This window comes from Gracilinanus agilis, chromosome 2 (assembly GCF_016433145.1).
Source record: "Gracilinanus agilis isolate LMUSP501 chromosome 2, AgileGrace, whole genome shotgun sequence".
NCBI classification, from domain to species: domain Eukaryota; kingdom Metazoa; phylum Chordata; class Mammalia; order Didelphimorphia; family Didelphidae; genus Gracilinanus; species Gracilinanus agilis.
Genome location: NC_058131.1, coordinates 509,237,173 through 509,309,261, shown reverse-complemented (window position 1 = coordinate 509,309,261; position 72,089 = coordinate 509,237,173). Strand labels below are relative to the sequence as shown.

Here is a 72,089-nt window from a genome sequence, read left to right as displayed (position 1 = left end):
AACAACATATAGTAGGATTCTGATTTTTAATTCACTGCTATTTCCTTCCTTTTTTGGGGTGAGTTCATCCCATTCACATTCACATGTATTGTGTATTGTATTGCCCACCATACTATTTTTCCCTTTAGATCCTGCTCTGTTCCCTTTCACTCTGTTCCTCTTCAGCAGTATTTTACTTTTCATCACTTCCCCCCAGTCCCCCCTCTCTCCAATTTCCTTGCCCTTCCCTTGTCTTATTCCCCTTCTGCTTCTCTGTAGGGTAAGATGTAATTCTATACCCCAATGAGTATATTTGTTTTTCCCTTTCTGAGCCAGTTACCATGAGAGTAAAGTTTAAGCATTGCCCATCACCATCATTATCCTCCATGTTCTATAATGATTTTTCATGCCACTTTATGTCATATCATTTACCCCATTCTATCTCTCCCTTCCCTATTCTCTCATTGCAATCCTCTCTTTCATCCCTTGATTTTTCTTACATATCATATCATACTTACATATCATTTTATATCATCACATTTACATATACATCATATCATCATATACATCATATCATCAAATCAGCTTATTTCCCCACCATCTTTCCAAATATATTCCTTATATCTTCTTTACTACTAAGAGTAATTTTTGAGAATTAAAGATATCCTCTTTCCATGTAGAGATATAAACATTTTGACCTTAATGAGTACCTTAAATTTTCTCTTTCATATTTACCTTTTAAGATTTCTCTTGGGTCTCATGTTTGGACTTCAAATTTTTTGTTTAGGTCTGGATTATTCCTCAGGAATGCTAGGAAATCTTCTATATTATTGAGTGTCCATTTTTCCCCTGAAAGAATATACTCGGTTTTGCTGGTTTGGTGACTCTAGGTTGTAAACCCAGATCTTTTACCTTCCTGAATATCATATTCTATGCCTTCTGATCCTTTAATGTAGAAGCCACTAAGTCCTGTGTAATCCTGATTGTAGCTCCATGGTATTTGAATTGTCTCTTTCTGGCTTCTTGCTGTATTTTCTCCTTGGCCTAGGGGCTCTTGAATTTAGTTACTACATTCCTGGAAGTTGTTGTTTGAGAATTTCTTCACAGATTGCCCTGTGTGGGAATTCTGGACTTCACCACAGGTTTGAAACCTCAAGGGGTATGGGTTGGCTTGGAACACTATTTTCCCAGGAAGGGTCTCAGGGTATGAATGTTAGTTTGGACTTAGATTCCAAACCTGGGACAGCAGATGTGGGGTGGGGATGGGGTGGTTTGCTCTTGACTTGCTCTTCACTCCTTGTTATAGTCTTGCTAACTGTGCTCCCCTCTCACCCCAGTGCCCCAGATTTTCTCTGCCTACATTTTAAGTCTTTCTTTTCTTGAAAGTTGTTTCTGCCTGTGCCCTTGTTGATTCTTTCACTCCTGTGTTTGTTTTGTGGTGTTTTTTCTAATGTTGATTGGAGGGGATTCTCATGATGACTTTGAGTTGCTCTGTCTTACTCCACCATCTGGACTCCACTCCCAGAAGGACCTGGACCATATTTCTTAAAGTATATGATGGATTCTGAAACTAAGAATCTTGATAAGCTAATTTTTAATATTAAATTCAACATGTTTGCCCACATTTTCAAAGTGATCTCAAGTAAATAATATTACTATCTGGAGAGTACATTTCCCTAAAAAACTCAAGCTATTTTGAAGACAATAACATTTATCTTTATGATTAGCAATAACACTTTGAAGTATTTCTTTGGGAACCAAAAGATTGAACTCTTGGTATTTACTACTCAACCAAGGCTTAAGAAAGAACCAAAATAAAGATCAGCAGAAGACAAGTAGTCATTCTTCTCAAATACATCACATGTTGCTAAATAACAATGCAGAAAGTTAATCAAATGAGCCAAAGTTCTAAGTACTTCTACAGATCTGTGTTCTTCTGAGATCTTCTAAGAGTGACATGAAGAGATATAAATGACATATAGTCACTGAGTTTCCAGTGAAATATTTTTATTTTGAAACAAACATGAGAATTTTGTATTCTTCTGAAGGAAAATCCAATGGGGGATGTGTTAAATGAAAATGGGCAGATGCAGAGTAGCAGTATTTGGGCATATTACACTTCACTGTTTGATGATGAAATGTAGGATCATAAATTTAGAACTTAAAGACACCTGAGAAGCCATCAAGTCTAACCCCTTCACTTTACAGAAGAGGAAATAGGTCATATAATAAGGCAGGATTTGAACTCGAGTTTTCCTGACTCCAATGTAAATTTTGTTATTGTTGCTGAAATCCAACTCTTTGTAACTCTGTTTGGAGTTTTCTTGGCAAAGATCCTGGAGTTGTTTATCATTTCCTTCTCCAACTCATTTGGTAAATGAGGAAACTGAGGCAAACAGGGTTATGTGACTTGCCTTATGTCACACAGCCAGTAAATGTCTGTGAGGCCAAATTTAAACTCAGGTTCTCCTGTCTTTAAGGACTGGCAAACTATTCAATGCACCATCTAGATGCCCCCCAATGTCTTATTCATTCAGTTAAATATTCAGCAATATTAACTTAATATTCCAGTTCCCTTGCTTTAGGGTTAATTCTGGGATTTCAGAACTTGCTTTTTTCTGTGTCTTGATTGCATAAGTCCAGTCATGAGGATGTCATATTTTTCTTTTCCATATTTCAGAAGTGGATTAGTGGATTTAAAAGGGAAAATTGCAACCCAATTGACAAAGTGCTCATTTATTTTCCATTGAGCCCAATCTGAACCAGCTGGTGCATTACATCTTCAAATTGAGAAATAACTGAAGGCAGCTTTAACTATTGCTTTTCTGAGGAAGAAACAAAAGCTCACTCTCATATCTCCCTGTCAAATAGAGCAACAGCCACAATGAAACAATTAGCAATAAAAGTATAAGATAGAATTAAAAGGATCTTAGAGTTTGAAGTTCTAAAATTTCTTAGCTTTTGAGGACTATAACATTTAGAGCTGAAAAGAATGAGTTACAATCCACTTATTTTACAAATATGGAAAATTAGGACCAAGAAAGGTCATAGGATCATTGATTTAGAACTGGGAGAGAACTCAGAAGCTGAGTCCAACCACTCTAATTGACAGATGAGGAAACTGAGAACTAAAAAGGCTAAATGACTTGCCCAGTATCACACAGTGAGTTTCCAACCCAGGTCTTCTCTAAGTCCAGAGTCCTATGCACTACACCATGCCACCTCTTAAAGAGAAGTGAATTACTCAAGGATACGCATCTAGTTTTACCCAGTGCATAAATATCCTGTATATATCAATGGTTCTCAAACTTTTCAGTGTTAGAATGGAGCTTCCTTCAAGTTTCAACTCAAACCCCACTTCTATAGGAGGCTTCTCCTGGTCCCCTCAGCTGCTATTCTTTTGGTTTCAGATTACCTTCACCAAATCTCTCTACAACTGGACTATGTCTAATTACTTATATATCTCCCCTTCTCCCCATTTTATAATGGATACTCCTCAGGGGCAAGATATTTTTACTTTCTTTGCATTCCTACACTTAGCACAGGGCAAATCATATAATAAGCAACTCTCCTCCTCTTCATCCTCTTTCTCATCATCATCATCATCATCCTGTCATTCATACAGTGCTTTAAGGTTTGCAAAGCGTTTTAACTATCATCTCTCACTTGATATTCATCACAACTCTCTGATGTAGGCACTATTATTATCCTCATTTTAAAGATAAGCAAACTTAGAATGAAAGAGCTTGCCCAGGGTATCACAGCTAATAAGTGTCTGAGGTAGGATTCAAATTCAAATCTTGGTGGCCCTCAAATCCAACATTCTATTCACTCCATTAATAAATATTGGCTGGCTGACTAACTTGACTAATTGATATCAAATCTCAAATTAAAGCGCAGTGAAAATAAAGAACAATGTCAATAACTAATAAACTTCTTTGCAAAATAGCCTAATCAATCCTCAGAAAGCAGGCAAAGACATTCAGAGGGAGCTGGCAAATAGAGGGATGATTATTGAATCTCCTAGAACATAATACATATTTCTTAAATTTGGAAGAACGGTAAGAAGACAAATTATTTAAATTAAATTAAATAAAGCTATTAATCATTATTATAAACATTTTCAATGAGATAAAAACTAAAGTACTGAAATTAGAAACAGTAATTTTTACTGTTGAAACTCTTTTTTTTTCAAGACTTGATCAAAACTGTGGTCAGAAGTCTAAGTAAACTGTAAATCTGAACATCTTCATCAAGAAAATATTTGAGGAATTTTGTTTGTTTTTTTCGTTTACATTGGGCCTAGAAGTTTCATTCCCATTGATAGTATATACTCTGATAAATGTTTGATATATTAAGAAGTTGAATTTTCTTGAAATTATAAAAATTACTGTGAAGATAAAATGTTGCAACACCAACCTTGAGTCCTTATATATGTCATGAAATGTTGGAAAATCTATCAACAGATAGAGATAAACATGTTTCATGGCTTGAGAACTTTCCTTATTAAGCCCAGTAAAAATGTATGGACCAAATTCAAGGCTCTAAGGCTTGAAAAAATACATCATTCGTAAAAGGCATATTTAATATCCTATGTTATATGTGGTCTCGTGATGAATTAAAGAATGTATGTCCAAATCTCATAAATTCAATTTCAAATTGTGTATTTGCAGCAAAAATAGAATATATTGCATATGAGGAAGGTAACTGGGGTTTGAGAATTGACTGGCATTCTGAAATTTGTAAGTTCAGAAAGACACTTGTTTCTTATTGAATCCCTAAGAGAGATCTGAATTATCATGATCTCTGAGTTGGGAGACTTTGTAAATATCCTAGAGTTTTTAAAGAGACACACACAACTTCCCTTTCCATTTTTTTTTCATTTTTGGTTGTTGTTATTGTTGCTGTGGCCCCTGTGCCACCAGTCCTTTCCAGTTTAGCTCCTTAAGTACCAGGAAAGTCTTCTCTTCTATCTTCCCACTCCTTCCTCTCAATTTTGCTTTTTCCACAGGCTATGCATAGTGAAGTTCTGTGATACTATTTCGTGAGGCTTTTGTTTTGTGTGGAAATTTCTTCTTTCCTTATGATTTTAGATGCAATCAATCTCTATATAATGCATAGCTCTTTTTCTGAGGTTTTTGGATTGCTGAAAATTACTAAAAATGACCGGCCATTTTGTCAACCAAAAGGGGTTATACAGATATTATAAATTCTGGCAAATTAACCAATGCATATAAATTAATCATTTGTGTGAAAGCATGGTATAAATCATGTGCACATCATGCATGTTGAATTTTTCAAAATCATATGTCTTCTCGCTTCTATGAGTACATCAAAGCTATTACCAAATTAAAAGATTGTGCTTAAAATAGGTATGGATGCTCATTTCTATATTTGGGTGGATCTAAGATTGCATTACTATGAAAATTTTCTTTACAGGTACAGATTGCCATTCATCCATACCGTCTCCACTTCTGTGATTCTTGTCTGTGGAATTCCAAAAAACCTTTGTAGAGAATCTTGCCCTTGAACAGCCACAGGACTAATTCTTTGAAAAGGGAGAATTGAGTTCCTCCCTGAACTTCCATCTGGGGTACCAAACAAAAGTAATTAATTTCTTTAGATCTTTAGTAAGGGAGATTTGATGCAGAGTATTGGTTTGGAACTGATAATTCAAAAAGATTGATAAGGGTTTGTCATTTAGTTATGAACAAGGGCATTAGGCTAAAGTATTATTCTAATATTGTTTTTGTAATATGTAGTCTAAAAAGGGAATTGGAAGGACAGGATTGTGTGAATGTATATAAATATACACATATACATATGGAGAGAGATTTTATAGATGAGAAAGTACTAATGGCTTCTTGGTCACTTTTATTAAAATAATGGTAACATGAACTTTTTTCCACTTCTCTGAAATTTTTCTCTTCCAGTTTTCCCAAAAATTGTTCCTTGCATGCCCTAAAATTTTACCTATTCAAATATCATTTTCTCTGATGTTCAGTTGGTCATAGCTAGCTAATTGTTCTAATTTCATTTTCTTCCTCTACTAGAGTACTGGACATGATCAAATCCAAATATGATAATTCTATTAATGTTGACTGTTATCACTATAGCAATGCTGAATATCTGTCTTACTTCACTTCTACTTGTTTTTCTTCCAGTTTCCTCTATAAATGATCTTGGAATAATTTATCTAGCTTAGTTGAGTTGCATGTAAAGCTTCTCCTCTCCAAGGATTTTATTTTGTAGCTTAGCTCAGTTCATACCAATCTTGCCAATCTCCTTCAAGACTCATCATTTCATCGCTTCTTGTGACAATAATTTTCCATTACATTCAGATGCCATAATTTGTTTATTTATCTCTTAAGAGGTGGGTCTCTACTTAGTTTCTTTTTTTAATACTATGAAAAAGCTGCCATAAAATTTTCTATTTACGTATCACTTTTCCCTTAATTTGATTTCTTTGGGCATATATGCCTTATAATTCTATTGGGTGGGCAATGAGCATGCCTACTTTAGTAATTTTAGGGACATAGTTCAAAATTTTTTTTAAAAAAATGAGCCAATTCTGATCTTGGACCCTTCCTGGCTGGGTGACCCTGGGCAAGTCATTTAGCCCCAATTGCTTAGCCCTTATTGCTCTTCTGCCTTGAATTGAGATTTAGTACCAATTCTAAAAATAAGAGGAAAAAAGTAAGAGTTAAGGTTGTTTGTTTTTAAGAGTATATGGTGGGATGTAAGGTCTAAGATTAAATGAATATTTATTAAGTTATCTGTAATATCCAGAATATCATGCTGAGCCATGGAGGAGTTAGAATGTTTCAAAAGGGCATGGATCCATGTCCTCATGGAACTTATAGGCAATGAAATTGCATCTTCCTCTAAAGAAAAAAGGGAAAGATTTTCTTAAAGATTTTAAGCTAGGTGGTGAAGTAGACAGAATACTGTACCTGGAGTCAAGACCTGAGTTCAGATCTAACCTTAGTCTTTTTTTTTACTAGTTGTGAAACCTCAAACAAATCACTTCTGTCTGCCTCAGTGTCCTCATGGGAATAAAAATTGAACCTATCTTCTAAGGTTATCATGAGGATAATATGAGATTATGTTTGTAAAGCACTCTATGAACTTTAAAGTACCATGTAAATGCTAGTCTGTATTAAGTGAAGACACCTTAGTGGCACAGTGGGGGAAAAATGACTAATTCAAAGCTCTACCAATATGATATATTTTTGTACTTGTTTTCCCACACTCCTTCCAAACATTTTTCATTTCCCTCTTTTGTCATTTTTGCCAATCTGATGGGTATGAGGTTAAAACTTTGGAGTTCCTTCAATTCACATTTCTCTAATTATAAGTGACTTGAAGCATTTTTTCCCTATGGTTGTAGATAGCTTCAATTTCTTCTTTAGGAAGGTGTCTAATAATTTCTCCCACTATTTATCAATTGGAGAATGACTTATTATTATAAGTTTAAATCAATTTCTCCTATAACCTATTTATGAAACCTTTAAGTACTTTTTAAAGAATACCAAGTTATTTTTGATTACTACTTTGTAGTATAGTTTGATATCTAGTTATGTATCTTAATCTTTAGGATTAAGTTATTTAATTTATGATTTATTTTTAGTTCTTTCTTCAATGGTCTTTTAAGTGAATATACTTTTATTAAACTGCAGTATTTCTTTTTTTCTAAATTTTGTTAGGCTTTATGTTCTAATAGATAGCAAATTTTTGTTAAAGTGATATGCGTAGATGAAAAGTATATATTTATTTCTGTTCCTATTCGGTAATTGTCAGATATAAATTAATGCTAAGTTTCTCTAAAGTGCTATTCACATCTTTGACTTCTTTCTTGTTCATCCTTTCATGAGGTCTGAAAGTAATCTTAATCGCTATAAGATTACTATCTCTTTCTTCTTCCAATTCAGTTAACTTTCCTTACATACTCAAATGCAATGCTACTTGGTGCGTGTTATAGAGGGAATTCCAAAAGACTCAGTGCAGTTTTGTGCTTTAATTACTAAGGCATATATGTGTGTGTGTGTGTGTACATACATGCATGTAGTAATATATGTATATTATTCATATATATGGATTTATCTATGGTCTTTGAATATAATTTCCCAGATTATCTCTTTTTATTATGTCTATAATTTCTCTGTACTTAACTGAAATCCTGATTGCTACCTTAGATTCTTTTAGCACACTTGTAACATAAGATTTTACTCAAGCCCCTCATTTTAACTTTGTGAATCTTTATGTTTCAAGTGTGTTTCCTACAAACAAAATATTGTTGGACATTCTAATCCATTCTGCTAGCCTTTTCTCTTGTACAGGGGAGTTAATCCCATTCATCTTCATAATTATGATTGTTATGAGGTATTTCTCTCCATCCTGTCCTCTCGTACTTTTTTCCTCTCTGTCTTCACGTCCCTCTTGACAAGTAAGGTGTTGAAGGAATAAGTTTGCTTAACATTTATGACATAAATGAAGCCATCTACTTTGTATTCATATAAATACAACCATCTCTTTTCACAAAGAAATAATTCATAGCAAATTCTAGCCAAAACAATAACTTTCTATAAATGACACGAGTACAAAGCTATGTTATAACTGCCTGACGTTAGGTAAGTTATTTAGCATCTATGAGCTAATGTTGCTTGTTGAGGCAAGATCTGGCCAATATGCTGAAAGAGTATCTCCAGAAGTCTCTGAAATGGTTACTGAGAGGAGAGATAACCAGCAAGTATTGAGATGACATAACCCCAGATGGATCCATAAAGGGAAGCTGAACCAAATTTGAGCCTCCTTTGCCATGATTCTAGAATTAAATGTCCAATTAAAATTGAAATATATTGAAATAGTTGGGGGGGAAGAAAAAAAAGAAATGAAGCAGTCTTCTTATATTCCATTGCCTTTCTTTTCTTTTGCTTGCCCTGCTCCTGGTTCATGTTTTTATCCTTTCTTTTCCTTTTAAAAGATAGCTTTGTTTATAACTATTTCCTCATCTATCCTACCCTTCTTCTTATAGCCCCCTTACCCACTCACATCTCCCTATTTTCTCCTATTATCTGTTAACTTACTGTATTTTTATACCATAATACAAATGTATGATTGTGTTCAACTTTCCTTTGTCTAATCCATTTTGTATACTGTTGCTTTTTTTCTAGTGTATAAATTATCTCAATATGTTCAAGTTGCCCTGCTCTGTATGATGATGTATTAGACTGATTCCATTTACCTGGGGATCTATAGTGATTTAGAGATGCTGACTGGCTTAAGGACCCAGTTACTTGAAGAAACTGTCTTTGAAAGCAATATCTGGATAAAGTAACCATGGAAACCAGTGTCTTTAGTCCGGGGATAGTAGACTGGATTTGGGTCCTACCAGCCACTGGCTCATTCCATACCAGCTCTCGTGGTCTCTCTAGGGGATAACGAAAAGTCCTTGTGCTTCACAAAAACATGTCTTGTCCCAGATTTTCCAACTCTGTAAGCTTAAGTCATTTTGGAACTATTAACTATTATCATTTAACCTTTAAGAGGCCCCTTTTGGTGGGTGTGGTTTCTTAAGCCAGAGAACCTAATCTTTTCATGTTCTTTTTTTCATGATCTTTTCAGTTACCACTAGGTGACTCAGTGGATTGAGAGCCAGGCAGGAGGTCCTGGGTTCAGATTTGGCCTCAGACAATTCCTATCTGTGTGACCCTGGGCAAGTCACTTAACCTCCATTGCCCAGCTTTTACCACTCTTCTGCCATGGAATCAATACATAGTATTGATTCTAAGATGAAAGGTTAGAGCTTTTTTTAAAAAATAAAAATAAATGTATTATTGCATCCCAAAATATGCACCAAAGGTCTTTTTTCTCCCTTGCACTTGGCTACAACACCCCCAGTTCCTGGGAATTCTCCAGCCATACTACCTCAGATATCTCCCTGAACTGTCCCCTTCTCCCACTTTCCTTCTCTAAAAAATTATTTAATCTGCTCTTTGCTGCTACTAAACTCAGCTTTTGGCATTAGACCAATTCGTTCTACACATGTCTTGCTTAATGCTTTTCTTAACTTTATAGACATTGATATCAATTGGTTTCTTCCTGGTTAGGGAAAGTAGTGTGGAGATCTCTAGGGGTCTTGGTGCCCTCAGGGTGCTTTTTTTCCCCTTGGGGGTAAGAGAGACCTAAGTTCCATAGAGCTAATGTCTCAGTTTACATTTTTGGCAATAAGGATGGAATTCAAACCCTTGAATGCTATCCATTTGCCCTCTCATTACTTCCCAAAGTTCTTAGGACCTTGCCATCTTTCCTGCTACTTTCCTAAATACTACTTGGACTTTCTATCTGTTATGAACTGAATATGAGTCCTCCTATATGTATTGTTTCCCCCATTTAGAACATATGAGAGAATGAAGACTATAATGTATTCCTAGTATTTAGTATAGAGCTTCAAATCTAGTCAGCACTTAAGATATGCTTTTGATTACATTCCACTTTATCTTCCATCTCCACAGATTTGCAGAGACATCCATGTCTGGAATGTCCTCCTGCCTCATCTCCCCATTTAGAATCCTTTTCTTCCTGAAACTACCAGCCTTTATGCTACTCTCCCATAAAACATGCTCTAGCCCCTCCAGCTGAAACAACTTTGCCTTCACAATAATGTACTTTACCTGGGCCTCTCATTTACCTATATCACATTCAATTTTGTATTATATTTATCTATGTACATATTGGATCTTGCTTAGTAGAATGCAAATTCTTTGACAGAAGGGACTATTTATTCTTTTTATCATTTTATCCATAGTACCTATTACAGGGAGTTGAACTTTTAGAGGCTTAATAAACACCATTAAATTCAAATGAATTATCTGTGGTGGTAAAAAAAAAAGTTTATTTTCTAGGTACCTTAGAAAATATCTTTGGCACACATGTATGGAGAGATAGGTGAGGACTATGAAGTGTGGTCCCTCCATTCAATCCAAATCCAAATATGAATGTCACAAGAGATATTAAGATGTTCCAGTTTTCTGTTCTCAACATGAACATTCCATAATTCCATATATAAAAGGATGAAAAAGCATTTATTAAGTGCCTTACTCTAGGCCAAACATTGTGCTATGCACTAGGGATACAAGTACAAGAGAAAAGACATTAAATAAAAGATAAAAGCACTGATAGAAATTCATCAACATATGCAAAAAAACCAGATGACACAGTATTGTTAAATAATTTTCTTCAGATTTATCTACCTGCCTACTTCCATAGTATGCATTAACATAATTCTAATGTCTGAAAAAATATGCCCCAATCATAAACATGGTGTCTCTTCTTAAAAGATCAACGTGCACATTATCTTTTCTATGATTATTTTCCTCAGAATTAAAACATAATTTCAACATGCATGATGTTGGGGAATTTTCCTCCATAACCTTCTCAATGCCCTTGTGTAGGCAAGTTCCTTGGTGAATACTGCAAAATTTGAGGCACAAAAGCAAAAGGAAGGGAAAGTAAAGAGAATAAAATGAATTTTGAGAGAAAAAGAATAAGTAATAAACCAATGATAAAGTGGGAAATACATATTATAATAAGTGTATTTGGAAGAATAATGAACTGTAATTACATAAAAGAGACATGGAATGAAAAGGGAAGTATGTGGCTGAATTGTGTCAGAAAGCTCATTCATCTGAAATAATCACCAGCTGTCAAGAGAACAAACCAAAGTGACTACAGAACACTTGGTCTATATTAACAAAGAGCAAAATCATGAGTTTGATATCTCCACCCTCCAATCTCTCCATGATCAAGATGTTGTTATAACTAAACAGAATGCTCTCCTCTCTGCCAACAACTCATATCTCTAAATAAGATCAAATTTCCTATATACTAAGTTCTAATGAACACTTGAAAACAAGTTCCAAAAATAAATATTTACTTGATGCTTTATATAACCAAGTCAGCCTGTATGGAAACACAGGCAAATATTCCAATCCATGAGAAAAGTGATTCATGTTTAAAAAAAAAACATGGAAATGATTTATGTCAAATGTTGAGTTTTCCACTCATCCTCACATCGTTCTTTTAATTAGGATTGGCCACATGAATGCTGATCTCATTTTAACTTAATACAAAATGAACAGTAAAATACTTGAAGGATGAAAGCACATACATTTGGCCAAACTGAGAAACTACTCAAAATCCATGGATTCTAGGTTTTCAATTAAATTTCAGTCTTCTGGAGATTAATTTGGTTTACTTAAGTTCCTGTTTCAGAGACTCATTAGCTTTTGGAGATTCACATAGCTCTTACAAAGTGGCAAAGTCATGCATTATGAATAAAAGATTATAATATACATGAGTCAAATTTTCTTCATATACACAGAGAATGAAAAAGTCAGGGGAAAATATTTCATTAAATATATTTGGCCTTTCAGAGAAAGTATGTATGTGAACATATTCCAAAAAACAGAGACAGTCAGTAATTACTATGACAGAAGCATTTGGCAGTAGAAGTCTTCCAGTCTTATATTAGTTGTTATCAGATACTTGATTCTAATGTATGAAGCTTTGAAAATATGATTAGAGTTTTAGGAAAATGTCAAACACAGAGTAGCAAAAACTATACTCAGGGTTCTCATCTAATCTGAAATTTATTTGTGTTGCTTTACTAATAACTATCTTTCACTTTATTGCCTATTTTCCCATCTATCCAAAATATTTTACACAGATTTTTCTTTTTCTGGTAACAATCATTATTTATTAGGCTAAACCATATCAAGTATGTTGAAAGGCAATGATTTTCCCCTTTAAAAATGAGAGTAAATTTTTGAAATCACAGATATTCCAAATTCCAAAGTCCTCTATTAGACTCATTCCTACAATCTTCAAGATGGATTTAATTTGTGCCATTTGATAACAACCTTTTCTGGATTTGCAATTGTGTCTTTCCATTGGTTCACAGCTTCAAAACAGTTGCTATCCTCACTTATCCAAATCTGTAAAGGAATTAATGATGAAATCAATTAGTCAGTAACAAAACTAATAGTCCTAATGTCAAAAATTCTTTTTGGTTTACATATTTTCAACTAAGCATATCTTAATTGTTCCTGGAATTATTTGAGATTTTGAGAAAGTGAAATCACAAATCTTCTACATGTTGGGCTTACTTTTTTTCATATCTACATAATAATTTCTGTCTATAGGTGTCCCAGTCTCTTCACACCCTCCTCGTATCACAAAAATATTCTCAAGATAACCAACATGTACATATAAATTAAGTCTTTCATATTTCACCTTTCTGTTCACTTTCTAGAGGTAATATTCACAGTTTACACCTCCAGCATTGATTCTATAGCTGTATGAAATGTTATTCTGGTTCTACTCATTTCACTGTTCGTTATTTTGTGTAATTCTTTCCGAGTTTTTAAAAAACAAGTCTGTTCATCATTTCTTATGGTTCAGTAGTATTCCATCACCACCATATACCACAATTTGTTCAGCCATTCCCCAATTGATGAGCTTCCCTGCAGTTTCCAATTCTTTGTCACCACGAAGAGAACAGCTATCAATTTTTTGAAAAATATAGATTCTTTTCGTCTTTCCCTGATCTCCCTGAAACAAATCAGGCTAGTAGCATTGCTGGCTTTAAGGGTATATACAGTTTTATTAATTATTTGGGGGCAATTCCAAATTGTTCTCCAAAATGATTGGATCAATTCACAGCTTCACAAATACTGCATTAGTGTCCCTGTTTTTCCACACACTCCCAATATTTGTCATTTTGTTCTTTTGTCATTTTAGCCATTCTAATGGGTATGATATCTTAAGAATTCATTTGGTTTGCATTTCTCTAATCAGTAGTGATTTATAGCACTTTTCATACCTATATATGGCTTTTGTTTTTTTACATTTGATTTTTACTGGTCTCACCTTTAATTTTGAGGATTCTAATTTGATGTTTAGGCAAGGATTTTTAATTTGTTCTTTTTCTAGTTTTTTTTAAATTGTATTCACAATTCAATCTTTTCCTTCTCTATTTTACTTATATAAAAATTTAGAGATATGAATTTTCCTCTAATTACTCCATTTGCTGCATCCCACAGGTTTTGGCATATTGTCTCATTATCATTCTCTTTAATGAAATAATTTATTGTTTCAATAATTTGTTCATTAATCTACTCATTCTTTAAGTTATTTAGTCTCCAATTCATTTTTACTTTTAGTTTCCATGGTCCCTTATTATAAACAATTTTTATTGCATTATGGTCTGAGAAGATTGCATTTAATATTTCTGCTTTTCTATATCTAACTATAATATTTTTGTGCCCTAATATATGGTAAATTTTTGTGAAGGTACCACGCACCACTGAGAAGAAGGTATACTCATTTCTAATCCCATTCAATTCTCTCCAGCTATCTATTATATTTATCTAAGATTCTGTTTATTTTCTTGATTTCTTTGTTGTTGTTGTTAGATTTATCTAGGTCTCAGAGGGGGAGATTAAATAATCTACTATTATTGGTTTGTTATTTATTTCTGTATGTAACTTTTCCTTTAAAAATTTTGATACTATAATATTTGGTACATATTGATTTAAATTGTTAATACTTCATCTTTGGTACCTTTTTAACATAATGTGGTTTCCCTTTTTATCTCTTTTGATTAGATTTATTTTATCTTTAACTTTGTCAGAGACCATGTTTGGTACCTCTCATTTCTTTGTAGCAGCTAAGGTACAGTATGTTGTGATCCAGCCCTTTATTTTTACTCTATATGTGTCTCATTTTTAAGTGTGTATTTTTGTAAACAACATATTGTCTGGGATAAGTGGATGGCTCACATGCTGCATGAGGGTTGCAGTTTTGGGAGTCAGTCACTAAAAGGTTTGCCATCACTGTACTTGATTGTTTCTAAAGTGTTTTTTACTCTAATATTTTATAATTCTCCAAGGTCCCAAATTCAGCACCATGCTTCTTTTTTTTCTTTACCTAAAATATTTCTGGGTTGCATTGACTCTTGCCCCAAAGGAAAGCATTTTCTAAATGAGGGTTAAAAAATATCAACAAAAATAAATTTTGAACTAAGGAATATATGCTTTAAAATGTTCTAAAGTTAACACCAAGTCTTAGTTGAGAACCATATATGCCACTAGAAATAGTAAAGTTACAAGTATAAGATTTTGAAATTCAAGTAAAGAATGAAAGTGTTTGGCAGAGCCAAGATGGTAGAGTAGAGGTAGAAAAGCTTGAACCAGTCTGAGAATCCTTTCCAACCAACCTGGAATTCATATTTCAAAACAAATGCTGGAGTGATGGAACCAACATAAGGATGGAATAAGATAATTTTCCTTCAGAAAACAATTTGAAAGGTAGGCAGAAAGTGGTTCACTGGAGTGAGAGGGGAGCATAGCCCAGAGCAAGGTTGCACCAAGAAATACTGGCACAAGAAAACAGCAAGCCACACACAATTCTACAACTATTGTTCCAGGTTCTAAACCTGGGGCTAAGCCAATTTTGAGACAAAACCCTTACATCAATAGCAGAGTACCCCATACCCTAGTTCCTAGCCCTAGGACAAGCCTGCAATGAGGCTTATAGTCCCAGAACAGTGTATTTATCTGGTACAGGCTCAGAATGAAGCTCTGAGCCCCACCCAATCTCAAGGTGAAGCCTCAAGTCCCAATGTAGGGCAGTTGGCAGTGCACTTAGCTGGGGAGGCCCAGAACTCTTGCCCAAGCCTACAGTGAAGACCTGAACCCCATGCAAGTCCAGAATGAGGTCTGAAACCCTTTCCCAAGCCTGAGGTAAGGCCATGAACACAAGGTAGTTTACAGTGCTCTGAGCCCTGAAAGCCATCAGTAATTCTTGGGGGAAACAAAATCAGTAGTAGGAGATAGGTTTCAGAGCTCCCAGCCCACAAGCCATCTTATTATCTTGAAAAAATCTGAAACTTGTGGAAACCAAGAACTTCAGCTAATAGTAGCAGCAAGGAAAAAGTAAAGTTTAAGACAATGTCCCTTCTGTCCTGAAAATAGAGCCCACCTTTAGGATAAAAGTAAGAGTCAAGAAAAAAGACTAGAAAAATGAGCAAACAATAACAACAACAAAAAAAAACCCTAAACCTAATAATACAGAAATATATTTTCTAGTATGTGTAATAATTAACAACAATTATTTATTTATTTAAAGGATAAAACCTAAGAACCTAATAAAATTTTTAAAAATAATAAAACCTAATAATACTAAGCTATTATGGAGACAAGGAAGAGCAAGGTATAGACAGAAAAGGATAGTAAGATCATAGCAGCTACCCACAAAACTTCAAAGAAAAAGGTGAATTGATCTAAAGTACTGGAAAAGCTCAAAAAGGATTTCAAAAATCAACTGAGAGGTAGAAGAAAGATGAAGAAGAGAAATGAAAACAATGTAAAGCAGAATTGGACAAATGGAAAAGCAGGTACAAAAATCCAATGAAGAAAATAATACCTAAAAAGTAGAACTGACCAAATGGAAAAGGAAGTACAGTTATGAAAGACTTATCTACTCCAAGGACAATTCTGAAGGACTTATAACAAAGAATGTTATCCATCTCCAGAGAGAATTGTTGGAATTGAAATGCAGATCAAAGCATACTATTTTTCATATTCTCTTATATACTTTTTATTTTGAATTTTCGGTTTATATGAGTATTCCCTTATAACAATGACCAACTGGAAGTGTTTTGCATGCTAATACATGTACGACACAGATTAAGTTGCTTACTATCTCTGGGATGGGGGAGGGTAGGGAAGGAGAGAGACACTTTGGATCTTAAAATTTTGAATATGTTGAAAATTGTTATTACATGTAATTGGGAAAATAAAATGTCTTTTAAAAAAATTTGAAAGAATGAAAATTTAAAATTAGAGTTATATATTTTAATTTTTTAACATTTTTCCTATGTTACTGTTCAAAACTATAGAAATGCTTATTAGCATAAAGGTGCATAAAAGAACTATGGCTGGTCTCCTATAAAATAGAGAAAAGAAAGGTAGTTTTGCAAAGAATTAAAGGACAGATCTTATTGTTATATAAATTAAATAATATTTTTTAAATATTTGTGAATTACATTATTTAGACCATCATGGTAGGAAGTCATAAAAATAGAACAAGACATATCTTTTCTAAACATTATTTCATGTACTGGAAAAAAAGTGCAAAAACTTTTTTCATACTAGTAAGTCTAACATAACTTATTTACTCATATGTAAACAGACCCAGATTAATTATAAAATATAATTTGGAAAAGAATCCAATGTCTGATAGAAAATTAATATGAATTTACTTAATTATCCCTATCTCTATGGGGTTCTCATTAGAACCACAGCCTGATTTATAAAAGTTCTAATTTTAGTGCCTTTCCTCTGTTGATTATCTCTAATTGATCATATATAAATATAAATATATTACATATATATTGTTTGCACATAATTGTTTGCATATTATTTCTCCTGTTAGACTATAAAATACTCCATAACATAGTATAGTTCCTAGTATAAAAATGCTGGCTTTCTGACTAAAATGAAAAAAATATTTTTTTTCAAATTTACACACATATATATCCTATTTTAATAGAAATCCTAACAGATTCAAGCACTTCCATCAAATGTACTGATATTTTATTTATGGGCATATAGTTGACATGGCTTCTTATAAGACCTGACTCTTAACAAAGAATAATCAATTTTGTCTTTTGTACTATTAATCTGAACTGCTAGACTTTCACTACAAAGAACCATATGTTGATGATGAAAATAATAATAGCTAACATTTACATAGCATCTACCATGTGCCTGGTACTGTGCTAAACACTTTACAAATATAATGTTCCTAGACTCACAACAACCCTGGAAGATAGGTGCTGCAATTACTATTCCATTTTACAGATGAGGAAACTAAGGCAAACAGAGATTAAGTGACACGCCCAAGTCACATAGTAAGTGTCTAAGGCCATATTTGAAATCAGAAACATGAGTTTTCCTGACTCTAGGCCCAGTACTCTAGCCAACGTATCACCTCACGGCCTATAATTTATTTTTTTCTGTTTGCTAATGAACTGAATTTGAAATGTAATGAAATGTAGCCAGACGACAGACGGAAAAAGCCCCCAAAAGTTAAAAAAATAAAACTAACCTGTCCCACAAAGTGTTTTCTTCTTACTGAACTCCGACTATAAAGCTTGATAAGAAAATTAATTTCTTTCTCATTCTGTGTAAATGGAAAAATCATTGTTTCTCCCCACTTTACTCTTCCATTGGTGGATTTTAGTAGACGGGTCTTCTTCTTGTAAATCAGATCACCTGAACTAAACATCGCCACCTTCACAAAGAAATCTAGAAAATGAAAAATTGGGAAAAGATTAGTTGGCTTTTATTTAAGTAGAGAAAATAGAGGCCATTGTACTGTAACTGCAAGCATTTTCCATATCAGAATATTGTAAAATAGGAAGTACATATATTATTGTCCTCATTTTATAAATGAAATACTTCAGTTTCCCTAAGGTTAAATTACTTGTCCATGATCAAGCAGTTATTAAGTGTTAGATACGAGATATCAACCTTTTTTTTTTTATCCTGGGACTCCATTCTAGGAGCATAGGGCCACAACCAGTAGGCAATGGGTCACCCAGCTGGGAAGTGTCTGAGCCCGGATTTGAACCTAGGACCTTTCGTCTCTAGGCCTGGCTCTCAACCCACTGAGCTAGCCCAGCTGCCCCTACTTTAGGTTGCAGTTTCTTTAGCAGATGTAGTTTTTACAGGGTGGGGTTGCTAGCCCCACGCCCAACCCTCCTCTTTTTTCATCCGGGCTAGGGACCGTCCTTAGCCCAGGAGTGGTAAGGGTGGGCGATAGGGGTCAAGTGACTTGCCCAAGGTCGAGATATCAACATGAATCGCCTAAATTCAGGCTCTTTCTATAGCATTACATGCATATGAAATGATTAAATATTAAAACCTGAGAACTTTTCTTAGGGAGAGGGGTAGAATACCATCAAAATTGATGTCATTATTAAATTTACACCTAAAAAACTAAAATTAGTAAAATAAGAAATGGTAGATGATATAAATTAAATCAAGAAAATTATCAGATACTATATTTTTGGTAGCAACTAAAATTTCTACGTAGAATAACTAGAACTTTCATAAAGAAGAGTTTTTGCCAATAAACATGAGAACTTAGAATAAATAGTGGTTGTTGTTTTTCAATCATTTCAGTTATGTCCAACTCTTCATGACCTCATTTGAGATTTTCTTGGCAAAGATACTGGAGTGGTTTGCCACTTCTCAAGCTTATTTTTTACAGATGAGGAACTGAGGTAAATAGGGTTAAATGACTTGTTCAGTTAAATGACTTTAACACAGATGTTAATTGTCTGAGGCCACATTTGAACTCAGGTCTTCCTGATTCCAGGCCAGGCACTCTTATCTATTGTATTACCTAGTTGTCCAAAATAAATAAATCTCTATAAAAATGACAGAATAATAAATAAATGGCAAGTAGTACAATCTCAGAGAGAGAGAAACCAGGCAAGTCAGTAACAAATGCCCGCTTCCAAATATGCCAGGACTAAGATGGAATCATGAGTGAATTTTTCTAAGATTATAAAATATTTAATTCAATAAACATGTTGAAGGCACTCTTTAAAGAGTTATGCACGCAACAAAATCCAAAAACCTTAAAATTCTGTCCCTGCCTTCCAAAAACTTTTAATATAAGAGAGTGCTAAGACACGGACACGAATAGTAATGGTACAAGGTAAAATGTGTTAAGTGCCCAGACCAAATATCACTAATTGCATTCAGTGAATAAGGGAGCCAGGTTTAGGAGAAAGAGAAACTCTGGGTAGGGACTATCTTTTGCCTCTTTGTATCTGCAACATTTAGCATAGTGCCTGGTACACATAGGTGCTTAATAAATGTTTAATCATTAATTATCAATTAAAGTAACAAGAGCAGATAAAATAAACAAGGAAATGAATATAATAAAGAAGATATGACTCCAAAGGATGAAGTCCTGGGACCACATATTCAAAGGACAGGAGAATAGTCAGTAAAATAGACAGATGGAATGAAATCAGAGAAGTAGAAGCTCAAAAATGCAACATCACAGAAGTCAAAGGGAAAATAAAAAAGAGATACTGAGGATAATGAGCATTTTTAAAGGGTACTAAATTTGGTGAAAAGTAGAAAATTTAACAGATGTGAGAAGAATAAGTTTGATAGAATGGCAAAGATAATCCAATGGGTGGTAAGGAAATGAATGTAGGGAGTAAGTACACTTTTTTCTGAGAAGAATGATAGAAAATGAGGGGGAAAGGCTAAACAGATAGAAGAGTTAAAGTAAGGTTTTTCTGTAATAGGAAACACCTGAATGTATCAAAGGGAAGAAACCAGTAGAGAAAGAAAAATTAAAGATGCATAAAAAGAAAGATGATGGAATAAAATCCTGGAAGACATAGGAGGGACAAGACCAAGAGGCCAATTAGAAGAAGAGGATTGTATTAACCACTGATTTACAGTCAAAGGACCAGGGCACAAATTTCATTCTGCTACTTGCTGCATGTGACTACCTATGTAACCTTGGGCAAGTTATGTAATTTTCTGGGCCTGAATTTTTTCCTATGAAAATGAGAGGGGCAAGGCGTGCTGATCTCTACTGCCCTCTGAAGCTCAACATCTAAGTAGTCCCTCAGGTCTTAGGGAAAAAAATAAAGGTGAAATGAGAGACAGAACATAGGAGTAAATATGTGAGAAAGCACCATGAAACAGTGGGAAGAGCTCTGGATTTGGAGGCAGAAAACACAGGTTTGAATCCTATTATGTCTTCAACCAGCACAAATATTATATGATTATATACATGACTCATATAAGCTATTGTAGTGGTTTCAAATTAAAGTGCCTAGAAGAACTGGTAGTGACAAGAATAAAAGGTAAGTTTGAAAGAAGATGGGAAAGAAGGTTTTTCTGGACATATAGAGTTTGACATGTCTATGAAATATTCAGGTACCAAGATTCAGATGGCAGTTGGTTATGTGGGAAAGGAGAACTTGGGATTGAATATATCAATTTAGGAATGCCCTATCCAAAGATGATTATTAAAACAATGGGAGCTGGGGGCAGCTAGATGGCTCAGGGGATTGAAAGACAACCCTAGAGACAGGAAGTTCTGGGTTCAAATCTGACCACAGATACTTCCTACCTGTGTGACCCTGGGCAAGTCACTTAACCCCAATCAATTGCCTATTCCTTACCACTATTCTGCCTTAGAAACAATACACTATGTTGATTCTAAGACAGAAAGTAAAGGTTTAAAAAAAAGAAACAATGAGGCTGATGAAATCATAAAGAGAACATATATAGTGAAGAAAGAATTCAGAATAGAGCCCTAGAATATACCTATTGTTGTGGGTAGGTGGAAGGGATAAGAGGGAAAAAGAGTATGGATAATGATGAGCCAGCAAAGGAAAGTGAGAATTAGGAAGAGAAGAGAATCAGGGTATAACAAATTGAAAAATCCAATGTGTCAAAATTACATATAATCTTTGGGGATGGGAAGTTGGTATATTGGTTAGTTTTGTTGGGTTTTTTCTTCTTTTATTTGTTTTCCTTTTTATTAAAAAAAACTGTTATAAGAGGCAGATCGCTGGAAGAAGAAAGAGGGAGGGATGTAAGGAAAATTTGGATGATATAAAAACAGCAACAAAAAAATTCAATAAAAATTTACTTTTAAAAAGATCATTGGTAATGTTGTAGAAAACAATGTCAGGCAACTGCTGGTGTGTAGGACATGAGAAAGTAGGAGGCAAGGAGTCTAGGTATTATCTTTCAAGGCATGTGACTTAAGAAGAGATATAAGGAAATGGCAGCCAAGTGAAGGATTAAGATAAAGGAGATTTGGGCATGTAAATAAGTAGTATGAAAGGGAAAGACACTGGAACCAGTAAATTGATTTTTAAAAAAAAGAAGAAGAATTGAAGGGGAAAGCTCCTAGAAAAGACAAGGTGGAGGGCTCAAATAGAAGTCCTAGGACAGAAAGGATTAAGTCTAGCTCAGAGAATGGAGTAAAAGATAAGACAATGGAGCAAAAGAAACAAAGGGACATTGAAATATGAGCTAAAGGAAAAAAAGGGAGCTCCCAAGACATGGCCTTTATTTTCTCAATAAAAGTAGGAGTTGAAATCATCTGCTGGGAAGTAGAAGAGAGAGCTTTAGAGAGAACAGTTTGAAAAGCCTGCCGTGGTAAGAGAAATAAATAAAAGGATTGTTATGTATCAGTGAGAATCCAGGTGCATTTATGTAACAAAGTTGTAGTGGTCCTAAGTCAGCAAGGTTTTGTTAACTTCCTCCAGCAGTATTCAGGAATAGGGGAGTAGGAGCAGAGGAGACAAACAGGATTACCAAGAGTTGTGCTTTGACAAGACAATAAGACAAGGGAGAAAGGATTCAAAGATATAAGATCATGGAACTGGTTTACTATAGTTCAGACAGTGAAGGGAAATAAGTTAGGATATAACAAAGGACATGGATTGGAAAAATAGAAAACTATGGAAATACTAAACATCGTAGTGAGTTCAAAAATAGACTGAAGAGTAAGGAAATAAGAGGACCAGAAAGTTATGATCAGAAAGTGAAATTTCAGAGTTCAGGATTAAGGAAGTACCACAGTTATGGGTGAGAATGAAATCTAACATGCAATAATACCTATGTTTGTTTGGTTTTTTTTCTTTTTTGAGGGGGGAGTGATGCTATAAGTCATTGGGTTTCTGGACACCAACAATCTGAAAGGCTAAAGTGTTTGAGAAGGAAGAAAAACAGGTATAGGTGGCAGTTGGGTAGCTCAGTGGATTGAGAGCCAAGCCTAGAGACGGGAGGTCCTAGGTTCAAATCCGGCCTCAGACACTTCCCAGCTGTGTGACCCTGGGCAAGTCACTTGACCCCCATTGCCTACCCTTACCACTCTTCCACCTATAAGTCAATACACAGAAGTTAAGGGTTTAAAATAAAAAAAAAGTAAAAAAAAAACAGGTATAAATAATTATAGAGATATTTACTACTCATGGTTGGGCTCTACTGAAACATTACTTTCCAAAATTGAATTAGAAATTAAATTAGTAAGGGGATACTTTTTAGAACTAGACAATATAATGAGAAATTTCATTTAGAAGAACAAAGGATCTGAATTTTCAAGAGTAACGCAAAAAAAGTCCAAATGAAGAGTCCATGGCATTACCAAATCTAAAACTACAGTACATGACAGTTGTCATAAAAACTATTTGAAACTGGTTTAAAAAAGTTTTTTAATTAATGAACAGACTAAGCAGATAAGCAAAAAACATAAATAACCAAAAATAATAGTCTAGAGTTTAATGAGAATGGCATAGTAGGTAGAGTTCTAGGCCTGGAGTCAGGAAGATTTATGTTCCTGAGTTCAAATCTGGCTTCAGACACGTACTAGATGTGTGGCCCTGGGCAACCTACTTAGTAACCATGTTTGCCCCAGTTTCTCCATCTATTAAAATAATAATATTAATAATAGTAATCTGCAGAAGGAAATGACAAACCACTCTAGTATCTTTGCCAAGAAAACCCCAAATAAGGTCACAAAGAGTCAGACATGACCAGAAAACAACCGAATGGCAATAATGGTTGATAAATCCGAAAACACAAATTACTAGGGAAAAACTGCTTTTTTGACAAGAATTGCTGAAGAACTAAAAAGTGGATCCTCTAACAGTGAATAAAATGAATATTATCTTAATATAAAGTGAATATTATCTTAATATAAAAGGCTATGCCATAACAAACAAAAAACTAGAAGAGAATGAGATCAGGTCCTTTTGATTACTATGGCTGAGGAAGAATGTTTAACCAAACAAGGAAGAGAATACACCATAAAAAAATCAAATTAACCCTTTTAATTTCCATAGCTGGGAGGTAGAAAAAGGGAGGGAAGGGGAAACAGGCAGAGACAAGATGCCCAGGATAAAAAACCCTAGTTTCCTGGTGGACAGTCTAGAGCAGTGAAAGGCAACCTTTTGAGCTTGGAGTGTCAAAATTTGCCAAAAAAAATAAGCATAACTTGGGTGGTGTGTCACTTCGAGAAAAAAATCATAATTTCATGATATTTATAGTTTAAATAACAAAAATGTATAATTATAATATATAACTGTATTTAATAAGCCACAATAGGTAAATTAATATAGGTAGAATTGTCATCTGTAGTGCACAGAGTGTCTATACTACACTACAGCAAATGTTTCATCCTCGGCATGCAACCCCATACTTCTTTGTATGAGGCCGCATGTCATCAAAAATAGCTACGCATGTCAGTGCTGACACATGTGTCATAGGTTTGCCATCCCCGGTCTAGAGCCAGCTGGATATAATAGCTTAATTAAATTTGCACTAACTCACCAGCCTATCAGAATAGTTCAGATCCCAAGATAGAGTTCCAAAGCTGAATAGAAAAACTTCCTTAAAAAGGTGGGGCATGGTCTCTAGAGGTCTGGTCCTGAGGTTGCTGTTCCAGGTGGGGAAGAAGGGAACAGTGGACTGCAAAACAGGTGGCAAGTCAATCAAGTTGACTCTGGTTTCCTTTTGGATAACTTAATGGGAGGAGCAATTATATGGTAGAACATATCCATACTTCTATACAGATTCTGATATACCAAATAAGAGATTTCACAGAATCAAAGAATCTTGAGGTTTGGAAAGGTCCCTCTAATCCATATCACCTCTGAATAGTATGAGTTCATAGATTTAGAGTTAGAAGGGACCAAGTCCAACACTCCATCCAATATGTTGGCTCAAACCAGAATGAACTAGTTGTTATATTTTTAATGGAAGCATTGCTACCTCAGAAATTGGAATATCAACAAATTAGAATTTGATTTACTATTTTGTTGATTGACTAAACTTTAAAAGGTGATAGAGAAATGTTAATGCAGATTGTTTAAGAATGTTTCATGCATTTTTGGAGAGCTAGTTGTTAAACATTTACTAGCACACTGCTGCCTCTAGTGATGGTGAATTCATTATCTCCTCAGATGGCCAATTTTGCATCCTCAAACAGCTCTAATTTTTTAGAGAAATTTCCCTTACATTGAGCCAAAATAACCTTTTTCTGTCCACACCTGTGATTTAATGGGCATATCAGTCAGGTAATTCCCTCTACCAATAAAGAACGCAATTGTTCTATAACTTATTCTCTTCTAAACCTTGCCAAATTATATAAGGAATATCTTTCTTCTCTATCTTTTTTGTGTGTGAGCCCATCTGCCTCACTCCCTCAAAAGAAAAAAACTTATAAGCATAATAATACTATAATGACTGATATCTATTTTTTGCTTTATGATTAAAGAGTAGTTTTACATTCTTTACTTCATTTGAATCACAAACAGTCCTGTGAAGAAGGTAGTCCAAGGAGTATCACATTCATTTTACTTAAAAGGAAACTAAAATTTAGAGAGTTTAAGAAAACTGCCCAAAAATGTGTATTGGCAGAATCAGGGCTCAGATATGCATCTTCTGACTCTAAGTTCCAATTCTTTTTACATTATATTACATTATCCTGTCTTTAAGAATGCTTAGGAGTCAGGCTAGTAATCAATCTGAATCAAGCCAAAGAAAATCAACTATTTGTTTTTTCCTTTTAAAAAATTATTATCTCAGGGCAGCTAGGTGGCTCAGGGGATGGGATATCTAGCTGTCTCATTTATTACATTTTTGACTAATATATTAAAGTACTCAAGCCTCCTTCAAAATCTTCACAATTCTACAACTATCTCCACTCCTTCAAAGTCAACTTTTTTCTACAAACAGTTTAATATTCCTTGCTTTTTAAAAAATTACTGGCATTATAATTTTTTACTATTTTTATTACAAACACATTATTCCATATATATTGCTAACTAAATAAGCTTGTATATAGAAAATTGACCAGGATTTAAATATTCCAACTTAGATCTTTTGCAGAAATAAATTAAGACCCTTAGAGTAGAACACCGAGGACTTCCTGTGATGAGAGACTGGAGAAGGGATGACTTTATAAGAAGACATAGCATTCTGTGAAGAACTTTGAAGTCTAGGTTGAGAACTTAAAATTATTATTTTTAAAAGTAATTTTTCTACATGATAAAAGTTATATCAGAAGAATCATCTTCTAACAGCTGTATACAGAGTAGGAGACAAGAATAGGAACTAAAAGAAGTGTGACACATTTGTGAGCTTAAGTGTCCTCATCTGTTTTCTGTAATCTTATCTATTATCTAAATGATAATATTCTCAAATGTGCTATCCTATGGAAAAATATCTTATAAATCATAAAGTGCACTATAAATTCAAGTTATTATTCTGAAAGGATTAGGAACACAGATAAAATTAGTGTTGACTTACTAGGCAGGTAGGAAACAATGAATATAGGACTGGACTTGAAGTCAAAAAGAAAGACCTGAGTTCAAATCTGATCTCAAACATTTATTAGCTGTGTCTCTATGGGCAAGGCACTTAATCACTTTCTGCCTCACTTTTCTCTTCCATAAAAGAAGGGTAATAATAACACCTACTTCCCAAGGTTATTGTGAGGATAAAATGAGACATTTGTAAAACTCTTTACAAACCTTAAAATACAATATAAATATTAGCCATTGGCTAGGATTAGCTGTAGAAACAGGAAAAAAAGATGAATTCAAGAGATATTATGAGGAAAGATGAAAAAAACTGGTGAAAGACTGGATATGGGAGATAAAGAAGTCAGAAGACTGATTATAGTTTTGAAACAGGAGATAGGAAGGTAGTAGAAAAACTCAAAAAATCGGATTTTGGAGGGCTATAGTTGGGAAATGAATTGGCTGTTTTTTATAGTTAAGTTTCAGGTGTTAGCAAACCTTCCATGTCAATAAGAAAAAGTGGAAAGTATAAGGTATCCATCTTTAATATTACCTAGACTGGAAACACATAAAGAAGTGGTACCAATTACTATAGGGTAGTGATGGCAAACCTTTAAAAGACCAAGTACCCAAACTGCAACCCTCATGCCACACATGAACCCCTCTACCTTACCCCAGACAGGGGAGGGAGGAAGTGCTCCCATTAAGCTGCTGGGCAGAGGGGCAGGTGATGACAGAAATGTCTGCAAGTATGTGGAAAAAGGGGAGGGAAGCAGCCCCACCAGCACATGTGCCATAGGTTCGCCAACACAGCTATAATGGGTTAAGAAGGATAAAACCTAAGAGAACCATGACCAAGATTTCTAAACTGATTATTTTAAAACATCAACATAAAAATTAAAGGCATAATACTTGCATAAAAATTATGACAACAGCATTATATCCTAGATGTTAAGAATATTAAAAGTCTCTTATTTGAGTTTTTAAATATTCTTTTACCAAATGTTGTTGAACTTACTCAAAGTTAGAGGAGTAGATGAGCTTGGAAGGTGTTGTGCCTCAAGAATTTGCAACTGAATCCTGCTGTTGACTGCTTGAAAACAAGTCCCCACTTCAAGTTCAGCATGACACATCTGTGTAAGAAAAAAGGGTTTCTTTATAGTTAAGATTAAGGGGGAGGTGTGCTTTGAAGAAAAATTCAAATATGAATACCTAGAAAGCATTGACTTCTACAAATATTCAAAACCAAAGTTGCTTGTGATGATTATGGAGTTAAGTTCCATTGATTCTATAAACACAAACACTCATTCCACCACTATCTCCTCTTATATCAGTGAGAGAAAGGATAATTTAGTCTACAGTGTGAAAAAAAGAAATCTGATCCTTAAGTAATGTTATGCAGAATGGTCTTCATTAGATAAATAATATACTTGGATATAATGCTAGGGAACAAGTTTTTAAAAGATTTTCTAGAAAGGACATTTAGAATCAAAATACTTGAAAGTTCGAACAGCCATGCCCCCTTTAACTCCCCCACTCCCTCAAGAATACATCAAGGAGAGAGTTTGTTGCCAAGACTGGAAAATCAAGAAGCCACCTTATAACATACAGATTATTTAAGGCTCTAGAAAAGACTAGAAAAATTGAAACGCTGCTAGGCAAGAAAAAGAAATTTCTTGTAAAAACGTAGGCAAGATGCAGAAGAAAAAAAGAGTAATGGAAAACCAGGGAGCAGTAATGAATACACAAAGAAAGTAATAAAGAGGAAATAGAAACAAAAAGAAAAAGTCAGCATGGAACTCTTTGAAATAATTAAGAAGCAGCTGTGTGAATATAGTACAAGCCATCCCATCACACTGCTTCAAAAATAGCTCCAGTGAAAAATAAACTTAAAGAAATATATGTAAAAACTGTAAGAGAAAATAAATAATACTTAGAACTGGGAAAAAATGGTAATATGAAAATTTTGGTATGAGAGTACAATATTGACTATCCACATTATAAATCAGGGATAGGTTCTCAAAATATTTGCTAGTTAATTAAAATACCATTGTTGAACAATTGCTTACATAAATAATTGCTTGCATAAAGTCAATAAAGAAAGTAACCCTATTTCTGGCTAAATCATTTAAAAGGTTCAACTTATTAAGCTATATATATTTTCTGAAGCCTGACTTTTAAGTTTTAAAATTCACTGTATCACAAGAAATCTGGATTTACCAAGTAAAAAGCAATTCATTGAACATGAAACTATAGGAAAAAAAACAAATTAAAATATACTTGTTAATTTGGAATTGTGTAAATAAAATCACTAAAATGTCTATACCTTTTGACCCAAAGACTCCACTGTTAGGCATAAGCTCAAAAAATATTACTCATAAAAAGAAAAACTCAACATACATCAAAATAATCACAGCAACATTTACACTGGTAGCAAAAAACTAGAAATAAGTAGACATGCATCACCGAAGGAATGGCTAAAATGAAATTATGGTACATAACTGTAATGGAGTATTATTGTGCTATAAGAAATAATGAACATGACTTCTCTACTAGCAGCAATGTAATAATCCAGGGCAATTCTGAGGGACTTATGAGAAAGAATGCTATCAACTGTGGAAGTAGAAACACAGAAGAAAAACAACTGCTTGATCACATGAGTTGATGGGGACATGACTGGGAATGTAGACTCTAAGCAATCACCTTAATGCAAATATTAATAATATGGAAATAGGTCTTGATCAATGACACATGTAAAATCCAGTGGAATTATTCATTGACTATGGGAGGGGAGGAAAAGGGAGGGAAAGAACATGAATCATGTAACCATGGGAAAATATTCTAAATCAATTAATTAAATAAAATTTTTCCAAAAAAATTAATAAAATAAAAAGCAGCACCAAAAAAAAGAAAAAGAAAAAAGAAATAATGAACATGATGAATTTAGAGAAGCACATAGCTACATTAAGTGTCGTAACATGAAATAATCAGAGCAAAGAAATACATATGATTACAATGTAAACAGAAAGAATGACAACAAAATAATTGAAAATGAACAATGCAAAATTATACAGAACCAATTTGGCCCCAAAGAAGAAAGAAGAGAAGATTACTGACTGATTCTTTTGCAGAGGTCAGCATCCACAGGCATGTTATTGTTCGATTGTTTCAGTCAAGTCCAACTCTTCAAAACCCCATTTGGAGTTTTCTTAACAAAGATACTGCAATGGTTTGCCATTTCATTCTCCAATTCATATCACAAATGAGGAAACTGAGGCCAATAGGATTAAGTAACTTTTCTAGGGTCACATAGCTAGTAAGTGTCTGAGATCAAATTTGAACTTAGGTCTTCCTGACTCCAGACCTCTGAGTCTAACCACTTTATCACCTAAGCTACCTGTCCACAGGTATAGGGCACTACATTTTTACATGAGATTTTTTTCTGATCAATTTTGAGAAGTTGATCAGTTTTGATGGTTTTAATTGTTATAAATTATAGCTCTATGGAAGAATTATAGAAGAGAATCAGAGGGGAATGTAGATCACATAAAAATAAAAGATTTTAAAAATCTAGGTTAAAAAAAGATATAATTGCTAGGTATATTCTCTCAAACAAATAAAAAACAGGGATAAAATTAGTCTCTTCTGGTAACAGATGAATTCTTCATGACTGAAAATTAACTCTGGGCTTCCAATTTAAGCAGAATTTGAACAGAATGGTTTTTTTTTAATAAGCTACCGTTAGAGGTTCATATAAAGGAAAATCTTCAGCAACTACAAAATATAGCATATTAGTATGTTTTTACCCAAATCTGGCTTATAAAAAACCTACATGGGCTTATAATTATGCTGGTAATTTTGTTCATTTTTATCATCACTATTCTTTTCCTAAAAAATAAAAAAGTGATTTTTTTAAAACATTCAAAATCAAAGCAGTACAAGAAATTTTTAAAAGCAGAAAATTTCATGGTAATTTTTCTTAATTATTTTTCATTGTAAATCTATCACTTTCCTTTCTTCTTTCAAAGAGATTTCATTTTAATAGTAGTGTAGTCATAGATCCAAATCCAGTTCAGCAAGGTCCTAGAATTTTCAAAATCCAAACATATTACTTGTTCCTTTAACTGCATAAATTATAAATGTTCACTTCTTAGTTTTGTTTTATTTTTATATCTCTTATATTTATGTATGTATACATAATATATATTTTATTTTATACATGTAATGAAAGAACATTTTAGAAACAAAAACTTAGCTAAAAATTCCAAATCATTTCTTCTAAAACTTTTTTCAAATTATATTCCTATCTGCCAATGTTACTAGATTTTATTTGTGAATGAAAAAATTGTACATAATGTTATTAATATCAAAGCTTTCATAAGAAAATTGATCAGTCATGCAGATAACATACAGGGTCTTCAAAATCATAACAAAAGAAATCCAATTTTACTTAATCCATGTGTATTTAAGTACTTTTCAATATCAACTGAGATATAAAGAAATATGAGATCATTCCCAACTAAATTTGTCATTACATAAAAGTTCAAGCCTAAAATTTGACAGAGGGAAATTTTAACAGAAACCTGGAACTCTAAACTTTTTTGCAAAGGTATCTTTTTCTAATAAAAAAAACTGTAGCACAAATTCTTGGATTATTCAATGGCATTCCTTCTTGCTTACAAGACTTAACAATACCAAGTCAAATTTCTTCAAATTCCCTTAATGATTTGCTTTTAACAATTTTAGGGATTGGATTTGCTCATCTGAAAAATGTATAACACATCATACATACCTCCTTGATGAGGTTGTTGTGAAACAAGAGATTTTTAAACCGTAAAGTGCTACACAAATATGAGCTAATTTTTAATTTTCATATCTCTACTAAAAGGGTAATAAACATTTTGAAAAGTAATTCTCAGAATAGAAATATCCTTCTTTAGCTTTAGCTAAACTGTATGCTTCTCAAGACAAGACACTGAAAGATCCTTACTTTTGTTTTTTTATGTTTTATAGTGTTGATTATATAGAAATGCAGGTTGGAAGCTGAAAAGACGATTAAATGTTACATGGTATTACTGAGGTTCTAACTTCAATCTTTAACATCGAATTAGTGTCAGAAAGACATGCATTGCTTACGAAGTTATATGTCAAAGAGACAACTGACAAATAACATGCTGATAGAAGGGTTGTTTTTTTAATCAAATGCCAATTATGTTATAGTATAAATATTTTGTTTTCAATTCCTTATGACATTTTTAGTCTAAATACTGTACAATATTGTTGATTTTGTAAGGGTAATCATAAGCGACTTTAATGCTTTAAAGTGCCATTTGAATCCACAAAGATATTAAATTATATTATTCAGTACAGTTTTAGTATTAAAAGTATTTCATTGTGCTCTAGTTCTTTGAAAACTGATAATTTCTAAATAGTGATCTCAATTAACCAGCACATTCAATAGCCCAGAACCATATTTTACCAATTCTGGATAAATGAGAATTAATTTGATCATAAGACTGAAGTTACAATTATTACAATTTTAAAACATTGGATGAGAGTCAGATGTTTTTATTTAATTGTATTTACATATGTATAAAGCTTTAATTTTATAATATTATTTATTACTACAAAATAATGACCACACAAAAATTTTATCACCCAAGTGGGAATTTTTCATTTAAGTAAAAGACATAAAAAAGTGAAGTCACAAAAGAAACCAGTAAGATGCACCTTCATATACAAATGTATGTGTATATAAGGATGGGGGGAAAAAAGAGGGGAGGGGGACACTAGAAATCTTCATACTTTCAGGTTAACTAAAGTTCTATACAACTCACAGTACAGCCAACTTCATATATCAAGTAAGTACATGTACCTAGGCAAAACTGCTCTGCAAACTTGAGAAGATCCCATATAAGAGAAAATATATAATAGTTTAGTTTATGATAATTCAATGTCTCCAAAATTATTTTTATAAGATTTCCCCTTATTAAAAACAAATCCAGCAGTACTGTTTCCACAGGAGTGACTAACTTCCTGGTTATTATTGGCAAATATTTATGAAAGGTCTTAGAGAAGTTGCTTAGCAATTCTTACCCATATGCTTAGAACACTATTAGCCCTAAAATAGACCTCTATAATGCAATAAAGTATTTCATTTGCATATAATAACCACTTCAACTAAAACCTGTAACATTAGGAAAGAGTCTCAAAATGCTTTTTCCTAACCAGAGAGTGTCCTTAAACCGAGTTCACTTCAAACACAGACCAGCCCCCAACTCCCCAGATGACCTTTCTCCACCTTGCTCCTCACATGAGCACTTTCCACTCCTCTTCTTGGGTCCTTTTTATGTATTTTCTTCACCTGCTACAATGTAAACTACTTGAAGGAAAAAAACATCTTTCTTTTGGGTTGTGCTTGTATTCTCAGCATTCAGTATCAATGCCTGATACATAATAAGGGCTTAGTAAATGCATTATCTATCTATCTATCTATCTTTCTATCTATCTGTCTGTCTGTCTGTCTTTCTGTCTCTCTATCTATCCATCCATTCATCTATCAGTCTAATCTATCTATATCTATATCTATAACTCTTATCTATCTTTCTGAGTTTATCTTAAATATCTTTTCTACTTTCTGCAGGAACAGTTTGTTTTCTTTTATTTTAATTTTGTATAGCCCTGTGAAATTAGTAAGTTTTTGGTCATTTATAATCTTGAAGAGTTTCTTCTTGTTATATAATATAATCTCATGATCCCTACCATTTACAAAACATTTTCTTTCATTTTTTCCTGAGGTTAGTAGAGTAATTTGCTAGGCACTGTGTTAAAGGCTGAGAACAAAAATACTAAAAGACAGTCCTTGCCCTTGAAGAGCTTACATTCTATGAAAGAGACAAGTTGAACATGCTAAGGTAGATTCAAAAAAGATTCAAAGTGAATGGGAGGGGAAGGCACTTCACTCTGAAATATGTGGAAAGTGGATCTTAAGCTAAGTCTTGGAAAAAACAACAAGGGAATCTTAAAAGGCAGAAGTGAGAAGGGAATACAGTCTAGACATGGGAACAATCAATGCAAAGACAGAGAATTCAAAAATGGAGTGCCACTTAAAAGGAATAGAAGAACCATTTGACTGGACCCAGAGGGACTTCCAAATTATGTTGTAATCTAAGCAGTTTGTTCTCAATTCCTTATACCTTCTTTACTGACATACTGTATAATGTCAGTTGATATTTATAAGGATCATCTCTAAGGATCTACCTGTGTATTAAGTCTGCCAAGGCAAGTTGGAGCCAGATTCGAAAGAACTAAACAAAGGCATTTATTTTTGCTCTAGAGGGAACTGAGAACCACTAGAGTTCACTAAGTAGGAGAGTGACATGATCAAACCTTCACTCCTTGAAAAATCACTTTTACAGAAGAGTACAAGATGATTTAGAGTGGGCCCCAGTCTTAAGGCAAGGAAATCAAGATTTGAGTTATTTTTCAGAGAAAAACTCCTTTCAGCCCATGCAAGAGTTACTTACAAGGCCCATTTACTAAAGAGTAACACAAGTCTGGCTAAACTTTCAATAGAAATTATAGAAAACAACAGAATATTACAACTGTCTTTTGTTCCTATCTATGACCTAAAGAATATGGTTCTCACCTGAACATCAAATGCTTTTTTGAGGATTAAATTATAAATGTTCTGGGGTTCAGCACTTACCAAATGTTTACTTAAGATATCTGATATTTATAAGTCATAGCTGAATAAACATGTTAACTATCTATTCAGATAGATTTCCCAAATTTTCCCACTGAATTACTACATTCGACCATCAAAAAGCAAAATATCTGAACCATAAGCTACTAAATCCATCAAGACAACTTTTACTAATTTTTTTAAACCCTCGCACTTCAGTGTATTGTCTCATAGGTGGAAGATTGGCAAGGGTGGGCAATGGGGGTCAAGTGACCTGCCCAGGGTCACACAGCTGGGAAGTGGCTGAGGCCGGGTTTAAACCTAGGACCTCCCGTCTCTAGGCCTGACTCTCACTCCACTGAGCTACCCAGCTGCCCCTTACTAATTTTTAAGTTATGTTAAGTTCCAGCTTTTAATATAATTTGAAAAGGAATTGTCCATTTTAACCATGGCTCTGACTTTTATAAAACTTTTAAGTAAGTTCTATCTACTACATCATTCACTAAACCCTTTTCTAAAAAGGACCTAGGTAATAAAATACATAAGAAAGATAAAGGTTTGAGCTTAAATCCATAGGGAAAAATCTGCCTCCAAAATGAGTTCATTTGCAGTAAATGATAGGAAAAGGGGAAAGATGGTAGTGCCTTAGCTTCCAAGAAACTTAAAATTTTAATTTTTAATAGAAACACAAATACCAATTCCTCTTGTTGCTGTTACATAGTTTCATTTCTGCCTTTATCACAAATTGTCCTATTTTATTTATTGTTTAAATTGTAATAAACCTCAAATCTTTTTGGAGATGGGGTATAAATGCTAAATTGTCCAAGTTTTGACCTTGGGCATATTTGTCTCCTATAGAAATCAATGATATGTCTACATAGTTACTCTTGAATTAAATCCTTATGGATTAGTAAAAGTTTATTACCAACATATGGCTGTCAAGTTAATGAAAGCAAATTATAGTTCTTAAAAGCAATCAGTACTATTGACATTTATACTTCTTATGGGAAGGTTGTTTATGAAACCAGGAAATATTTTACTGTAACAGGTTTATAGGCAGGTGTGCTGTTTTCTGGTAATTATAACAATGTGCTTAAGATAGCTAAAGAGCAATCTCTGATTTAGACTCTGTCATTTATGATTCTTGCTCTCTATAAGCAACCAGCTGCTGTCTGTTGCTATAATGTAAATTTATTGAATAGATTTCTTTCTTTTAAAATATGAAACAAAAAAAACCTTAATGGTGCTTAGTGTAAAGTACTTATAATGAAACAGCCAAAGCTTATTTTACAGGAAGAGTGGTTAAAAGCTTGGTTAAGTCTATGATTAGCTTATTCTCTCCTACAAAATCCATAAAGTATAAAATACTTATCAAGTTATGTAATATTATTACTTACTGAAATTTTTGAGGGAGGTGTTATATCCAAACAGTAATCCTTTTCCTGTACGTTAAGCTCTCTGAGAGATAATGAGCATTCTCCAATGGTTTTCTTCCTAGGAGCCTGGATTTGGATCTTAAAAACCAGCCTAACAGTTTTCAGACTTTGGAGTTTAATAGCAAATACAAAAGTCTCCATAAATTCAATAACCTAGAAAAGCAAAAATTAAAGCAGTTATATTTTTTTTATCTTTGAAAAGCATTTTACAATAAACACCTATCATATACATTATCTCATTTTAATCTTCACAGGAAGGGCAGGTATATATGTGTGTGTGTGTGTTTTTTAAATGAGAAAACTTAGATTAAAAGAATTTAAAACAAAGGCAAAATTAGAGAGTCAGTGTTAAACCTCCTGGCCTAATGGTCCTACTAAACCATACTACATCCTCAAAGACAACTGAATGAAACGACAATAACATAGATATTTAGAGACAATGAGATTTATAGGTAGAAAAATTATAGATTATATATTTGTAGTTTTAGAGGGAGTAGTATGAATTTTGAATTTTTATAATCAAACAATCATGACAATTGACTTCTTTACTGGCTTTGTTCATATGTAATACCATAGTACTTTTGAATAAAAATTTCAAAGATAATAATTTAGGAATTCTTTAAAATAGTTTTATTACTACATATTTTTCCCAGGACATCTTTATATTGAACATTTAAAATCTAACATTCTCAGCTGCAGAATAGCATTAACTAGTATGGGTTACAAATTACTCTTTCACTTATTCCCACATTTGATTATGGGTGCAACAGAAAAAACATGAATAACAAAATAATGAAATTTAACAAACATGGTGGCCACTTACACTGGATCCTTCTTTGGCTGAAGATTTGAAATGTACTGGTTTGGGCAAAGTTAATATTCCTTTTATAGAAATAGTAGGGTTTTCTCCATAATTGGAAGACCAACTCAAATCTCTGCACTAAAACATTCAAAATGGAGTTTTTTTAGGAATCATCAAGAATATAAATGTGTAATTCATATTTAATACCCTAACTCTGTGTCACAGGTATAGCCATAAGAAAAATATATTCAAAATTAATTAAACTAAGGATTTTTTATCTTTTCCATATTAAAACAATAAGGAAGAAAGTATATACTCATTTTGCTGAAGTACAAATATAAACCATAGGAAAGAAACACAAACAGTTCGGGAACTTGCTATGTGCCTTAATAGATAAATTATAAGTAGTTAACAAATTAAATAACATTCCATGGGTCACAGAGTTAATAAATGTCAGAGGCAAAATTTGAACCCAGGTCTTCCTAACTCCAGGCTCAACAGTCTGTCTATGATGGTTCTGCAGATCAACCATATAACACAGTAAATAAATACAATAAAATTAGAATAATTTACAAGTTTGAATAGTTTTGCAGAATATCATGAAAAAAGATAACTTCCACAAATAGGCATCTGAACCTGTTATTTTTTATAATAGAAAACCATGAGGGGATAATTAATAGTATGTCAGAATTAATTTTATAACAAAGGTAGGAAATCAACTATGTTCAATTACCTGTAAAATTGTGATCCAGATCTGCTCTGCTGAAGAATTATAGAACAATTTTATGTTCAATCTTCCAAAATCTCTTTCATCTCCAGATAATGTGATTGTATCTAAAATGAGAAACTACAAATGAAGTTTGAAATGCCATCCAAAAATTCAGGTTATATAAGCTCTGATTTTATCCACTCTTATTTTCCTGAGCATGCACTTCTCCTATTAGAAAGTAAGGTCCTAGAGGGGAGGGATTTTCTTTGGGTTTGTATTTGTAAATGTAAAGGCCTGTTCCTTTTGCTTTTCTTTAAAAACCCATTTTTAACACAATACTCATATAGAAACCCTTAATAAATTATTGTTCCTTTGTCTTGTTTTCTAGATATCTCAGTTGTTCAAAAAGAAAAAAAAAGCTGTCATTAAAAAAACTAAAATCACACAATAGAATTTGTTTTCAAAAGACCTAAAAGTTAAGGAGATATACAAGGAAATCTTAAAAATGCAGTGAAAGGAATGTATTAGAAAGGACCAAGAAATTAACTTCTGAATTAGTATTTCTGTGACACTAGAATTCATGGTTCAGAACCTCCATCAAAAACTTAACACGACCAGCAAAAACATTCATTTGATGATGTTGCATGAGTATAGGAGTCAGGAGTCTAAAAGCAGAATAGATTCTATGGGCCATAAGATCACCCATAACCTTGGGGATACTCCTACATATAAAGCTTTCCTTCTCACCCTACTCCCACTACATCACAAGTAGTTTTTAATTATTATTATTTGAAACTGACCCAGTGACATAAGAAATCAAGTTATATTCTTTACCTAGGCTTCGAGTACTGCCTTGAGAATTCTTCCTTGAAGATGAACTGCTTGGTACACTAGACATGGAATCATATCTCTACAAAGAAAAAAATTTCATTATTCAAAAACTTCAACAAATTCTAAAGGTCTAAAGAGAAAACATGTCACTTGCTTCTAGTTCCATACTGCAAATAAACTAATTTGTGAAGTCAGCAGTCAGAATTTCTTACTTTTAGAGACACTAAAGGACTACCTCACCAAATTTATCACTCAGTTATGGCAATTAGGGGTGGTTCAGAGAAACCACTTTACCTAAAATGATAGCATTTACATTGTTACTAAATAATTTATTTTTTTATTAATAATTGATAATATTTACATAGCACTTTAAGGTTTATGAAGTCCTTTTTGCACACATTATTTCTTGTGATCATCATAGCAACCCTGGAGATAATAATGTATTAGTATCTCATTTTAAAGATGAAGAAGCTGAGACTCAAAGAGATTAAACAGCTTGCTCGTGGTCACAGAACAGAGCTAACAAGTGTCAGAGACAGAATTTGACCTATATTTCTCCTGATTCCAAATTCAGTGCTCAAAAACAGTTTCTCATTTTTATTAAATGGAAAACATGTTTCATGCTTAGTTCAGCTTTATCACAAGAAGAAATAAAATTAAGCTAAAGCCAATAATAATAATACGTAACAAAAAATGTAGAGAAAACCAAAACTTCTTCCAGAGTACTAAAGTGCCCTAAAATTGTTAGCCATACATAAAATTGAGTAACTTTAAGACAATGGACCTTATTCTCTATTTAAATAAATATATAGGGTTTTTTGAGGGGGGGGAAGAGAACAGACTTATGACCAGCACTAGGAATTTTCAGTAATGAATTTCCTTTATCAATACAAGTTTGTACCTTCTCTGAAATTTATAATCTTAAGAGAGTTGCCTCTATATACAAAATATAGAAAAATGAAATTGTTTAGATTTTTGGTATTCAATAGCAATATTGTTTCTTGGTGTCTAAAATGGTACCCAGTGGAAATACTTTATCCAATGAAATGACTATTTTTTTATCCAGAGTTATGTTTAAAGATAAAAGGTCAGTGAGATAAATTTCAGCCAAAGGTTTAAATTCCAGGCAATTCAAACTTCCCTAAGTATATACCAAAAAAGAAATAGGAGATTCAAGAAAAGAAGAATATTTTTAGTTTTCAATTGAAAACTTATTTATAGCCAAGTTCTTTGTAGGGGCAAAAAGTTAAAAAATGATGAGATATCCATCAATTGGGGAATGGCTGAACAAATTATGATATCTGATGGTGATGGAATACTATTGTGCTGAGAGGAATAAAGAACTGGAGGAATTCCATGTGAACTGGAATAACCTCTAGGAATTGATGCAGAGAGAAAGGAGCAGAACCAGAACACTGTATACAGAGATTGCTACATTATGGCACAATCAAATGTAATAGACTTTTCTACTAGCAGCAGTGCAATGATCCAGGACAATCTAGAGGAATTTATGAGAAAGAACATTACATCCAGAGAAAGAACTGTGAGAACAGAAACACAGAAGAAAAACATGATCAATCACATAGGGGATGTGACTGGGGTTTTGGTGTCAAAAGATCACTCTATTGCAAATATGAATAACAAGGAACTAGGTTTTGAACAACGATACAAGTAAAATCCAGTTGAGCTGCTCACCAGCTCCAGGAGGGGGGAGCAAGGAGGGGTGGAAAAAATCATGAATCACGGAACCATGGAAAAATATTCTAAATTTAAAAAAAAATACTTCTTGAAATGATGTATCTTAATAGTTCCTACATTGAAACAAAAAAAAATCAAAGAAAGATTCCATCATGATTTATTGTCCCATTGCAATTTGCTATACCTTATAAACTCCTGGAATTATTGAATTTAAAAGTCAATTAATAGAACAAATTTAGTGCATTTTAACAACTTACTTGCATGAATCGTTGTGATGAACCCGTAAGATCAAACATAGATTTACTTAGTCCAGGGGAACCAGGAGTTTTAGGATTCCTTAAGTCACAAACTGTAAAGAGAAGTAAATAAAATTTTATTTAGCTCATGAAGGAAACATGGGCTTTCGTGTTACTGACTTGATAAATGGGACCTTCTGGAAAAAAATTATTTTTCTGGGTTTAGTTTGATTAATTTGATTGAACCATCTGTTGCAGAGAACAAAGAGGCAAAAAATAACATCAAGGATTAGATAAGATTCTCCCAATCCAGTCAACATAAACTTTGGCAAACAGTCCCTTCATAGTGTGCAAATGAGGAGTCATGAAAAATATAAGAAACCAAAAAGAGCAAAGTTTTATAATATTAATTGAAAGCCTTGCATCTGAATAACATTAATACTTTCTTTGATGAGAGAATCAAAAGGCACTGGATATGGCAAACTATAAAATCTCCAAAAAATGAAATCAACTGCATATTAATAGATAGGAAAGTACTGGTAACCAGTGTGGAAACAATTTTTTTTAATTAGCTGTATGTATACAAGCAAAGCTATGACCACTGAGAATAATAGTCAAAATCAATGACAAATTACAAAACAAGACAACTTCATGTCAAAACTGAGGTTCAGTGAAGTTAAATGACTTGCTGTGCTTCCACAGCTAGAAAATGTGAAAGATAAGATTTGAAACCAGGATCCAATTCTCTTGACTCCAAACATTACAAGAGTAAATGCTTATGCTACCACATTTTTGGAAGTTAAAACATAATAATGTGCATATAAACTCCTTTGCAAACCTTAAATTACTAAATGTCTGCTATTATTATAATTAGGTCATAGATTGATATGTCCTTGAAAATAAGCTAGAATTTTATAAATAAGGCGAGTACAGATAAGAGTTAGGAAATTAAGTAGCAAAGGTTATATTTTACAAAAATTCACCTTTACAACAACAAAATTGAAAATTTCCATCTTCTATTATATAATATCTACTTCCTTTGTTTACACTAACCAAAAGGTTTGTAAAGTAATCAAAATGTAACAGATGTTATTTCTACTATAAAGTGCTATGCAACAAAAGAGAACATTAACATTTCTGCAGAAGGATTTATAAATAAATACACTATACTATTAAAACAAAGATTCCTGCTTTCTTTTTTTTTAAACCCTTAACTTCTGTGTATTGGCTCATAGGTGAAAGAGTGGTAAGGGTGGGCAATGGGGGTCAAGTGACTTGCCCAGGGTCACACAGCTGGGAAGTGTCTGAGGCCGGATTTGAACGTAGGACCTCCCGTCTCTAGGCCTGTCTCTCAATCCACTGAGCTACCCAGCTGCCCCCAAAACAAAGATTCTTTTTATCGAGGAAAATCAAAATTAACTGAGATTTACCCATATTACATGGTTTATCACACATAAAAAATGTCATAGAATCAGAAATTTAGAGCTAGAAAGGCTCTTGGAGGTCCATCTAGTCCAACTTGATTTTACAGAAGAAACTGAGTTCCAAAGAAGTTAAAAGACTTGTCAAAAGTCATAGATACTGGTAGCAAATGGCAAAACTAGCCCTAGAATCCAAGGTCTCTGGATCCAAAGTCATTAGAATTTTCCACATTGCCATGCTGCCTTGAAAGTACTAAATTACTAAATAAAAACATCTTTTTTAATTACACCTAAGCAATAATGACTTTTTAAACTTCATTTCTGACAAGAATGTAGCTGCATAATACTGATTTAGTTTCTATATGTGCTGGAAGAACAGAGTAAAGATAGCAGAACTTTACTTCCTACCTGACCCATACAGTCTCAGAGCTTCAGAATTAGGAGGAAATCGCCTACTTAAGTCAGGTGAAACATGTTGATGCATAAAGACTGGATTATATATGTCATAGTTAGATCCATCCAAGGGTGAACTGCAAAGTTCTGTTTTTCGATCTCTAAAGGAGGCTCTGACAGAACCTGAAAAACACAATGTTTAGAAATATACAACATTAAAAGTACTATACATAGGCACACCCCATCAAATAATTGGTTCTATAAAAACACAACTTCAAGTGAAACAAGAGTAGAATGAGACAGAGAGAAAGAAAGAAAGGAAAATTCAGGAATTTTTTTAGACTAGTTTATTTGTACATTTGTCCTCCATCACAGTTGGGGAAGTCATAATCCATCTCTCCAGAGGAACAAAACAATCAAAAAGTGTCGTGGAGTTGTATTTTATGTTGGGATTAAGGTCTAAAGTCCACATAATTAGTTTTTTAAAGGATATAGTCAGAAATACTCTTAAAAATAGCTTAGGGGGGCAGCTGGGTAGCTCAGTGGAGTGAGAGTCAGGCCTAGAGACAGGAGGTCCTAGGTTCAAACCCGGCCTCAGCCACTTCCCAGCTGTGTGACCCTGGGCAAGTCACTTGATCCCCATTGCCCACCCTTACCACTCTTCCACCCATGAGACAATATACCGAATACAAGGGTTTAAAAAAAAATAGCTTAGAAGAGGGCAGAACCAAAATGGTGAATTAGAGGCAACTCAGCTGAACTCTCTCAATATTCCCCTCCAAACAGCTTTAAAATAAAGCACCAAATCAAATTTTGGAGCATCAGTACCAATAAAAGGTCCATGTAAGAATTTCTTGACCTAAGTAAATTCAGGACATCAGCAAAAGTTTGTGACACTGGAATGAAAGCCTGTCTGGAGCTCACATATGTGGCAGCAGCAACAGTGGCCAGAGCAGCAGCAGCTTTGGTAGTGCTCAGCCTAGAGACAGTGGGGGAGGGAGGGAGGGAGAGGAGGGGAAGGATTAGGCAACTAGTCAGAAATTATAGGGGACCCTTGGCTGGCATTGCATTCAGCTGGAACTGATTAGCAACTATAGCTCATAAGCAGTTCTGAGTTGTAGCTCTAGAGTAGAGAAGAATACTAGGAGTCAGTAACAAGGGAGCAGAGGCCCTGGTCACAATATCAAGGCAAAGAGGAGTGCTATCACTTGTGACTTCAGGGGACCAGAAGCCCTTCTTGGAAAAAGACAAGAATAGAATGTAGGTCAAGAGAGCAGTGAACACACCCCTCCCCGAAGCACACCATCTTGGAAGACCAAAAACTTTCAAAACCCCAAACTAATTCTGAAAACAGCAGCATGGAAAAGCCTAAAGGTTTGGACAGTGCTTCCCCACTACCCAGGTGAACAAAGCCCAACTATAGCATCAATTTCTAAGTCAAGAAATAGATTAGAAAAAATGAACAAACAACAATTTGGTCCTAAAATGGTACTGCAGTGGCAGGGAAGACCAAGGCACAAATTCAGAAGACAACAAGGAAAATTGCTATATACAAAAGCTATCAAAGAAAAATGCTAATTGGTCCCAGCTCAACAAGAACTCCTGGGAAAGTTCAAGGAAGAGATGAGTGGAATGATAGTGGAAAAAATAGGAAAAGAAAAGGGAGTATTGTCAGAAAATTATGAAAAGAAAATTAACAGCTTGGTAAGAGAGGCACAAAAATTCACTAAAGAAAAGAACTTCTTAAAAAAAACAGAATTGGTCAAATGAAAAAAGAGATATGAAATTTCATTGAAGAAAATAATCTCTAAAAAATTAGAATGGGCAAATGGGAGCTAATTATTTGACAGGACATCAAGAAACAGTAAAACAGTCAAAAGAATGAAGAAAATGTGAAATATCTCAATGGAAAAACAACTGGCCTAGAAAATAGACCAAGAGGAAATAATCTAAGAATTACTAGATTACCTCAAAGCCATAATCAAAAAAAGACCCTAGACATCATTTTTCACCAAAGTATTAAGAAAAACTGCCTCAATATCTTAAATTCAGAGGATAACATCCACTGATCACCTCCTGAGATACCTAATTCAAAACTCCTAAGAATATTATAAGCCCAATTCCAGAGCAACCAGGTTGAAGAGCAAATACTTCAAACATCCAGAAAAAAAATTCAAATATTGTTGGGCCACATTCAGGATCAAACAAGATTCAGCAGCTTCCACATTAAAGAAGCAGAGGGCTTTGAATATGATATTCCAAAAGGCAAGGAAGCTAGAAAAAATAACCTATCAAAACTGAGTATAATCCTTCAGGGGGGGATGAACATTTAATGAAATATAGGACTTTCAAGCATTCCTGCTGACAAGACCAGAATGAGCCTTTTTGTAAATAGAAGAATGCAAATACAGATGTTTAATAACAGCTAACAGAAAAACTGAAAATTAGAGCTAAACCTACCATGGAAATGTAATTATATTATTATAATATATTATAATGATACATATCATTACATAGCTGTCTTTTCTTCTTGTTTCACCAAAGAAAACAAAAGGTACTTAGCAGGGTCTAGAGCTCAACAGGAATAGTACAAAAAATAAGGATAGGTTGCCCTTCTTAGTAGCCTCAACAGAATGACTACACTGTGGGGAGGAAGATGAGATTCTAGAATCTCACTGTGTCCATCATAAGGATCTAAGATTTTGACGAGGGGAGCAACAGATTCATATGTGTTTTCTCACTTCAAAGCATAGGTTTATTGAGTGAACACTGCAACAATTTAAACTGTTGTTTTTCTCTGTCTCTGTTTTCCTCAAGTGTATATAATTGAATTTAAATAAGTGGAATGAAATAATGTATGCGGTAACTCCATTGTACTGAGCCATAGAACACAGTAGGGAAGGAAAAAAATTAGAAATGGAGCTTAGGAATTCAAAAACAAATTATTCAGATCTCCCCTTTTTCAAATAAGAGTAGAAGAAACAGTGGGACAGTGAATTTTATCTTGCAAAAGTTGGGCTATAAATGTAAACCACTTAAAGCTTCCTCATTTCCCACTTTTCCTGTGGTTTCCAGAAGCAGCTAGATTATTGTAAATGCTAACAACATGACTCTTATAAATGCAGCTGCTTATCAGTGAAATATTTACATAAAGTACTTGACATTTCTCCAATATTTAATAGTCCAAGTTAAAAAAGAAAAGAAAAACTCAAAATAGGCAGCAAAGCCAAGAAGTTGAGTTGGAAATGACTAATCTAAGAGGAAATCTTGACTTTAGGGTATGGTTTGGATATAATGCACTAGTTACTGGTGAATTACACTAGCCTGGTAACTTTATAAAGGAGTATGCTTGTAAAAATTTTTGTTACATAAAAGTCAATCTTTGATACTCATCAGTTTAAATAATTTTGACTAGTTAATTATCATAAATTTCAAGAATGATAGGAAAAAAAACCTTAGGAACCAACAATCTTCTTCAATAAGAAAAACTCAAAGGGTAGAAATTCACTTTCACAAGACAGTTCAGCTACTCACTTGTAAAGTATAGTTTTATAGAGTTGGCTGAGGCAATGAGAGGTTAAAGAACTGGCTATGGGCACAAAGTATCTGTTAAAGGTAGAACTTGAACCAAAATCTTCCTGAATGCAAGGATGTTCCTCCATCTTGTATGTCTTACTGCCTCTCATCATGCAATTTGAACATTTACTATACCTACTACATGCAAAAGGTATTGATAGAGATAAAAAGAAAACTAGTTCCTGACATTAAAAAACTTACAATATATTGAATCTTGATAAGAATTACCAAATAGAAATTCATGAGAGGTACCCAACATAAATGGCCACTGAGCTATAATAATTTTCAGCCACTTGAAAAGTGAAAGTAGAATTATTCTAAGGTTGTGCCTGATGAAAATTAAGGTAAGATTATATTATTTATTAATAATATTTCTATGAATTCATTGATTCCCTCAAACTCTAGCCTCTAAGGGTCAGGCAGTTTCTCTCAAGGACTTAACTGAGTAAGGCACTCACTCATATCTCAAGGCATTTAACTAGGCAGAGACCCTTGTTTGTCTTTTTTTAAAGGGACAGCAAAAACCTCTACTCTTTATTAAAAAAGAATCCAACCTCCCCAAGGGCTTGGCAAGCACATGCCCTTTTGTCCTTGCCAGACTTTCATCTAGATTTGCGGTGATTTGGTCTACAACAGGGGAAAGAACTAGTGAAAGCTCAATTGAGACAACATATTTTTCTATCTAAAAATTGCTAGAGAAAGCTGGGTTTCACAAACTAGCTGATATTCCATTTCTTCAAGTACCAGAGAAGAGTGGGTCAGCCACATTTCTCTAGCTTGGTAAAGCTGTAGGGATCCACTCACCTGAAAAGTAGTCCTTCCCCTCCCTATGATGATGTATTGGGGGAGTAGTTGAGATCTCTAAGTCTATCTCCACTTTTTTTTAATTATTATTAGACATTTATTAATATTCGTTTTTAACCTGTTTACATACTTTATGCCCCTACTTTCCCCTTTCCACTGGTTGTAATATGTGTCTTTGTTCAGGGTCTATTTCCCATTCATGTCCGCCTCAGCCCATGCCTATCTCCACTTTAAAATATCCACCAATCAGGACTGCCAGGAGAGTTCCAAATTATTTACTATCAGGCCAATCAGAAGGAAGACACAACTCATATTTGTCAACTTCCTGTTCTGTGGTCTTTCGCAGAACTAGATGTGATTAATCCATCCTTTATTAATAAATTGCATGCCCCTATTAACAAACAATGTTATACTCAGAGAAATGACCTCATTTTAAATATAGGTTAAAATAAATTGATGGATTAAAATAGTTATCTGTAAATATTTATTCTGACCTCTCAACTTACTTGATTCTAAAATATCACAAATCCTTTTTAATAAGGGAACAACGATGAGAAAATTAAGTATCCAAAATGTTAAACAGAGAGGGAAATAATTAAGGATATGATCCTAGCAAGTTCAACAAAACCTAGACAAGCCTTAGCATACATTTCTAAATTGTTTCCTTCCATTCACTTATGAATCCAGTTTCTTCCTACAAACTACTGCTAAAATCACTACTATCAAACTTTCTAACATCCATAAGATTCTAATATTGGTAAAATACAGATGGCATCACAAATACATTTATGATGTGTCCTATAGAAGATTTATACAAGCAATAAGATAGCAGACTAGACTTTTTCTCCAAACCCCATGACTTCTCAAACCTCTTCAAAACAGAAATTCTGCACCAAAGATAAAGCAATTTCAGCTATTTCCATGGTCTAAGACACCCACTATCCAAAAGAAGGGTAAAAAAAAACTAAAACAGGGACTGAGACTCACTGACCTTGAGTTTATTCAGTATCCCAACCCCATCCACCAGCAGCAAGGCCAAACTAGCAGGGACACAACATGGATTTACAAAATAACCTATCCTTATACTCCATTCCCCACTTCCTCTTTCCAGTGCCATTGAGATCCCAGCTTTAGGTGTGGGAAGTCTATTCAACCAGCTTTGCCATATTCTTCAGGAGAAAAGGCCTCCTGGGGGGCTGCAGCCTGGAATGCTGCAAGGTTCTGAACTGCCAGTTCTACAGGCTGAGACTGAGGGATACAGAGAGTAACAAAGGTCACCAAAACAGGATATATTACATGTGTAATGGCCTAAAGCCTTCCACCAAGCCTGAGGGAAAGAGCCCAGCATCTAGCTGAGGCCATTTATGACCACCCAAAAGTCACTACTAAGGGTGATGTTGAGTAAGTAAATTATCTTTTGAGCTTCAGTTTTTTATCTGTAAAACAGGGATAGGATGATTAAGCTTAGACCATGCATTACAGAGGTTCTCTGTTATGACCTCCAATAAGGGGGGGAACTTACCACCTTTTGAGGCAGACAATTCTACTTTTTGGAGAGCTTTTGTTCATATGTTTTCCTGACATTAGCCTGTATTTGCCACTTTGTGATTTCCACTCATTGCTCTTATTTCTGATTCTGAAGTCAAACAGAACAAGTCTAATCATTCTCTACATGACAGTTCTTCAAAAACTTGAAAATAGTTATCAACTGCCCCTTAATTGTTTGCCTTTTTAAACTAAATACCACCAGTTTCTTTAACCACGCTTTCAGGCAATTCAGTAGCCTGACTGACCCCCTCTAAATACTTAGTGAGCAATGTCATTCTTAAACTATGGCGAATAGTTTAAGGACATTGATCAACAATATTTCAGAAGAGGTCTGGCAAGGGAGAAGTACAGTGGCCTTGTAATAATTCCCTGTTCTTGGAAGCTATGCCTATCAATACCACGCAAGACCACATTAGCCTTTTTGGTTGCCACATCACATTGCTAACTCATATTGGGCTTTATAATCCACTAAAACTCCACAACAAATTCTATTTAAAAATGTCTCTCCAACTTTAAACTTGTAAAGTTTGGGATTTTTTGTACCTAAATCTAAGACCTTTGAAAGCAGGGATTGTTTTCTTTTTTCTGTCTTTGAATCTCCAGTGCACGAGCCCTGGGACATAGTAGGTGCTTAATAAATATTTGCTGACTGATTCATCCTTATTAAATATCATTTTATAAGATTCAACCTAATGCTCTAGCCTGTCAAGTTCTTTTTTGGATCTTGATGATTCTGTCATCTTAGTATGTTAGCTACCCTTCCAAAATTTATATCATTTACAAATTTAATGAGATTGTCACTTATGCCTTTATCTAAATCACTGATAAAAGAAAATGTTAGACAGCATAAGGCAAAGCACATATTCCTATGGTGAGACCACCTACTATACTGACTTGAAACTATAGGAAACTACTCTCCCAGTCAAATATCCAAATATTTCAGAATTCATTTTAATTGTATTATCATCGAGTCCACATCTCTCCATCCTCTCCTCAAGAACAGTAAGATACTTTACCAAAAGCTTTGCTAAAAAGCAGACAAACTATCGCCACCACATTTCTCTCATCTATTAGTTTAATGATTCCATGAAAAGAAAAGTTAACAAGTTGTGTCATGTGATCATCTTTTCTTAAGGAAGTCATGCTGGCTCTTGGTAATCACTTTATCTCATTTTAGATATTCATTATTTAAGAATCTACTCTAGAATTGTTGCAAGAATAGAAGTCAAATTCACTGACCTATTAAAGGTAAGATTCTGCTCTCCTCCTTTATATGAAACTGAGACATTTACCCATGATAAGTCAAGTTTACTGACCTACTGAAATGAAGATTCTGTTCTCCCCTTTTTTTAAAAAATTGGGACATTTGTCCTTCTCCAATCTGGTGATTCTTCTATTTTCTATTATCTTTAAAATATAACTTGATAGTTGCTCAAATCAAATTTGCTATCCTTTCTGTAAATTTTCACTGGAAAAGGCTTACAATTAATGGAAGGAGTACAATACAATGGAAATAGAACTGGCTCTGTAGTCATAGGACACGGGTTCAAATCCCACCTCAAAAGCTTACAACCCCCTTAGGTTCTATTTCCTTTTATATAAAATGGGCAGATTGTACTACACATCCTTTGAGGATCTTCTCAGCTCTAGATCTGTGCTCCTAGGAATGTAAAAATAATAACAATATCCACACCTAAATATTATACTGTGAACTTCTAATTTATGTTATTTTGCCATTTACCTTGAAGTTCCTCCATATGTGAGGGAGTTGCTTGAGTCTTGGGTTGAATATAAGATAATTTAAATCTGGGCACAACAAAGGGTACTTCTTTGCCATCAGATGGAATTTTAGAAAGGAGATAATCCTCAGTACAACCAACCTGACGTTTAACACACACTGAAGACATTGGAGGTAGACACGTAATATTTTGTCCATTTGGAGCTGCTGCTTTAGAGTCTTTTTCTGGGGAAGCTGTAAGCAAATAATAAAAATGATAATAAAAAGAACAATAAATATACATGTATTTATACATAATAATACAAAGTTATGTAGTGTCTCTAAGACATAGAGGACAGAGTGCTAGGTTTAGATGGAAAGACCTGGGTTCAAATCTTGCCTCTGATATTCTCTGTATAACCACTAGGCAAATCCTTTAACTTATCCATACCTTTTTCAGACAACTCCCTAAATACATATTCCTACTAAATCTATAGGAATTGGTAGAGAAATTCCCCCCATGCTGATTCATAGATCTTTTACATATTACCATAATTCAAAAAGTCTTGTTCCAATTTAGAAATACTCTACCCTCCAAATCCCACTATTCCTCTTTATTTCCTTGTTTTAAATTGTTTCACATTTCCTCCTGCCAATCTGCTCATCCTCATTACAAGGCCAATGGGGACTCAAATCATACATTTTAGATTTCCCTCAAACTATCCCAACTTAAAATATTCTATATCATTTATAAGTGGAAGGTGATAGACCTATGTCAGATCACATGTCCCAATTCCTGGATCAGCAAAAATGGTCACCTTATACGGTAACCTCATGTATCCTTAAAAGAATTGGAGAAGAAATTTATCATTTAAGAAAGTCCCTTTAGACTTTTATATACCTTCATCTGCCATAACTTTCCTCCTATATTTGTTCTTAGAGGGAAGAAAACTGGTTTCTCTTTGAGTAAATTTTATACTGTTTTAGGACCATCTGTCACATCTAGCTATACATCCCAATTTAATTCACCCATTGATTCCATTGTAAAGTCGGCATGAGAAGTAAAATTGTTCATTTTAAAGCCTCCACTCTAGGGGCTCCAAGTGCAATAAATCAACAGTATTTTTATGGCAGTCAAAATTAGATAATACCTCCTTGGGCTGCAGTAAATGAGACATATTCTCCAGATTTGGAGAGGTAGCAGTCACTTTGTTCTGAACCGGTCATATCATCAATGGAGCATGCAGTTCAGTTCTAAATAGCATATTTTTGGAACAACATTGATAAATAGAAGATTATCTAGTGAAGAGTGACAAGTCAGACCCCATAAATAGTAGCTGAAGGAATCAGGGATGGTTAGCCCAGAAAAGATAGTTTTAGCTAAATATTTAAGAGATTGTCATGGGAAATAGACTTAGACTATACGGTGCATTTAGGTAAAAGCCTGGCACATGGTAAGCTCTTAAATGTTTGTTGACTGACTTATTTGATTTATGTGTATGAATAACAAAGGAGCTAAGAACAATGGGTAGAAAGTAACAAAGAGGGAACTATAAGCCTCATTTGAGGAAAAAAAACCTTCTTAATAATTATGGCTATCTAAAAAATAGAATAGGCTGCTTCAAGATGCAGCAAATGACCCTCATTGAAAACTGTTAAGATGAGGCCATTTGTTGGATGTTTTAAGGTAGCCAAGGTGATATGTAGATAAGAGTGCTGAACTTGAAGTCCAAAAGTTCAAATCCTGGCTCAGACAGTAATGGTACGACTATAGGCAAATCACTTAAACTTCTACTTGCCTTAGCTTCCTTACCTGTAAAATGAGGCTAATAATAATATCTACCTCCCAGTTTTGTTATGAAGATAAAATAAGAAGCCATATGTAAAACACTTTGCAAATCTTAGAACATTATTTAAATACTACCTATTATCATTATGTTCTATAACTACAGGTTGAATTAGATAGCCTCTGAAGTTCTTTCCAGATCTAAGTTTCAGTGAATTGGAAAGGAAAAGGAAGAAATAACTATAAATTCATCCACTCTTTTAGAGCTGGTTGTGAGTCAAGAAAAATATTCAATAGCCTCTTTGGAAAAAAAAAGCTTTATCTGGTACTATTATCAACAAGTATTTCTAAAATAACTTTTGAAGATTTACAAGAATTCTAACAGGTGTTTTTTTTAACAAAGAGTTCTTACTTCAAAACAATAAGAAAAGAAATGCAAATCAAAACAACCCTGACATTTCATCTCACAGCCTGAAAATAGGCAAAAATGGCCTAAAAATAGCAACAGTCAATATTGGAAGGATTGTAGAACAGGCACACAAATACCTTATTGGTAGAGCTTTGAATTGGTAAAAAACATTTCAAAAAGAAATTTGGAATTGTGCAATTAAAGTGGCAACAATGTCCATACTCTTTGAACCAGAGATTTCATTATTTGAAACAGAGACTCCTTATACCTCAAGGAATGCCTTTTAATGGGCCTTATTTCCCAAATCTCATACTCCCATATATACTACACTGGTTTTTATTTATTTCAACTTATTTCTGAAAGGAAGCTCTGAAGCTGGCTCTTTCTAATGGGAAATGTTTGATTCTGCCTGGATCCTGCATAGGGTGCAAAGGTGGGGAGGTCTCCCTTATTCTATGTGCCAGAGCCTCCCTGCACAGCTTTGCCACTTTCAATCCCTTTTTCTCCAGACCCCCTAATGACAGACCTGAGTAATCTCCCCTGGAGAGGCACAGTGGGTTTCTGCAATGACCTTGTACTGGTATGTTTAATCCAATATTCTCAGACGTCACCAGGGAGCACCTGGTGTGAAAAGAGTCAGCAGGAAGGTCTTGTTATGAGGCCAAGCAAACAGTATTTGATGGGGGTAGTAAGGGAATGAGTTCTCTGAGCCTCCTGCTAATCTCTTTACAGGGGAAAAAAAGGACAAGTCAAGCTTCTGAAGTAAGCAGGGTCAAGAAAATAATATACACAGCATATTACATATAATCTAAACAGTAACTAAGCAATGCAAATGAAAAGAATAATTGCATACCAAAAAAAACAAAATTAAATATAATAACATTATTAAGATTAAGCAGGACCTAAATTAAGAGATATGAGAAAACACCTGAACCTTCCCTTTTGTGAGGGTGGGAGGTCCTCAAATGTTACACATTGCACATGTTTTAGGACTTTTTCCGTGTATTGATCAATTGTACTGTTTTTTTTTCTCTCTAAAAAGTACTATTTATAATATGGAATGGCTTTCTGAGATTAATTCTGAGATGGAAGGTAAAGGTTTTTAAAAATAAAATAAAGGATTCTATCACTGCAAAAATTCTAAGAACCATGATTTTGGACTGAAAGAAAAAATATACACAAAATGAAATGCCAGTTTTGTGTGACTAATAATGACTCAAGATCACAAGTTAATTTATACCACACAGTTCTAACCTAACTATTCAAAAACATTTTTGCATAGGGAAAAATTACTATAAGTGGAACATGATGAATTAAGTCATAGTAACTTGAGATAAATGAGAATCTAAGATTCCTTTCTTCTCAATTTCTTCCCCAAAAGGAATCTATGGATTCTGAACCAACAATTTGGACATACTGTCTGGAAAAGAAAATAACATTAGGTTTCTCAACCTAGTCCATAAAACCTTTTTAAATTATAAAAAGTACATTGAACTATAATACTATGCAATGTAGACACAATTTATGACATTGCTTCTATGGAAAAAGCCTTCTACACAGTAACTAGGGACATCAGGAACAGAGCTTCTTTAATAGGCATAGCCCAACACAAAGACTCTCCCTATCAACCATTGACAACAGGCAAAGCATTTAAGCTCCCCTGCATCTGTGTCCACCATAGGTGGCTCCCCAGGTAGGTAGGGAGAGCATTTCTGGTAACAGTGGTTCCCTTTGGGGTTCTGTCAGTGACAAGGGCTGTGAAGATTTTATCAATTAAAAAAAAGAATTTCCAATGGCAATTTATACAGGAAGGGCAATGAATTTTCTAGTCATAGCCAAAGAAGAGAGTATTAACCATGTTAACTGCCAAGGTGATTCCTTTAATATTCATGTTTTCTAGGTCCTTAAGTCAAGTGTTTGAAAGTAAAGGACTACTTTAATTTGTTTACTAACAATATTAGTAAGTCTTTAGTAATATATACCAATTAGTATTAACAATAATTGATATTAAGCTTAATAATAATAGTTATAGCTTTATATATCTCATAGCTATATTTTTCCATCTCACCATAGAAACAGCCTCTGCAGCAGCTTTTTATAAATTCTGTTGCCATTACTTTTAAAATCCAGTCTCATAGCAATAAAAACAAAGTTCCAAATGTAAATTTATCTGTTGGTAGAAATAAAAAAGAAACCAAAATGACAATACTTAATTATTAACTCATCAATCCATCCATAAGTATTAATGAAGTGGCAATTATATGCCAAAGATGATGGTAGGCACTAAGAATACAAGTACAAAAGAAACAATCCCTCCTACTTGCAATGAGTTTATATTCTAATATTTTAACATATAAAATACATAAAGGTTATTGTTAAATAAGCCATATCTATACTTTGGAAGCATGGTGAAGATTTTAAGGTCAATGCCTTTAAAAAATTAAGAGCACTTTCTTTGTGCCCCTTCTAGAATTCTATAAGCTTTTCCTCCTAATAAATTATTGATAGTTTTACTTACTGAAAGTCATCAAAATGTTGTCTTGATATTAAAACTGAAAAAAATAGTGGGAGAAAACTCTGTCTTCCTTGCTTTTATAAAGCTATTTGAACCTAAATCCACTTCTAGGGTCAAAATGGAAAGATAATAAGGCCTTAGCAGAAATATGTAGAAATGACCCTCTTTTCCTACACATGTCTAGATCACAGAAGAAAAACCTACCAGAGAGAGGGACCGATGCTTCCTTTTCTTGAAGGGAAGTGAATTCTACCCATTCTATTAAAGAAAAATAAAGAAGAAAAATGTAAGTTGATTGACAAATAAGATATAACAGTTGAACAGGACTATAATTAATTTGTAACTTGCTAGTAGACTGGTTACTTTTCAGATCAGCGACTATCCGTTCTTTTTTCCTTCCTTCTACTGCCTACCTTTTATCCTACTGCTGTTTTCATTAACTTGTTAGTTAAAATGCTTAGGACAGGGTTTCTCTATTACAGAGAAAATTGTTTTGCCGGTATATAATAGCAAACTAAGTTTTTCCCTAGAAGATACAGCTCTGGTTTATCTGCTGAATTAGACTTCCACTGGGATTCTTCCTCCCACAATATTTTATGCTTTTTTCCTATTCCTTTACCCAACAATATAGATGGCACTCCCTATCCTCCAAAATATATCTAAAATTCAAATTTTTAAATGGTATTAAATGATCACAAACCCAGTCCTACCTCAGACATATACTCATTGTGTGATTCTAGCCAAAGGTACACATCTCTGTACTAGACAACTTTCTAAGACCATCAATTGCAGAGAAGATGCCAAACATCTTTGATACAGGCAGTTTTATCTTGGACCTCCCTATATGAATTAAATCACAAGTCCAGTCTCTATCCTGACAGTAGAATTAGATCTTATGTAGATGTTAGGTTGTAAGTTAGCACATAAAGTAAAAGTAATAAAAAGCCCAAATTCATTAAATTCATTGATTTATTTCTTAGTAGAACTTTCTTCTGGAGAAAGCTCATTTTGGGTGGAAGTTAGTATAAGCAAGACATAGCTATCAATAGCTTTTTTTGGTACTAAGTTGCCATCAGTAATAGTTCATATTATCCAACAATAAATTTAATACCCTTCAGTCATCACAAATGCTTTCACAGTTTTTAATTAGCTAGAAATGTAAATACTTTATTCAAATGAAATCTTAAAGGAGAAATTTCCCCCCATAATCCAACAGACATATTTAGGAAGATGAAGAGCTGAGGAAGGAGTTAAATTTCATGAAAAGACTGTCTTTCCAACTCTGAAAACAAATAGTGTATACACACACACCCCACACCCATCCCCTCAGTCCCTGACGCAAGTAAGAAAGCAGCAAGTTGGCTTCCTCCCCATGGCAACCAGGTTTGCCATTTCCTTGTTTGGGCATTCTTTCTTTTTACCTCCATCCCAAGCCATAACAAAATCTCCAAAAGAGGATATGGAAATAAGAGAAACCCAAAATGTCCTTGGCACTATAAGCAGAAGTAGGAGAAAGCAATTAAAAAGTTAAAGGACTAAGAACACAGAAAGCCCCAAGAACTGCTTTGATTCCAAGGCAAAAATGAACATGCTATCTCTGCTAGAGTTAGCCCAGCAGCTGGCAAGAAAAACAGAGCAGTCACAGAGTTGGCAAGCCCTTGTTCAGGGAGAGCCATCATTCCAGGTGAGTAGGTATAGCTGAATTCAAGTAAGCTAAATGACACTACAATGTGGTTTTACAGAATTGTTTTTTGATTTAATGAAACTTCCTTCCTCCACCTCAATGGCCACCCTTTGAAAAATCCTTTTGATATAGAGATAGTATGACAGAACAGGAAGTCTTACCTCTGACACAAATTAACTGGATAAATCATTTAATTTTTTGTTGCCCTAGGCAACTCTCTAACACTCAAGTTCAACAGAAGGTGTTATCTACATTGATAGGACTCTCCAGCAGGAGTTTTATTCATCAATGATATGACAGAGCTACACTAGAACAAGGTACCTCAGTATACACTTAGTTTTGTAAATTAAAATTTGGCTTTAAACATTTTTTGGAGAATCTAAAGGAGTGATAAACTCATGTTCCTCAAAATTAGGATTAACTTGTAAAAATTGTGTTCCCAGAAAGTCATGTGTTAAAATTTAATTACAACAAGAAGAAATAAATTGTGTTTACTTAATTCAGTATTACACTTTCAGGCTTCCCAGACTATTTTGACTAAAAATACCCTATATATTTTTTAACTGACTCTCTTCTCTCCCCTCAATCTCAAAGGAAAACATCAGCCTTAAAACTTCAAAAAGAAGGCAAAGTAATTAAAAAAAAAAAAAAGGAAAGGTTGTTTTCAAAATCACCTATGATCTTTTTTTGCCAGATCCTACAGCCTTTTCTCAATATTTACCTTTCTTGACCATACTGCTATATTTAATACTTTTGATTATCTCTTCTACTTAGAAGAAGTAGTTTCATAACTGGAGTCTTTAAATATTTTTTAGAAAATATATTTATACCTGCACTTCAATGTTATTATAATCCTATTTATTTCATGCTTTTAAAAACATTATTTTCAGAAGGGGTGATGAAGGCTTTAATAGCCTGCCAAAGCAAGTCCATGACATTAAAAAAAAAAAAAGATTAAGAATCTGTTTAGATCTCTTCTCCCTAGGATATTCTGACATGGCTCTTTCCTGGTCTTCCTCCTGCTTATCTAGTTATTCCTATATTTCTTAAACTGAATCATTATCCTTGCCTTATTATTTATGTGTGGGATATATCACTGGGCTCTATCCTGGATCTTCTCTTCCCTCTTTATATTTTCTTTCTATGATCTCATCAAATCCCACAGATTAGCTAGCACCTCTATGTTAAGCAACTCCTAGAAAGATAGAAAGATAGAAAGATAGATAGAAAGATTGAAAGATAGAAAGATAGAAAGATAGAAAGATAGAAAGATAGATAGATAGATAGATAGATAGATAGATAGATAGATAGATAGATAGATAGATAGATAGATGGATAGATGGATGGATGGATGGATGGATGGATGGATGGATGGATGGATGGAGAGACAGACAGACAGACAGATAGATAAGAGTTCACCTTTATTCCGAACTCTACTCCCCATATGACCACCTGTCTATTGGGCATCTATTATATCCATAGGCATTTCAAAGTCAACATATTTTGAGTTTTGTTTTGTTTTGTTTTAATCATTAACTTTCTGTCCAAAGTCTCTCTTCTTAATTTCTGTATTTCTTTGGGTTCACCTCTATGTTTCTGGTAATCTAAGTTCAAAATCTCAACATTTCTTTCTCCATGAACCTTTATATCCAATCACTTGTCAAATCTTTTTGATTCTTTCTCCACAGTGTATTTTGTGTATATTCACATAGCCACCACTATAGTTTAGGCCCTCATCACTTAAAGGAACTAAGTAAATCATATCTTTGCTTTTGCTTTTTTCTCCCATTTATATTATTTATTCACAGAACCCAGAAAGTCCCTCAATGGGATATATTTGAGGCATGCATACCCCCAGGACATTAACTCTGAAGGACTGTTATAACTCCTCCAGCTAGGTTTTTAAGTCCTTAATATTCCCCTAAAAGCTCCACCATTTCCTCTAACCTTTCTCATTTCACAAAGCATGAACCACATGGGTGCTTATTCAGTAATTCAGAGCACCAGTTTATTTCTTCCTGATACCTTAAGATATCTTTAATTATCTCAAAAGGCAATATGAAAAATTTTCTCAAATCCCAATTTTACTCATTTTAGTTTGGTAACAAATAATGCAATAGATAACTTATTAGGGAGTAAAGAAACAAAAGCAAACAAGAAATTGTTCGGAATCACACTCTATATCTAAGAAAGGGAGGCAGCTTTATGCAAATTGGTTCTCAAAACATAGGAGTGATGGCTTTGCCTAAGTTGTCAAGTTTAGGACACAAATACATTGCTGGTGGAGTTGTGAATTTATCCAACTATTCTGGAAAGCAATTTGGAATTATGCTCAAAGGGCTTTAAAAGATTACATGCCCTTTGATCCAGCTATACCATTACTGGGTTTGTACCTCAAGGAGATAAAAAAAATGTTTGTACAAAAATATTTAGAGTTGCAATTCTTGTAATGGTAAAAAATTGGAAAATGAGGGGGTGTCCCTCAATTGAGGAATGACTGGACAAGTTGTGGTATAAGATGGTGATGGAATACTATTGGGCTATAAGGAATGATAAACTGGAGGAGGAGGAACCTCCATGAACTGATGCAGAGTGAAATGAGTAGAATCAGAACATTGTACACAGAAAGTGAGATGTTGTAGAATGATCAAATGTAACTGATTCTGCTATTAATAGCAATGCAATGATCAAGAACAATACCATGGAACTTATGAAAAAGAATTGCTATCCACATCTAGAGAAAGAACTATGGGTGTAGAAACCCAAAAGAAAAATATGTGATTTATCACTTGGTTATATGAGCATATGATTTGGGGTTGGGGTTTTCTATTACAAATATGAATAATACAGAAATAGGTTTTGAGTAATAAGACATGTGTAAACCTGGGGAATTGGTAGTCAGCACCAGGAGCAGGGAGGAAAGAAGAGAGGAAGAAAACATGAATCATGGTACTATGGGAAAATATTCTAAAAAAAATTTTAATCAAATAAAAATAAAAGGAAGTCTACAATTATAAAAAAGAAGCATGTAAAATACTTTTATAATAGAATAGGCATCAAGCACTGTACAAAGTTGCGGAATGCAGTTTGTAATGTCATGAATGGGCAACAGCAAAAAAAATCAGTTTGGTTAGGATAGAGAGTAAAAAAGAGTAAGGAACAGTACACCTGGGAAGGTAAGTTGGAGTCAGATTATGGAGGTTTTATAAAATCAAACAGAGAAAATTGTATTTTAGCCTAGAGGTAATAGTCAATGGAGCTTCTTGAGCAAAAAAATGATATAGTCAAACCTGTACTACAGGGACATTAATTTGGCGGCTTATAGGAAATAATTGGAGAGAGAAGAGACAAATTAGCCAACTATTTCAATAGTCCAAGTGAGAAGTGATGAAAGGCTTGAATTAGGACCTTGACCTGTAAATGGATAAAAGAACAAATCTTTAGGCTATTTCTGCTGACTAATGTATTCACAAATGAAAATTCCAGAAAACTCAAGAAGGCATTATTAAGTATTAAAAGCCATAAAACTGAAAAGCAGTTTTTAAGCTTTTTTTAATTTTTTTGAGTTTCAAAAGCCAATTGAGCTGATTAAAAAGATGTAGCTAAGAATAGATTGGGGTGGGGGCAGCTGGGTAGCTCAGTGGATTGAGAGCCAGGCCTAGAGACAGGAGGTCCTGGGTTCAAATCTGACCTCAGATACTTCCTAGCTGTGTGACCCTGGGCAAGTCACTTAACCCCCATTGCCTAGCCCTTACCACCCTTCTGCTTTGGAGACAATACACAGTATTGACTCCAAGATGGAAGGGTAAGGGTTTAAAAAAAAAAAAAAAGAATAGATTTGCATATCTGGACTACATCATATCAATCTCTTGACCAGAAACAGAATGTATCTAATTAAATCTAATAAAAACTACATCTGCTTAAAAGTCCTACAATTTTAATCAAAAAGACTTTAAAAATAAAATATTACTGGGGAAAAATATAAAAAAGATTTAACGAAGAGAGAACAAAATGCCAAAGTATGCTCAACAAACCAGAAAACAAAGAATGTCCCTATAATGTAGAAAAGGGAAAAAAGAGTAACAGATTCCTAGAAATCCCCAGAGAACAAGAAAGGAACCAGCAATAAAATCACTGGCCTCAAATGTCTATATACAAATGTATAAGGAAACAGTTAGATAGCTACATGGATGTGTACAAATAATAAGGAAGGTGAACTAGAGACCCTAAATGCAATGAAGTTGATCTGCCTAGATAAGAATCACTGATAATGTAGGATAGGATATATAAATGGAATATAATTATGGAAAGGCATATCTTATTCAAACAGAAAAGGATAAGTAAAGGAAGGTGGGGAAGAAGTGTGATATTTTATGGACATATTCTCACGTGAAGAAATCTTGGAAGCAGGTGTAACTAGGCTTTGGTGCATAGCCAGCTCACTATATGGTAGCAACCCTGTGGAAGACACCAAGCACCTGCTTCAATAAGAAAACATTTTTGCATTCTCCTACCACATGAGTAGGAGAAGTTTCTTTCTATTGACTATGTAGCCAGACCTGGGTCTATCCTTAAATCTATCAGATGGACACACAGTCATTCTCTCACATACTGGTAACCTCCAGGAGAACAAATTTTCTTTACCCACAGCATGGACAATGCACTAATTTAGGCAGATGGAGGGGCCATGTTCTCTTTTACCACCCTTTAGACCTGGAGAACCAAGATTGGGGGTTTTGACTTTTTTTCATTTGTCCTTTCCAGTTTTAGGTGTAGAGACCACAATACTGGACCTTGGTCAAAATTCCAGGGCAGCAGGGCACCCCAATGGCACTGTAGATTTGGTGGGATTAATGCTACATAAGAACTGAGCTAAAATATGACCCTAATGCCCCCTCTTACCAAGTGATTGGAGGAAGAATTATGTGTGTGTGCATATTGGAAGAAATGTTTAGGTTTATCCTTCTTACGTTTTTGAAATAAATGTTCTTTCATAAAAGTTAATGTGATTGCTAGGAGGTTAAATAGAATTGGGGTTCTAAAATTGAAGGAATATAAGTGGTAGCCTTGAATTAATGGCACTGACTATATACACCCAAATCTCCAAGGGTAGTGGAGAACCCTAGATAAGAGGATAAATTTAAAACAGCTGGACTTCTGGCAACAGAGGTCAGAGTAGTCATATATAAATGTTTCCCAATTATAGTTAATCTGATTCTCCAGAGGCTGTGTGTTCAACACCTCTACTATAGAACACTAAGGTAAAGAAGAATGGGGTAGAAACAAAAACAATATTGTACTTGGACAATACTAGAGACCTCTTGGACAGGAAGAAGAAAGAGATGAAAAGTTTGAGAAGCAGATCAGAAGCATAGCACACAGAAATTACTTAGTTATTGAGAATTTTTATTATCTACAAATCTGCTCTTTCTACTAAAGGCACTTCCTTACTGTTGTTTGGTCATTTCAGTCACATCTGACTCTTTGTAACTCTATTTGGGGTTTTCTTGGCAAAGATACTGAAATGGTTTCTTCCTTCTCCAGATTATTTTACAGATGAGGAAACTAAGGCAAACAGGGTTAGGTGACTTGCTCAAGGCAATACAACTAAGTGTCTGAGGCTGGATTTAAACTCAGGTCTTCCTGACTCTAAGCACAGAAATGAAGTCTAGGCTCCACTGGAAGGAACATTTATTAAATCTTAATTTTGTGTTCAGCATCATGCTAAGGGCAGCTCAAATGAGATAACATGTCAAGCACTTAGCATAGTGCCTGTCCTGGTAGATGCTAGACAAATACTTATTCCTTTCCCTTTCTCCCAACTGTCGGGGATACAAAAAAAGGCAAAAATAGGCTCTACAATGACAAAGCTTACATTAGAATGGAGGAGATGATATGTAAATCACAGCACATACAAATTACATAAGGAGTGGATGGAAGGCAATCTGAGAGGGGAAAGCATTAGCATCAATCAAAACTAGAAGTCCTCTTGAAAAAGGTGGGACTAAGCTGAATCTCAGATAAATCAAGGAACACTTAATATTCAATAAGCACCCTTTGATAAAAAGCCAGTATCATAACTTTTTAAGTTTCATTGAAGGAAATATCATGCAATATTGTCATAAATGTAATCTTAATTAAAGGTTATTACATTAATTACACATAAGAAACTATATGTATTTTCTTCTGGGGGAAGGGTAAACTACATCTTACATCAGTAATAAAGAGATATTCCAATGATATATGTACTTAATTACATAATCACTTTATATTAAGTGCCTCTGAACTATAGACCTTGGTCATAGTAATCATAATAAACTATCTAAATATTTAATTTTATACATTTGTTCATTAAAAAGAATTTGTCCAATTTATCATAAACTGAGCAAGAAATCATACCAAGGCATCTCTTATCACCATTTAACGATGACAAATTTGGTCAAAATCAGTTAATACCTTCAAATTTACTGAAAAGTACAAAACACTTCTGTAAATTGCACACTTCAAAGAAACTTTACTTCTGGGTACTGTTTGCAAAAATTCTAATGAGATCAAAATTCTTTAAACTATTTTCAAATTTAGTTGCAGATTAAAAACAAGCACCACCATTTAATGATCATGTATACACACTATATAAAAGTCAAAGATATGGAGCTCTTAGTAGAAGGTATTTCAAATACTAGGATAGAGCTTCACTTTTTCTTAGGAATACAATGAAACACTGAGTTTCAAACTATAGAATAAACTAGGGAGAAGTGACTAAGAAGTCAATATCTAATGCAATGGTCCCCATTTTTTCTTTTATTCCTGCAAACCCCTTTCAACAACCAAAAAAAAAGCATCATGAACCTCCAGAGTAACTTACTATACTACTCATAATATTCTGTATAATTATTTCCTGCTTAAAGTGCCATTAAAGAATTTTTAGCCTGATTCCCTAGAAACATAGTGGAACCACTAGATGGGAACCACTAATCTACTGTAATACATCCTCTTTTAGAAGTTCAATTTGGTTATGTTTCAATTATTTGAAGAGTCAGCAAAATAGATGTTGATCATATTTTAGAAAATATATTTATAGGCTGAAGATTTTATTATATACTTGTTTATAGCTAAGTGAGGGGGGGAATGCCAACTTCATAAAGATTAACAATGGCTCAGACATAAACATATTAGGCAGAACAAATTAAATACTTGAGAATTCATATCATTAATTCAACAAGCACTAGTGCCAGCAATTCTTGTTTCTATAACTCATGCTATGTAACAGGAAAACAAACATTCAGCAGATCAACTTACACAAAATATAGGTACCAAATACCCCAATTTATGTTTCTCTGATGAGTCATTTCTATTTAAAAAAATAATCACCAAGATTCCCCCTCTCCCATAGGCCAGGTCAGAAGCTCACTTATGGGAGGGGGCAGAGAGGAAAGAGAACAGAGCAAACTAAGAATGATTACAATATTCACTTTTACCCTATACTTTATCTAGACTACTAGTTTAGTTTATATAAAACAATGCCCTTTCAACACTTTTATCATTCTTAACACAGAGATGATAGGATAGTCACATTCAAAATGTGTCAATAGCAACACAATCAGGCTCTAGAAGTAACCTTCAGGAGACATCACAATTTTCCAAATTGATTTTATTATTAAAACAATGCAATCAAGTGGTAAACAATAAAAGTCTTTGCATTTTAGAAAGTACTAATTTCATTTCACCTTCATATTAATAATGTCATTGCACAATGAAGAAAATTCAACTATATATTATGTTTCTGTTACAGGTATGAAATGCTGTCACTTTGCCCATATTCCTAACCAAACAATATTATCTAATAAAATGATACCTTGTTCTGAAACTTAAATTTAAAAACTAATTTTCTTTAAGAATTTGAAACAAGACATAATTTTTATGAAATATCATTTTAAAGCATATTTCCTCTTGGGGCTTCTGTAAATGACAGGAATTTCCTGGCTTAGATATCTATTTAAAATATTTAGTGATTCAGTTACTTTGATTAAGTAGTACTTACAGTCAGATGACTCAGAAAACAAAATCCAAGCCAACTATGCCCTATCAAGGCTATTAAAATAAAAGATTTTAATACAGAAACCGTTCCAGAATGCTCAAGCTGGTTTGTTCTCACTACTGATATATTGATTTGTTTCCTTACTGAAACCAAGTTAAAAAAGGATGAAGGATAAAAGGATGATAAAAGTTGTAATTTCCTCTTAAAGAGTTTGGACAAAATTATCTCTAATAGCTTAGAAATTCCAATTCTACTAATTCAAGCTTGTAGTCCAATCATGTCAGACTCTGCCTCACCCAATTTGGGGTACTTTGCCACTATTATTACTTCTAAGGTTCCCAAAACAGCCTAGCAAAATGCCCAACTATTATTTATCATTCTCTAACTTTTACAGCTGAAGAAAAGAACAAAAACTAAGAATCCTTTGGAAATTTAAGCTTAAGCAATTTAAACTTGAGGGAGCAAATCAGTGATAGTTGAAAGTGGAAGCTGGATTTCCTCGTTTTTGTTCTAGAACTCTATAGCAGAGTATTATACATATTACTCATTTCTTAAGAATTTAAAAATAATAAACACAAGGGAATTTGTTTTGCCCTTTTAAAAAACTACTCCAAATTACTGAAAAATTACGATATAGATTATGAGCAAGTTGTAATACATCATGAAAATAAATTACTTCTCTCCCCTTTGGAAGAAGCCAGAGTTGAGTTGGGGACTAGTAAGGATGAGGTACACCTGAGGTCAGTTGTATTTAGAAAGAGCTCTACGGCTGAAAATGAGCTCTGCTTGGTTTCTAGCTGTGGGACCTTGGGAAAGTCCGTTCCCCCCCCCCCCTTCCTCCTTGGAAGTCAGTTTCCTCAGCTGTAAAGTGAGGGAGTTGGACTCGCAGAGTTCTGAAGTCACCCTGATGTCTAGGATCTTGGGCTACTCGACGCATTACGGATGCTGAAGAGATTGTTGGCAGAGGGCGGGTAAAAAGTCAACACTGTCAAAGAAGAAACATTGGAGAGCTGCGAGCAGGCAGCAGGAAAGCAGGTTTTGGGTGCTAGGGACTCCACACCTTCCTACTCTCCTTACCTCAGGCCGGGTTGTTCACCTCCCCCAGGCCTAAGTGAAAGGCGATTGCTGACAGGTGATAAGGTGAGGCAGACTAAGAGCTCAAGATCTGGCGTCAAATATCCTGGATTCAAACCCTGCCCACGCTACTTATTGCCCATGTAGCTTTGGTCAAGTCCCTTCTTTACTAGACTCTAGTCGTGCTTCCTACGTCGTAAGAAGATCTCGAAGGTCTCTTTCAGGACTAAATTTCCTGACCAAAGGCAACAAAGTGGAAAACTCTGGGACTGACATCGAGGCTCCCTGAGACTAAACACCAGGGACAAAATCGCCCGAGGAAATATACCTGTATAGGTGGCGGGGAGGGGCGGAGAAAGGAGCCCCGCCCAGCTTGGGGTAAGAGGGGGTGAAGACGTCTTCAGAGGAAGAGCCCAGAGATTCAGGTTGAAACTAGGAGGCTTCCCAGGGAGTGGAGAGGGTAAGGGGTGAGGAGTCCCTCTTTTCTTTTTTCCCCTCCTCTAAGGAAAAGTTCGCTAGAATAGCGAATGCCTCCGCACCACCCCCACCCCGCCGCCTCACTAGACTTATTGGACAGCGTCCTCGTTGCTCCCAGAGGTGTTTTGTCCCCCTCCTGTCCCACCTGCAATAGTCCTCATACTTGGGCTAGCACACGTCGGGACCGACTTCAGTTAGTTACCTGCTTCGCTCAGGAGACACCACAAGCCTGATGCTTCCACCTCAGCAGCCTGGACAATATAATTCCACACCTACTCCAGCCAGGAGCCGAAAGCTCCATGAACCCCGCCCATAGGGCTCCTCTCGGACCATCCCCTAAGAGAGGTGTGGCCAGGAGTGACTGAAAAAAACTCAATAGTCTACCTGAAGCTGCGCCTGCGTCATTTGTGCCTTTCTCCCCACCCCACCCCCAACGTCCCCCCTCCCCCATCCACAGCACAAAACACCTACACAGAGCCTTTACTGCGCTAAGATGCTCTAAGGGGTTAAAGGCCACTGAAGCTGGGAACACTTTGCTATTCAGTGGGCTCTAAGAATACGAGGAAGGGTCTTTCCAACTAGAAATCCTTTTCCTGACAGAAAATGTGTTCTGTCAAACGAGAAGCTTTTATCTCTGGGCTCAGACCTAGTAGAGGTCTGGAGAGAATCATCTAAGTATTTATAATTTAGATCTGAATCCTCCCGGCTTCTGACCCCCCCAACCCCCAAACCTATGAACGACACATTCTGATCACAGAATTTGAAGCTGAATGAAATTTTAAGATCATTAGCTCGAACTCCCTCGTTTAAAGACGAGGACACTAGGGTTAAGAAAGAATTGTTTTGACTTGCACACGATCATAGAGGTAGCAGAACAACAATCTGAACCAGATTTTAAGGTTCCAAATACCAGGTTCCCTCCGTTATGCCATAATTGCCCCTTCTGTATCATTTTAGCCTAAATTAGCATGAACTGATTTTAAACCTAAAAAGGCAAGCTGGTGTGTTCAAAGTGAAATATGCCAAGGACTTTCCCCCCTCCTAATTGTCTCATAGCTTCTCTTCTTTGCTAATTAAAATTCTACCCAATTTCAAGCCCTTTCTTTAAGTCTGCTTCTTAAATAAATCCCTAACAACCCCCAAGGTAACAATCTCTGTCCAGCAAACTTCTAAAGCACTTTTGAATCTGTCAGTTGGCATTTAGCATATGTTACCTCGTTAAGGTCTTTGAATTGTTTTGAACTTTTTTTTTTTTACTTTTTACAACTTTATGTCTACATTGTAAATATCTGGATAGCGGAGACTGAATATTATACTTCTTTGTATCTTACCTAACACCAATAGTAGCATAAGGTCTCACTCACACGTGTTAAGTAAATATTTGCTGAATTAATTTCTAGCATTATTTCATCACTGTCTAGCTGACAAATCCCAGTATCTAAGGTGCTAATCTGTTGATTGAAATGATTAATTTATGATTTGGAACAAAACAATTTTATTAGCCGACATTCTGCACTCTATTCTTTCTCTTCCCACAATATCCTGTTCTCCTCCTTCATACATTTCCTCTTACATCTTCTTCTCTACCTGTCTGCCCCTCCTGATTGTACCTTTCTTGCCTGGAGAGAAACAGATAAGATATCACTGGGGCTAACAGATGTGTTACACTTCTTTCCTATGTAGTCTAGGTGGGATATTGTATGGGTAAGGTGGCAGATGGTATAGGTAAGACTAGAGATATGAAGATTAAAATCATGAAGCAAAGACTAGATGACAAATATGTAGCAAAGGGATTCTTGGTCAGGTAAGGATTGGTCAATATGACCTGTCCAACTGTGATTCTATAATTCTGTCATTTCTAAACTTATGATTCTACATATATTTGTTTTTAATATTCTGTTTTATATCCTCTTGACTTCTGGTATTTATTCCTGTCCCCACCAAGAAAACTATACCTTATAACAGACATTTTTAAGGGGAAAAAAAGTTCAGCAAAACCAATCAACATATCAAAAAAATCTGATACTGTATGAAATGTTTCATAATCATAATTTGTCTTCTCAAATGTCTCTTTTGAGCCCAAGCTTATTCTTTAAAATTTCACAATCAGTGGTTTCAATTGTTTTCTGTTAATTTTCTTTCCATTGACACGATTGTGGTCATTGTGTATATTGCTTTCCTGGCTCTGTTTGCTTTACTTTGAATTAGTTCTGAGTCACTTTCTAGATGCTTCTCTGAATTCATCCTGCTCCCTGTTTCTTTGTTGTTTTTCAGTTGTTCTAGTCTTGTCCAACTCGTCGTGACCCCGTTTTAGGATTTTCTTGGCAAATATACTGGAGTGGTTTGCCATTTCCATCTCCATCTCATTTTACAGATGAGGAAACGAAGGCAAACAGGATTAAATGATTTTCCCAGGGTCACACAGTTCATCTGAGGTCAGATTTGAATTCAGGAAGGTGAGTCTTCCTGACTCCAGAACTCTCTCTACTGTGACACTTAGTTGCCTCTTTGTTTCTTACAGCACAGTAATATTCCACTATATTTATGTACCACAACTAGTTCAGGCACTTCCACATCAATGAATATCTTCTTTAGTTTTAGTTCTTTGGTACCACAAAACGTGCTGCTATAAATATTTCATTGTATAGGGAGTGCTAAGTGAATGTATTTATTTATATATGTGTATATATATATATATATATGTATATATTCTAAGCATTACTTTACTTTTTTTCTCCTTGGTCATCTTTATCTTTTTATTATAAAGATATTTTATTTTACCAATTACAAGTAATAATACATTTCCACTTAAGTTTTACGAAGTTATATGATCTAAATTGTCTCCTTCCTTCCCTCCCTCCATCCCTCCTCTCTCCCAAATCTGGCAAGCAATTCAATCTGGATTATACATGTATTATCATGTAAAACAAATTTCTGTATTGTTCATTTTGGTAAGAGAATAATCATATAAAACCAAAACCCCAAATAAACAAGTGAAAAATCACATGCTTTGATCTGCATTCCTATTCCAATAATTCATTCTCTGGAGGTGGATAGCATTCTTTTTCCTGAGTCCCTCAGGACTGTCCTGTATATTTGTATTGCTAAGAGTAGCTAAATCTATTACATTTGCTCATTCCACGGTATTGTTTATTCGGTATACAATGTTCTCCTGGTTCTGCTAAGCATCACTTTAAAATACAGTTTCTCATTCACCAAAAAAATTTTAAGGAAACCTACCAGCATAGTATAATGTAAAAAGTACTAAAAAAAACTGAATCCTAACTCTGCTGGGTGCTGGTGGTGTATCACTTAATCTCTTTTAGGGCTTCAGTTTTCTCATATGTAAGATGAAGAAGTTGAACTAGATAATTTTTTGTGCCATGGACCCCTTTGGCAATCTGGTAAAGCCTACAGATCCATTCAAAGAAAAAATGTTTTCAAATTCACAAAATAAAAGATAAAGGAATACAAAAAAGAAGCCAATTAAATTGAAATACAATTATCTAAGTTTTTTAAAGCAAGTTCTGAGACCCTAGATTAAGAACTTTTGGAATAGGTGATCTCTAAGGTCCTTTCCAGTTCTCTATGTCTATGACTTTATAACATGAAAGTATCAAAAATGAGATGAAGTCCAAGGTACTTAAGGTCTTCTTTTTTGCTCAAGAAAAGTGTTCTCCCTCCTCTCCTTCCTTTTTCTACTTCCATCTAGCATGAGCTGCCATTGTGCTCCATCCTGCAAAAGGTGACTCTGTTCACCATTTCTTGTGTCCCTCCTTGCCCCATTCATTTTATTTTATTTTTTTTAATTTTTTAAATTTTGAATATTTTCTCCTAGTTACATATTTCATGTTCTTTCCCTCTCCCCCAACCTCCCTTAGCCAATGCATAATTCCACTGGGTTTTACATGTATCATTGATCAAGACTTAATTCCATATTATTGATAGTTGGAGTAGAGTTATCATTTAGTGTCTACATCCCCAATAATATCTCCAACAGCCCATGTGTTCAAGCAGTTGTTTTTCTTCTGTGTTGTTCCTCCCACAGTTCTTCCTCTGAATGTGGCTAGTTTTCTTTCTCATAAGTCCCTCAGCCTTCCTCTTGATTCTTGCATTGCTGCTAGTATAAAAGTCTTATGTTCAATGCCCCATTCATTTTAGAAGCAGAAAGATTCAAGTTTTTAATTCAGATATTTATTACAAATATAAAAATGTAAGCAAATCAGTGTGAAGGGATTCTTAGTTGTTGTGAAGAAATTTTATCCCCTGTTTTTATTCATTCATTAGAATACAAGCTCCTGGATGATTTCATTCATTGTATTTCTATATCCCCAATAATATTGTCTACATCCCCAATAATTTATCCCCAGCATTTATCCCAGTGCCTAGCACATACTGGGGATTTAATAAATAGTTGTTTATTGATTGATAGTTCAATAAATTAACAGATTAATTAATAGATCTTTGATCTTCTCAATGTATGTACTCTCTCTACCATATAGATTGAGAAAAAAAACTATTCTTGTTTTCTAGTCCTATACAATTTACAAATCTTCAAAAGAGAATTATTATTATGATTATCATTGAATAAAATAGTTAAATGAAAGTTTATTTGTAAAGAAGGTTCAGTTTGCCCTTCTCCCATAATCTACAACCCTGCATTCTTTGGAGGTAATGAAGGCACTGACTTTTGGTCTTAACCCCTTACCCAGAGGAAGGAGGACTCTCCTCCATTCCCAGAGTGGGTTGAGATCTTAGAATACCAAGGCTCAAAAGGAAGGAAAGAGGATAGCTATGGAGAAGAGTGAAAACTGTAAGATAAGAGTATAGAGAAAAGAGAGTCACCAGAGTACAGCATTAATTATAACTATTTAATTCAACACAGGAAGGAAAAGACAATCAACAAAGCTGGTGAAAGATGTAGAAAGACACTAATTGAAAAGACTTCTAAAAATATCCCGGCTTCCCAACAGTTTCCTAGAGAAACCCTGCATCCCATCCCATTCCTGACCAGCTCATTTGATCCCATTATAATGACATAAAACCTGCAGGAAAGAGTATCAGAGAGGCTGTATAACCAAGATATATACAAGATAATTTGGGTATAATCTCAGAGAGAAAACATTAACATTGAGGACCAGGAAAGGTTTCTTGCAATAGGCAGGGTTTTAGCTGCAACTTGAAAGAAGTCATAGCACATAATATAGAGACAAGGACTAGGAGAGGGGTACAACAATGCTGCACTTTCAGTGAGCAAAAAGCAAGATCATATTTGCATCAAAAATGCCATATAAAACTCATCCAAATGTCTGATAGACAGGAGAAAGCTGAATAGAAGAAAGGAGCATATATTTCAAGGATACTTCTCACTCTATTCTGCCATCTCTGATGACATTTTTAGGAATATGTTAAAGTATCCTACAAAAAAAAGAAAGGAATAGGAAAGGGGGCATAATAAAAATAGCACTTCTTAAAAAGAGATATTACACATTAAAACCATTGAAATAAAAGAATGAATGGAGGAACAAAGAGGAATAGGTACTCATCTAAATTGAAGAAATGAAGAATAAAATGCATGAAAGAATGAAACAGAGAAAGAGAAAGAATAAGAATATAAAAGTAAAATCAAGGAATTTGACATAGTGATAATGGGAGAAAAGGCAGTTAAGGGGAGAGAGATCTGGGATCAAGTTAGTGTAAGCAAAACAATCCACATAAGTGAAGTGCTGATTTAAAAGAAGGTGTGTGTGTGTGTGTGTGTGTGTGTGTGTGTGTGTAACTGAAGAAAAATACAAATTTTAAAACTGCAAGATTAAATTCCTCTACAAAGAGAAATAAATGGAAGAATAGATTAAAAACTTAACACTTTGCTGCATGCAAGAAATACATTTAAGGGGACAACTAGGTGGTTCAATGGATTGAGTCAGGCCCAAAGAAGGGAGATCCTGAGTTCAAATCTGACCTCAGACACTTCCTAGCTCTGTGACCCTGGGCAAGTCACTTAACCCACATTGTCTCATCCTTACCACTCTTCTGGTAAAAAATAATACATTGATTCTAAGACAGAAAGTAAGTGTTTAAAAAAAATTGTACATTTAAAACAAAAAGTAAAAAAATGAGCATATTGAAGAGCATCTGTTACATTTCAGAGAATTATGGAAAAAGAGATGCTATCATCTCATTTACGGCAATAAAAAGATTGATAGTGTCAAAAAAAGAGAGAAATTATATTGTCTAAATATTCCCTTCACAATGAAAAGTTCCTAATATGAATTATATATACAACAAATGGCATAGTAGTTAAATTCATAGAGAAAAACAATTATAAAAGACTATATTACCATAATAATAGTAGAAAATTGACATTTTTCTCTTGGTGCTTATTAAATCTAACAAAAAGTTACTTAAAAAGGAAATTATAGCATTGAACAAATTGTTGGAAAAAACATATTTGATATATGACAACTTTTAAATGGGATACACATAAATGATTATACCTATTTCTTGGCATCTTGATATGTCTTTTACAAAAACTGATAATATGTTAGTACATAAAAGAATCATAAACAAAAAGTAGAAATAATAAATGCATCCTTTATAGCCATAATGCAATAAAAACAGCATCAACTAAAAGAAATATAAGGGAAAAATATATAACTAAATAAACATTCAGCGATTTTGCTTAAATAAAGATTAAGTCAAAAAAAGAAATAATAGAAATCAAAACTATGAGACAACATACCAAAACTTAAGGAACACAGTTAAAACAGTTCTCAGAGGAAAATTTATATATAAATATTTATGTTAACAAGATGGAAGCAGGAATAATCTGTTGGTTAATCATGGTATT

At 34.3% G+C, this 72,089-nt stretch overlaps 1 protein-coding gene across 2 annotated transcripts; it reads right to left on the bottom strand.

The window, feature by feature from the left end:
- Positions 1 to 12,386: 12,386 nt before the first annotated feature.
- Positions 12,387 to 53,565, bottom strand: TC2N (tandem C2 domains, nuclear). 2 transcript variants are annotated; one of them, XM_044662148.1, is made up of 11 exons: positions 53,492 to 53,565; positions 49,281 to 49,504; positions 41,627 to 41,794; positions 39,819 to 39,910; positions 37,867 to 37,942; positions 37,057 to 37,157; positions 36,345 to 36,461; positions 35,483 to 35,674; positions 27,420 to 27,534; positions 18,151 to 18,350; positions 12,387 to 12,974 (listed from the first exon to the last, which is right to left on the bottom strand). In XM_044662148.1, exons 1-11 carry the CDS (start codon positions 53,563 to 53,565, stop codon positions 12,864 to 12,866), a joined length of 1,470 nt encoding a protein of 489 aa, XP_044518083.1. In that variant the 3' UTR covers positions 12,387 to 12,863. The 2 variants fall into 2 exon arrangements, with proteins under 2 accessions (XP_044518083.1, XP_044518084.1); XM_044662149.1 differs by lacking the exon at positions 35,483 to 35,674.
- Between the last annotated feature and the right edge of the window lie 18,524 nt (positions 53,566 to 72,089).

Excerpts from the sequence above, each read along its gene's own strand:
- TC2N (XM_044662148.1), bottom strand. The coding sequence starts at position 53,565 with ATGGCAACAGAATTTATAAAAAGCTGCTGCAGAGGCTGTTTCTATGGT. Across the intron at positions 39,911-41,626 it reads TCTGAGACTGTATGGGTCAG|TTTGTGACTTAAGGAATCCT; the intron begins GTAGGAAGTAAA and ends TTCTCTTTACAG. Across the intron at positions 27,535-35,482 it reads CACCTCCCTCAAAAATTTCA|ATGTGTCATGCTGAACTTGA; the intron begins GTAAGTAATAAT and ends TTTCTTACACAG.